Below are 72,089 nucleotides of genomic sequence, written 5' to 3'. Positions count from 1 at the left end.
TAGGCTTAGGTTGCGGTTGAGACAGATTCCCTGTGTCCTGCTCCTCTGCCGAAATCCATCTAACTGGTTCGACGGATCTTCTTTGCAGACTTCTGATCACCAATAAAATATAATTTATTAGAATCCATGGTCAGGATTTCCCATGCCCCTTTCTGCTCTGATGAGGAGTTTGAGAGGAGCAATGGGAGCGGAGCACGCCTAACCCGGCGGGGTTGTTGTTGAGACCTAACCCGGTGTCCAACTTCCAAGTCTCTGATCCATTCCTAACCTGGTTCTATGAATAATAATAACTAGATCAATTTGCTTACCTTAAGTATCCATTACTACCTTTAATCTATATACCACAATAAATAAATCATTTTACTTACCTTAAACAGCCAAAAATGGGATTTCCCACGTCCCTCTCTGATCTATTTAGGAGCTAGAGGGGTGTGATGGGAACAGGGCTTGCCTACCCCGGCAGGGTTGTTGTTGAGACCTAACCCGGTGTCCAACTTCCAGTCCCTGATCCATCTCCACTCCGAATCCGCAACTTTAAATAGTCTAAAATATTCAAATAGGAGATTAGCAGTTAGAGGGGTGTGATGGGAACAGGGCTTGCCTACCCCGGCAGGGTTGTTGTTGAGACCTAACCCGGTGTCCAACTTCCAGCCCCTGATCCACCTCCACTCCGGATCCGCAACTTAAAATAGTCTAAAATATTCAAGTAGGAGATTAGGAGTTAGAGGAGTGTGATGGGAACAGGGCTTGCCTACCCCGGCAGGATGTCGTTGAGACCTAACCCGGTGTCCGACTTCCAGCCCCTGGTCCATCTCCACTCTGGATCAGTAACTTTAAATAGTCTAAAATAGTTAAGTAGGAGATTAGGAGTTAGAGAGGTGTGATGTGAGCAGGGCTTGCCTACCCCGGCAGGATTTCGTTGAGACCTAACCCGGTGTCCGACTTCCAGTCCCTGGTCCATCTCCACTCTGGATCCGTAACTTTAAATAGTCTAAAATAGTTAAGTAGGAGATTAGGAGCTAGAGGGGTGTGATGTGAGCAGGGCTTGCCTACCCCGGCAGGATTTCGTTGAGACCTAACCCGGTGTCCGACTTCCAGTCCCTGGTCCATCTCCACTCTGGATCTGTAACTTTAAATAGTCTAAAATATTTAAGTAGGAGATTAGGAGCTAGAGAGGTGTGATGTGAGCAGGGCTTGCCTACCCCGGCAGGATTTCGTTGAGACCTAACCCGGTGTCCGACTTCCAGCCCCTGGTCCATCTCCACTCTGGATCCGTAACTTTAAATAGTCTAAAATATTTAAGTAGGAGATTAGCAGTTAGAGGGGTGTGATGGGAACAGGGTTTGCCTACCCCGGCAGGATTTCGTTGAGACCTAACCCGGTGTCCAACTTCCAGTCCCTGATCCATCTCCACTCCGGATCCGCAACTTTAAATAGTCTAAAATATTTAAGTGGGAGATTAATCAGGTATCCAACTTCCGGCCCCTAATTTACTCGTTTACTCGTAGTTACATTGCCTAAACCTAAGACTTTGAGGGTCAATGCCTAACCCCTAAAAAATGAGAGATTTTGCCTAATCCTAAACTATAACCTCGGCAGTAATGCCTAAACCTAAAAAACTGAGGACATTGCCTAAACCTAAATTTAACACCTTAATTTGGCTCTTTTTAACCTGATCCTGATACCTCATTCTAACCCTAACCTCTTAGGAACCCTAACCATAGCCGTAACCGTTACACCTTAGAAACCCTAACCATAACCCTTACACCTTAGAAACCATAACCCTAACCTTTACACCTTAGAAACCCATACTGTAACCATTACACCTTAGCCATAACAACTAATTCCTGTCTGGAATCCCAACTGCAATCCTGAACCCTTAAACTATCGCCTATCTGGAACCCTAGCCTGGATCCCTTGGCCTAGTTCCTATCTGGAACCCATTTTCTTTTTGGAGCCTCTATTCCTTGTCTGGAACCCTATATCTTGAAGCCCTGCATTCTCTAATCTTAACCCTGGAGGGTTGTCAGGGTTTTCCTTCAACAGGGCGTAGTCTTCCCTGGCCGAGACTCCGATTGGTGGGTCAATCTTGAATCAACCAATAATGGATTCTACTGTAGCCATGGTATGGCCAGTATTAATTTCACAAAGGAGGCCCCAAGAGGCCCCATGGGAGACGAGGTCTCACCGGCGGATCCGAAAATCCATGACCCGGCCTTCATCTCGGCCGGAACCCCATGAATTTCACGAGTGTTTTCACTCGCGGTTTCAATTTTGTTCTTTTTACCCATAATGCACCTGAATGCATAATTATTTTAACCACGCCCATCAAGGATTTTATGCACCATTATGCATAATTATTTTAGCCACGCCCATCCAGGATTTTGACCCATAATGCACTTGGTCGATGGAAACTTTCTTTACACGTGAATATCTCGCCTTCCGTAAGTCCGATCGAGATAGAAAGCATACCACCGGACTCGTCTCGACCTCCTCTATCTACTTACACGGTAAGTCTTTATTATTCTTCTTTATTATTTATTTTTTTCCCCACCACGAGCGAAAAGCCGGGTTCCCATTATAGAGTACCCACTTGGCCCTGGACCTTCTTGCACACACCCCATCGTCACGAATCGTCGTTTAGACCTTCGAGACTTCCAGATCCTCATCAGGACCTTGAGCACAATCTCCAAGGCCTTTTTGAAGGCTATTTCCTTGGACCCTCCAGGAGACTCTCATCCTACTAGAACCATCAGGAAGATTCTTCTTGGACTCTGGTCGGGCCGGGAGTCTGCTCCACATCCAGTTCCCTGGGTGTCTGCTTGTTCTCCTTTTCTTGCGGACTTGACCAGGCCTCTTCATAGGAGACTCACTTTCTCAACCTTGTCTGGGCAGATTGTGGTAACCTTACGGTGTCAACAAGCAATCTGTTAACCTGAACAAGGGGTAAGTATACGGCCCTCCCAGGTCCACTTGGACAGCACGTGGGATGTGGTGGTCTATGGCGTCAAAGACCTTAAACGTGGCCAAGTCTTCTATGGGGGTTAGCCCCACTCATACAACAGCACATTTTTGCACCACATTCCTTTGATTCTGCCTTCCATAATGTTAGCTTAACTTTAAATCGCTAAACACTTACCTTCACAAACTTACCTTTTAGATGTAACCATTTTAGCCAAAATACTTACCGTTAAATCCCGAAACCAATAATTTTAAACAAAACTTAAAGCTTGGCACAGACCAAAATAAATTCTCTTAAAAGATCTAATTAACCACCTTTAGCTGTTAATGCCAAGCTTAGCATAACCCTAACCCTAAATTGGCTATGGGACACGCCCCGGGACTTGATCACCCCGGGGTCCTGCCTTCGAGTGAGGGTGTCTGGTGGTAAATGGTGAAACACCCGATGATCTCGAGGTACACCACTGATGAGGTGTCCCACAATTCTTTTAAAACCGTAAACCTTTTCAATCTAAACTTCAATCTAAACTTCAATCTAAACTTCAATCTAAACTTCAATCTACTTACCCTTCTTATGACCTAAAACCTAACTTTTAATTAGCCTCAACCTTAGTCATTGTCTAACCTTAACCACTCAGGGTTATTGCCTAAACCTAAAACTAAATCAGTTCTTTTGACTACCTAATATTCCAGGTAACTAAATTAGCCTTAACCTTTGTCTCTTTCTAAACCTAACCAATCAGGATATATGCCTAAACTTAACCTTTAAATCAGGACTAACACTTCAAACCTTAACCTAATACTCTAAAAACTTTTACGTCATTTAGACAACATGGTGACTCATGAAGTATGCAATGAACGTGATCAACTGGACCCTGGGAACAGAGTGACAAGCGCCGGCCCGTGCATTGCCTTTGGCTCTCTATACCAAACTGCTCTAGTCGTCAGACAGAGTGGGGAGAGTCATCGAGATAGAACTCCTTACACCTAACCCGCCAGTGCCTTCGGACAACCTTTCCCATGGGAAGCCTTAATGATCACGATCTGGTCTGTTGGAACGGTGGGTGGGAGGTAGGCTTAGGTTGCGGTTGAGACAGATTCCCTGTGTCCTGCTCCTCTGCCGAAATCCATCTAACTGGTTCGACGGATCTTCTTTGCAGACTTCTGATCACCAATAAAATATAATTTATTAGAATCCATGGTCAGGATTTCCCATGCCCCTTTCTGCTCTGATGAGGAGTTTGAGAGGAGCAATGGGAGCGGAGCACGCCTAACCCGGCGGGGTTGTTGTTGAGACCTAACCCGGTGTCCAACTTCCAAGTCTCTGATCCATTCCTAACCTGGTTCTATGAATAATAATAACTAGATCAATTTGCTTACCTTAAGTATCCATTACTACCTTTAATCTATATACCACAATAAATAAATCATTTTACTTACCTTAAACAGCCAAAAATGGGATTTCCCACGTCCCTCTCTGATCTATTTAGGAGCTAGAGGGGTGTGATGGGAACAGGGCTTGCCTACCCCGGCAGGGTTGTTGTTGAGACCTAACCCGGTGTCCAACTTCCAGTCCCTGATCCATCTCCACTCCGAATCCGCAACTTTAAATAGTCTAAAATATTCAAATAGGAGATTAGCAGTTAGAGGGGTGTGATGGGAACAGGGCTTGCCTACCCCGGCAGGGTTGTTGTTGAGACCTAACCCGGTGTCCAACTTCCAGTCCCTGATCCATCTCCACTCCGGATCCGCAACTTTAAATAGTCTAAAATATTCAAATAGGAGATTAGGAGTTAGAGGGGTGTGATGGGAACAGGGCTTGCCTACCCCGGCAGGGTTGTTGTTGAGACCTAACCCGGTGTCCAACTTCCAGTCCCTGATCCATCTCCACTCCGGATCCGCAACTTTAAATAGTCTAAAATATTCAAATAGGAGATTAGGAGTTAGAGGGGTGTGATGGGAACAGGGCTTGCCTACCCCGGCAGGGTTGTTGTTGAGACCTAACCCGGTGTCCAACTTCCAGTCCCTGATCCATCTCCACTCCGGATCCGCAACTTTAAATAGTCTAAAATATTCGAATAGGAGATTAGGAGTTAGAGGGGTGTGATGGGAACAGGGCTTGCCTACCCCGGCAGGGTTGTTGTTGAGACCTAACCCGGTGTCCAACTTCCAGCCCCTGATCCACCTCCACTCCGGATCCGCAACTTAAAATAGTCTAAAATATTCAAGTAGGAGATTAGGAGTTAGAGGAGTGTGATGGGAACAGGGCTTGCCTACCCCGGCAGGATGTCGTTGAGACCTAACCCGGTGTCCGACTTCCAGCCCCTGGTCCATCTCCACTCTGGATCAGTAACTTTAAATAGTCTAAAATAGTTAAGTAGGAGATTAGGAGTTAGAGAGGTGTGATGTGAGCAGGGCTTGCCTACCCCGGCAGGATTTCGTTGAGACCTAACCCGGTGTCCGACTTCCAGTCCCTGGTCCATCTCCACTCTGGATCCGTAACTTTAAATAGTCTAAAATAGTTAAGTAGGAGATTAGGAGCTAGAGGGGTGTGATGTGAGCAGGGCTTGCCTACCCCGGCAGGATTTCGTTGAGACCTAACCCGGTGTCCGACTTCCAGTCCCTGGTCCATCTCCACTCTGGATCTGTAACTTTAAATAGTCTAAAATATTTAAGTAGGAGATTAGGAGCTAGAGAGGTGTGATGTGAGCAGGGCTTGCCTACCCCGGCAGGATTTCGTTGAGACCTAACCCGGTGTCCGACTTCCAGCCCCTGGTCCATCTCCACTCTGGATCCGTAACTTTAAATAGTCTAAAATATTTAAGTAGGAGATTAGCAGTTAGAGGGGTGTGATGGGAACAGGGTTTGCCTACCCCGGCAGGGTTGTTGTTGAGACCTAACCCGGTGTCCAACTTCCAGTCCCTGATCCATCTCCACTCCGGATCCGCAACTTTAAATAGTCTAAAATATTTAAGTGGGAGATTAATCAGGTATCCAACTTCCGGCCCCTAATTTACTCGTTTACTCGTAGTTACATTGCCTAAACCTAAGACTTTGAGGGTCAATGCCTAACCCCTAAAAAATGAGAGATTTTGCCTAATCCTAAACTATAACCTCGGCAGTAATGCCTAAACCTAAAAAACTGAGGACATTGCCTAAACCTAAATTTAACACCTTAATTTGGCTCTTTTTAACCTGATCCTGATACCTCATTCTAACCCTAACCTCTTAGGAACCCTAACCATAGCCGTAACCGTTACACCTTAGAAACCCTAACCATAACCCTTACACCTTAGAAACCATAACCCTAACCTTTACACCTTAGAAACCCATACTGTAACCATTACACCTTAGCCATAACAACTAATTCCTGTCTGGAATCCCAACTGCAATCCTGAACCCTTAAACTATCGCCTATCTGGAACCCTAGCCTGGATCCCTTGGCCTAGTTCCTATCTGGAACCCATTTTCTTTTTGGAGCCTCTATTCCTTGTCTGGAACCCTATATCTTGAAGCCCTGCATTCTCTAATCTTAACCCTGGAGGGTTGTCAGGGTTTTCCTTCAACAGGGCGTAGTCTTCCCTGGCCGAGACTCCGATTGGTGGGTCAATCTTGAATCAACCAATAATGGATTCTACTGTAGCCATGGTATGGCCAGTATTAATTTCACAAAGGAGGCCCCAAGAGGCCCCATGGGAGACGAGGTCTCACCGGCGGATCCGAAAATCCATGACCCGGCCTTCATCTCGGCCGGAACCCCATGAATTTCACGAGTGTTTTCACTCGCGGTTTCAATTTTGTTCTTTTTACCCATAATGCACCTGAATGCATAATTATTTTAACCACGCCCATCAAGGATTTTTACCCATAATGCACCATTATGCATAATTATTTTAGCCACGCCCATCCAGGATTTTGACCCATAATGCACTTGGTCGATGGAAACTTTCTTTACACGTGAATATCTCGCCTTCCGTAAGTCCGATCGAGATAGAAAGCATACCACCGGACTCGTCTCGACCTCCTCTATCTACTTACACGGTAAGTCTTTATTATTCTTCTTTATTATTTATTTTTTTCCCCACCACGAGCGAAAAGCCGGGTTCCCATTATAGAGTACCCACTTGGCCCTGGACCTTCTTGCACACACCCCATCGTCACGAATCGTCGTTTAGACCTTCGAGACTTCCAGATCCTCATCAGGACCTTGAGCACAATCTCCAAGGCCTTTTTGAAGGCTATTTCCTTGGACCCTCCAGGAGACTCTCATCCTACTAGAACCATCAGGAAGATTCTTCTTGGACTCTGGTCGGGCCGGGAGTCTGCTCCACATCCAGTTCCCTGGGTGTCTGCTTGTTCTCCTTTTCTTGCGGACTTGACCAGGCCTCTTCATAGGAGACTCACTTTCTCAACCTTGTCTGGGCAGATTGTGGTAACCTTACGGTGTCAACAAGCAATCTGTTAACCTGAACAAGGGGTAAGTATACGGCCCTCCCAGGTCCACTTGGACAGCACGTGGGATGTGGTGGTCTATGGCGTCAAAGACCTTAAACGTGGCCAAGTCTTCTATGGGGGTTAGCCCCACTCATACAACAGCACATTTTTGCACCACATTCCTTTGATTCTGCCTTCCATAATGTTAGCTTAACTTTAAATCGCTAAACACTTACCTTCACAAACTTACCTTTTAGATGTAACCATTTTAGCCAAAATACTTACCGTTAAATCCCGAAACCAATAATTTTAAACAAAACTTAAAGCTTGGCACAGACCAAAATAAATTCTCTTAAAAGATCTAATTAACCACCTTTAGCTGTTAATGCCAAGCTTAGCATAACCCTAACCCTAAATTGGCTATGGGACACGCCCCGGGACTTGATCACCCCGGGGTCCTGCCTTCGAGTGAGGGTGTCTGGTGGTAAATGGTGAAACACCCGATGATCTCGAGGTACACCACTGATGAGGTGTCCCACAATTCTTTTAAAACCGTAAACCTTTTCAATCTAAACTTCAATCTAAACTTCAATCTAAACTTCAATCTAAACTTCAATCTACTTACCCTTCTTATGACCTAAAACCTAACTTTTAATTAGCCTCAACCTTAGTCATTGTCTAACCTTAACCACTCAGGGTTATTGCCTAAACCTAAAACTAAATCAGTTCTTTTGACTACCTAATATTCCAGGTAACTAAATTAGCCTTAACCTTTGTCTCTTTCTAAACCTAACCAATCAGGATATATGCCTAAACTTAACCTTTAAATCAGGACTAACACTTCAAACCTTAACCTAATACTCTAAAAACTTTTACGTCATTTAGACAACATGGTGACTCATGAAGTATGCAATGAACGTGATCAACTGGACCCTGGGAACAGAGTGACAAGCGCCGGCCCGTGCATTGCCTTTGGCTCTCTATACCAAACTGCTCTAGTCGTCAGACAGAGTGGGGAGAGTCATCGAGATAGAACTCCTTACACCTAACCCGCCAGTGCCTTCGGACAACCTTTCCCATGGGAAGCCTTAATGATCACGATCTGGTCTGTTGGAACGGTGGGTGGGAGGTAGGCTTAGGTTGCGGTTGAGACAGATTCCCTGTGTCCTGCTCCTCTGCCGAAATCCATCTAACTGGTTCGACGGATCTTCTTTGCAGACTTCTGATCACCAATAAAATATAATTTATTAGAATCCATGGTCAGGATTTCCCATGCCCCTTTCTGCTCTGATGAGGAGTTTGAGAGGAGCAATGGGAGCGGAGCACGCCTAACCCGGCGGGGTTGTTGTTGAGACCTAACCCGGTGTCCAACTTCCAAGTCTCTGATCCATTCCTAACCTGGTTCTATGAATAATAATAACTAGATCAATTTGCTTACCTTAAGTATCCATTACTACCTTTAATCTATATACCACAATAAATAAATCATTTTACTTACCTTAAACAGCCAAAAATGGGATTTCCCACGTCCCTCTCTGATCTATTTAGGAGCTAGAGGGGTGTGATGGGAACAGGGCTTGCCTACCCCGGCAGGGTTGTTGTTGAGACCTAACCCGGTGTCCAACTTCCAGTCCCTGATCCATCTCCACTCCGAATCCGCAACTTTAAATAGTCTAAAATATTCAAATAGGAGATTAGCAGTTAGAGGGGTGTGATGGGAACAGGGCTTGCCTACCCCGGCAGGGTTGTTGTTGAGACCTAACCCGGTGTCCAACTTCCAGTCCCTGATCCATCTCCACTCCGGATCCGCAACTTTAAATAGTCTAAAATATTCAAATAGGAGATTAGGAGTTAGAGGGGTGTGATGGGAACAGGGCTTGCCTACCCCGGCAGGGTTGTTGTTGAGACCTAACCCGGTGTCCAACTTCCAGTCCCTGATCCATCTCCACTCCGGATCCGCAACTTTAAATAGTCTAAAATATTCAAATAGGAGATTAGGAGTTAGAGGGGTGTGATGGGAACAGGGCTTGCCTACCCCGGCAGGGTTGTTGTTGAGACCTAACCCGGTGTCCAACTTCCAGTCCCTGATCCATCTCCACTCCGGATCCGCAACTTTAAATAGTCTAAAATATTCGAATAGGAGATTAGGAGTTAGAGGGGTGTGATGGGAACAGGGCTTGCCTACCCCGGCAGGGTTGTTGTTGAGACCTAACCCGGTGTCCAACTTCCAGCCCCTGATCCACCTCCACTCCGGATCCGCAACTTAAAATAGTCTAAAATATTCAAGTAGGAGATTAGGAGTTAGAGGAGTGTGATGGGAACAGGGCTTGCCTACCCCGGCAGGATGTCGTTGAGACCTAACCCGGTGTCCGACTTCCAGCCCCTGGTCCATCTCCACTCTGGATCAGTAACTTTAAATAGTCTAAAATAGTTAAGTAGGAGATTAGGAGTTAGAGAGGTGTGATGTGAGCAGGGCTTGCCTACCCCGGCAGGATTTCGTTGAGACCTAACCCGGTGTCCGACTTCCAGTCCCTGGTCCATCTCCACTCTGGATCCGTAACTTTAAATAGTCTAAAATAGTTAAGTAGGAGATTAGGAGCTAGAGGGGTGTGATGTGAGCAGGGCTTGCCTACCCCGGCAGGATTTCGTTGAGACCTAACCCGGTGTCCGACTTCCAGTCCCTGGTCCATCTCCACTCTGGATCTGTAACTTTAAATAGTCTAAAATATTTAAGTAGGAGATTAGGAGCTAGAGAGGTGTGATGTGAGCAGGGCTTGCCTACCCCGGCAGGATTTCGTTGAGACCTAACCCGGTGTCCGACTTCCAGCCCCTGGTCCATCTCCACTCTGGATCCGTAACTTTAAATAGTCTAAAATATTTAAGTAGGAGATTAGCAGTTAGAGGGGTGTGATGGGAACAGGGTTTGCCTACCCCGGCAGGGTTGTTGTTGAGACCTAACCCGGTGTCCAACTTCCAGTCCCTGATCCATCTCCACTCCGGATCCGCAACTTTAAATAGTCTAAAATATTTAAGTGGGAGATTAATCAGGTATCCAACTTCCGGCCCCTAATTTACTCGTTTACTCGTAGTTACATTGCCTAAACCTAAGACTTTGAGGGTCAATGCCTAACCCCTAAAAAATGAGAGATTTTGCCTAATCCTAAACTATAACCTCGGCAGTAATGCCTAAACCTAAAAAACTGAGGACATTGCCTAAACCTAAATTTAACACCTTAATTTGGCTCTTTTTAACCTGATCCTGATACCTCATTCTAACCCTAACCTCTTAGGAACCCTAACCATAGCCGTAACCGTTACACCTTAGAAACCCTAACCATAACCCTTACACCTTAGAAACCATAACCCTAACCTTTACACCTTAGAAACCCATACTGTAACCATTACACCTTAGCCATAACAACTAATTCCTGTCTGGAATCCCAACTGCAATCCTGAACCCTTAAACTATCGCCTATCTGGAACCCTAGCCTGGATCCCTTGGCCTAGTTCCTATCTGGAACCCATTTTCTTTTTGGAGCCTCTATTCCTTGTCTGGAACCCTATATCTTGAAGCCCTGCATTCTCTAATCTTAACCCTGGAGGGTTGTCAGGGTTTTCCTTCAACAGGGCGTAGTCTTCCCTGGCCGAGACTCCGATTGGTGGGTCAATCTTGAATCAACCAATAATGGATTCTACTGTAGCCATGGTATGGCCAGTATTAATTTCACAAAGGAGGCCCCAAGAGGCCCCATGGGAGACGAGGTCTCACCGGCGGATCCGAAAATCCATGACCCGGCCTTCATCTCGGCCGGAACCCCATGAATTTCACGAGTGTTTTCACTCGCGGTTTCAATTTTGTTCTTTTTACCCATAATGCACCTGAATGCATAATTATTTTAACCACGCCCATCAAGGATTTTTACCCATAATGCACCATTATGCATAATTATTTTAGCCACGCCCATCCAGGATTTTGACCCATAATGCACTTGGTCGATGGAAACTTTCTTTACACGTGAATATCTCGCCTTCCGTAAGTCCGATCGAGATAGAAAGCATACCACCGGACTCGTCTCGACCTCCTCTATCTACTTACACGGTAAGTCTTTATTATTCTTCTTTATTATTTATTTTTTTCCCCACCACGAGCGAAAAGCCGGGTTCCCATTATAGAGTACCCACTTGGCCCTGGACCTTCTTGCACACACCCCATCGTCACGAATCGTCGTTTAGACCTTCGAGACTTCCAGATCCTCATCAGGACCTTGAGCACAATCTCCAAGGCCTTTTTGAAGGCTATTTCCTTGGACCCTCCAGGAGACTCTCATCCTACTAGAACCATCAGGAAGATTCTTCTTGGACTCTGGTCGGGCCGGGAGTCTGCTCCACATCCAGTTCCCTGGGTGTCTGCTTGTTCTCCTTTTCTTGCGGACTTGACCAGGCCTCTTCATAGGAGACTCACTTTCTCAACCTTGTCTGGGCAGATTGTGGTAACCTTACGGTGTCAACAAGCAATCTGTTAACCTGAACAAGGGGTAAGTATACGGCCCTCCCAGGTCCACTTGGACAGCACGTGGGATGTGGTGGTCTATGGCGTCAAAGACCTTAAACGTGGCCAAGTCTTCTATGGGGGTTAGCCCCACTCATACAACAGCACATTTTTGCACCACATTCCTTTGATTCTGCCTTCCATAATGTTAGCTTAACTTTAAATCGCTAAACACTTACCTTCACAAACTTACCTTTTAGATGTAACCATTTTAGCCAAAATACTTACCGTTAAATCCCGAAACCAATAATTTTAAACAAAACTTAAAGCTTGGCACAGACCAAAATAAATTCTCTTAAAAGATCTAATTAACCACCTTTAGCTGTTAATGCCAAGCTTAGCATAACCCTAACCCTAAATTGGCTATGGGACACGCCCCGGGACTTGATCACCCCGGGGTCCTGCCTTCGAGTGAGGGTGTCTGGTGGTAAATGGTGAAACACCCGATGATCTCGAGGTACACCACTGATGAGGTGTCCCACAATTCTTTTAAAACCGTAAACCTTTTCAATCTAAACTTCAATCTAAACTTCAATCTAAACTTCAATCTAAACTTCAATCTACTTACCCTTCTTATGACCTAAAACCTAACTTTTAATTAGCCTCAACCTTAGTCATTGTCTAACCTTAACCACTCAGGGTTATTGCCTAAACCTAAAACTAAATCAGTTCTTTTGACTACCTAATATTCCAGGTAACTAAATTAGCCTTAACCTTTGTCTCTTTCTAAACCTAACCAATCAGGATATATGCCTAAACTTAACCTTTAAATCAGGACTAACACTTCAAACCTTAACCTAATACTCTAAAAACTTTTACGTCATTTAGACAACATGGTGACTCATGAAGTATGCAATGAACGTGATCAACTGGACCCTGGGAACAGAGTGACAAGCGCCGGCCCGTGCATTGCCTTTGGCTCTCTATACCAAACTGCTCTAGTCGTCAGACAGAGTGGGGAGAGTCATCGAGATAGAACTCCTTACACCTAACCCGCCAGTGCCTTCGGACAACCTTTCCCATGGGAAGCCTTAATGATCACGATCTGGTCTGTTGGAACGGTGGGTGGGAGGTAGGCTTAGGTTGCGGTTGAGACAGATTCCCTGTGTCCTGCTCCTCTGCCGAAATCCATCTAACTGGTTCGACGGATCTTCTTTGCAGACTTCTGATCACCAATAAAATATAATTTATTAGAATCCATGGTCAGGATTTCCCATGCCCCTTTCTGCTCTGATGAGGAGTTTGAGAGGAGCAATGGGAGCGGAGCACGCCTAACCCGGCGGGGTTGTTGTTGAGACCTAACCCGGTGTCCAACTTCCAAGTCTCTGATCCATTCCTAACCTGGTTCTATGAATAATAATAACTAGATCAATTTGCTTACCTTAAGTATCCATTACTACCTTTAATCTATATACCACAATAAATAAATCATTTTACTTACCTTAAACAGCCAAAAATGGGATTTCCCACGTCCCTCTCTGATCTATTTAGGAGCTAGAGGGGTGTGATGGGAACAGGGCTTGCCTACCCCGGCAGGGTTGTTGTTGAGACCTAACCCGGTGTCCAACTTCCAGTCCCTGATCCATCTCCACTCCGAATCCGCAACTTTAAATAGTCTAAAATATTCAAATAGGAGATTAGCAGTTAGAGGGGTGTGATGGGAACAGGGCTTGCCTACCCCGGCAGGGTTGTTGTTGAGACCTAACCCGGTGTCCAACTTCCAGTCCCTGATCCATCTCCACTCCGGATCCGCAACTTTAAATAGTCTAAAATATTCAAATAGGAGATTAGGAGTTAGAGGGGTGTGATGGGAACAGGGCTTGCCTACCCCGGCAGGGTTGTTGTTGAGACCTAACCCGGTGTCCAACTTCCAGTCCCTGATCCATCTCCACTCCGGATCCGCAACTTTAAATAGTCTAAAATATTCAAATAGGAGATTAGGAGTTAGAGGGGTGTGATGGGAACAGGGCTTGCCTACCCCGGCAGGGTTGTTGTTGAGACCTAACCCGGTGTCCAACTTCCAGTCCCTGATCCATCTCCACTCCGGATCCGCAACTTTAAATAGTCTAAAATATTCGAATAGGAGATTAGGAGTTAGAGGGGTGTGATGGGAACAGGGCTTGCCTACCCCGGCAGGGTTGTTGTTGAGACCTAACCCGGTGTCCAACTTCCAGCCCCTGATCCACCTCCACTCCGGATCCGCAACTTAAAATAGTCTAAAATATTCAAGTAGGAGATTAGGAGTTAGAGGAGTGTGATGGGAACAGGGCTTGCCTACCCCGGCAGGATGTCGTTGAGACCTAACCCGGTGTCCGACTTCCAGCCCCTGGTCCATCTCCACTCTGGATCAGTAACTTTAAATAGTCTAAAATAGTTAAGTAGGAGATTAGGAGTTAGAGAGGTGTGATGTGAGCAGGGCTTGCCTACCCCGGCAGGATTTCGTTGAGACCTAACCCGGTGTCCGACTTCCAGTCCCTGGTCCATCTCCACTCTGGATCCGTAACTTTAAATAGTCTAAAATAGTTAAGTAGGAGATTAGGAGCTAGAGGGGTGTGATGTGAGCAGGGCTTGCCTACCCCGGCAGGATTTCGTTGAGACCTAACCCGGTGTCCGACTTCCAGTCCCTGGTCCATCTCCACTCTGGATCTGTAACTTTAAATAGTCTAAAATATTTAAGTAGGAGATTAGGAGCTAGAGAGGTGTGATGTGAGCAGGGCTTGCCTACCCCGGCAGGATTTCGTTGAGACCTAACCCGGTGTCCGACTTCCAGCCCCTGGTCCATCTCCACTCTGGATCCGTAACTTTAAATAGTCTAAAATATTTAAGTAGGAGATTAGCAGTTAGAGGGGTGTGATGGGAACAGGGTTTGCCTACCCCGGCAGGGTTGTTGTTGAGACCTAACCCGGTGTCCAACTTCCAGTCCCTGATCCATCTCCACTCCGGATCCGCAACTTTAAATAGTCTAAAATATTTAAGTGGGAGATTAATCAGGTATCCAACTTCCGGCCCCTAATTTACTCGTTTACTCGTAGTTACATTGCCTAAACCTAAGACTTTGAGGGTCAATGCCTAACCCCTAAAAAATGAGAGATTTTGCCTAATCCTAAACTATAACCTCGGCAGTAATGCCTAAACCTAAAAAACTGAGGACATTGCCTAAACCTAAATTTAACACCTTAATTTGGCTCTTTTTAACCTGATCCTGATACCTCATTCTAACCCTAACCTCTTAGGAACCCTAACCATAGCCGTAACCGTTACACCTTAGAAACCCTAACCATAACCCTTACACCTTAGAAACCATAACCCTAACCTTTACACCTTAGAAACCCATACTGTAACCATTACACCTTAGCCATAACAACTAATTCCTGTCTGGAATCCCAACTGCAATCCTGAACCCTTAAACTATCGCCTATCTGGAACCCTAGCCTGGATCCCTTGGCCTAGTTCCTATCTGGAACCCATTTTCTTTTTGGAGCCTCTATTCCTTGTCTGGAACCCTATATCTTGAAGCCCTGCATTCTCTAATCTTAACCCTGGAGGGTTGTCAGGGTTTTCCTTCAACAGGGCGTAGTCTTCCCTGGCCGAGACTCCGATTGGTGGGTCAATCTTGAATCAACCAATAATGGATTCTACTGTAGCCATGGTATGGCCAGTATTAATTTCACAAAGGAGGCCCCAAGAGGCCCCATGGGAGACGAGGTCTCACCGGCGGATCCGAAAATCCATGACCCGGCCTTCATCTCGGCCGGAACCCCATGAATTTCACGAGTGTTTTCACTCGCGGTTTCAATTTTGTTCTTTTTACCCATAATGCACCTGAATGCATAATTATTTTAACCACGCCCATCAAGGATTTTTACCCATAATGCACCATTATGCATAATTATTTTAGCCACGCCCATCCAGGATTTTGACCCATAATGCACTTGGTCGATGGAAACTTTCTTTACACGTGAATATCTCGCCTTCCGTAAGTCCGATCGAGATAGAAAGCATACCACCGGACTCGTCTCGACCTCCTCTATCTACTTACACGGTAAGTCTTTATTATTCTTCTTTATTATTTATTTTTTTCCCCACCACGAGCGAAAAGCCGGGTTCCCATTATAGAGTACCCACTTGGCCCTGGACCTTCTTGCACACACCCCATCGTCACGAATCGTCGTTTAGACCTTCGAGACTTCCAGATCCTCATCAGGACCTTGAGCACAATCTCCAAGGCCTTTTTGAAGGCTATTTCCTTGGACCCTCCAGGAGACTCTCATCCTACTAGAACCATCAGGAAGATTCTTCTTGGACTCTGGTCGGGCCGGGAGTCTGCTCCACATCCAGTTCCCTGGGTGTCTGCTTGTTCTCCTTTTCTTGCGGACTTGACCAGGCCTCTTCATAGGAGACTCACTTTCTCAACCTTGTCTGGGCAGATTGTGGTAACCTTACGGTGTCAACAAGCAATCTGTTAACCTGAACAAGGGGTAAGTATACGGCCCTCCCAGGTCCACTTGGACAGCACGTGGGATGTGGTGGTCTATGGCGTCAAAGACCTTAAACGTGGCCAAGTCTTCTATGGGGGTTAGCCCCACTCATACAACAGCACATTTTTGCACCACATTCCTTTGATTCTGCCTTCCATAATGTTAGCTTAACTTTAAATCGCTAAACACTTACCTTCACAAACTTACCTTTTAGATGTAACCATTTTAGCCAAAATACTTACCGTTAAATCCCGAAACCAATAATTTTAAACAAAACTTAAAGCTTGGCACAGACCAAAATAAATTCTCTTAAAAGATCTAATTAACCACCTTTAGCTGTTAATGCCAAGCTTAGCATAACCCTAACCCTAAATTGGCTATGGGACACGCCCCGGGACTTGATCACCCCGGGGTCCTGCCTTCGAGTGAGGGTGTCTGGTGGTAAATGGTGAAACACCCGATGATCTCGAGGTACACCACTGATGAGGTGTCCCACAATTCTTTTAAAACCGTAAACCTTTTCAATCTAAACTTCAATCTAAACTTCAATCTAAACTTCAATCTACTTACCCTTCTTATGACCTAAAACCTAACTTTTAATTAGCCTCAACCTTAGTCATTGTCTAACCTTAACCACTCAGGGTTATTGCCTAAACCTAAAACTAAATCAGTTCTTTTGACTACCTAATATTCCAGGTAACTAAATTAGCCTTAACCTTTGTCTCTTTCTAAACCTAACCAATCAGGATATATGCCTAAACTTAACCTTTAAATCAGGACTAACACTTCAAACCTTAACCTAATACTCTAAAAACTTTTACGTCATTTAGACAACATGGTGACTCATGAAGTATGCAATGAACGTGATCAACTGGACCCTGGGAACAGAGTGACAAGCGCCGGCCCGTGCATTGCCTTTGGCTCTCTATACCAAACTGCTCTAGTCGTCAGACAGAGTGGGGAGAGTCATCGAGATAGAACTCCTTACACCTAACCCGCCAGTGCCTTCGGACAACCTTTCCCATGGGAAGCCTTAATGATCACGATCTGGTCTGTTGGAACGGTGGGTGGGAGGTAGGCTTAGGTTGCGGTTGAGACAGATTCCCTGTGTCCTGCTCCTCTGCCGAAATCCATCTAACTGGTTCGACGGATCTTCTTTGCAGACTTCTGATCACCAATAAAATATAATTTATTAGAATCCATGGTCAGGATTTCCCATGCCCCTTTCTGCTCTGATGAGGAGTTTGAGAGGAGCAATGGGAGCGGAGCACGCCTAACCCGGCGGGGTTGTTGTTGAGACCTAACCCGGTGTCCAACTTCCAAGTCTCTGATCCATTCCTAACCTGGTTCTATGAATAATAATAACTAGATCAATTTGCTTACCTTAAGTATCCATTACTACCTTTAATCTATATACCACAATAAATAAATCATTTTACTTACCTTAAACAGCCAAAAATGGGATTTCCCACGTCCCTCTCTGATCTATTTAGGAGCTAGAGGGGTGTGATGGGAACAGGGCTTGCCTACCCCGGCAGGGTTGTTGTTGAGACCTAACCCGGTGTCCAACTTCCAGTCCCTGATCCATCTCCACTCCGAATCCGCAACTTTAAATAGTCTAAAATATTCAAATAGGAGATTAGCAGTTAGAGGGGTGTGATGGGAACAGGGCTTGCCTACCCCGGCAGGGTTGTTGTTGAGACCTAACCCGGTGTCCAACTTCCAGTCCCTGATCCATCTCCACTCCGGATCCGCAACTTTAAATAGTCTAAAATATTCAAATAGGAGATTAGGAGTTAGAGGGGTGTGATGGGAACAGGGCTTGCCTACCCCGGCAGGGTTGTTGTTGAGACCTAACCCGGTGTCCAACTTCCAGCCCCTGATCCACCTCCACTCCGGATCCGCAACTTAAAATAGTCTAAAATATTCAAGTAGGAGATTAGGAGTTAGAGGAGTGTGATGGGAACAGGGCTTGCCTACCCCGGCAGGATGTCGTTGAGACCTAACCCGGTGTCCGACTTCCAGCCCCTGGTCCATCTCCACTCTGGATCAGTAACTTTAAATAGTCTAAAATAGTTAAGTAGGAGATTAGGAGTTAGAGAGGTGTGATGTGAGCAGGGCTTGCCTACCCCGGCAGGATTTCGTTGAGACCTAACCCGGTGTCCGACTTCCAGTCCCTGGTCCATCTCCACTCTGGATCCGTAACTTTAAATAGTCTAAAATAGTTAAGTAGGAGATTAGGAGCTAGAGGGGTGTGATGTGAGCAGGGCTTGCCTACCCCGGCAGGATTTCGTTGAGACCTAACCCGGTGTCCGACTTCCAGTCCCTGGTCCATCTCCACTCTGGATCTGTAACTTTAAATAGTCTAAAATATTTAAGTAGGAGATTAGGAGCTAGAGAGGTGTGATGTGAGCAGGGCTTGCCTACCCCGGCAGGATTTCGTTGAGACCTAACCCGGTGTCCGACTTCCAGCCCCTGGTCCATCTCCACTCTGGATCCGTAACTTTAAATAGTCTAAAATATTTAAGTAGGAGATTAGCAGTTAGAGGGGTGTGATGGGAACAGGGTTTGCCTACCCCGGCAGGGTTGTTGTTGAGACCTAACCCGGTGTCCAACTTCCAGTCCCTGATCCATCTCCACTCCGGATCCGCAACTTTAAATAGTCTAAAATATTTAAGTGGGAGATTAATCAGGTATCCAACTTCCGGCCCCTAATTTACTCGTTTACTCGTAGTTACATTGCCTAAACCTAAGACTTTGAGGGTCAATGCCTAACCCCTAAAAAATGAGAGATTTTGCCTAATCCTAAACTATAACCTCGGCAGTAATGCCTAAACCTAAAAAACTGAGGACATTGCCTAAACCTAAATTTAACACCTTAATTTGGCTCTTTTTAACCTGATCCTGATACCTCATTCTAACCCTAACCTCTTAGGAACCCTAACCATAGCCGTAACCGTTACACCTTAGAAACCCTAACCATAACCCTTACACCTTAGAAACCATAACCCTAACCTTTACACCTTAGAAACCCATACTGTAACCATTACACCTTAGCCATAACAACTAATTCCTGTCTGGAATCCCAACTGCAATCCTGAACCCTTAAACTATCGCCTATCTGGAACCCTAGCCTGGATCCCTTGGCCTAGTTCCTATCTGGAACCCATTTTCTTTTTGGAGCCTCTATTCCTTGTCTGGAACCCTATATCTTGAAGCCCTGCATTCTCTAATCTTAACCCTGGAGGGTTGTCAGGGTTTTCCTTCAACAGGGCGTAGTCTTCCCTGGCCGAGACTCCGATTGGTGGGTCAATCTTGAATCAACCAATAATGGATTCTACTGTAGCCATGGTATGGCCAGTATTAATTTCACAAAGGAGGCCCCAAGAGGCCCCATGGGAGACGAGGTCTCACCGGCGGATCCGAAAATCCATGACCCGGCCTTCATCTCGGCCGGAACCCCATGAATTTCACGAGTGTTTTCACTCGCGGTTTCAATTTTGTTCTTTTTACCCATAATGCACCTGAATGCATAATTATTTTAACCACGCCCATCAAGGATTTTTACCCATAATGCACCATTATGCATAATTATTTTAGCCACGCCCATCCAGGATTTTGACCCATAATGCACTTGGTCGATGGAAACTTTCTTTACACGTGAATATCTCGCCTTCCGTAAGTCCGATCGAGATAGAAAGCATACCACCGGACTCGTCTCGACCTCCTCTATCTACTTACACGGTAAGTCTTTATTATTCTTCTTTATTATTTATTTTTTTCCCCACCACGAGCGAAAAGCCGGGTTCCCATTATAGAGTACCCACTTGGCCCTGGACCTTCTTGCACACACCCCATCGTCACGAATCGTCGTTTAGACCTTCGAGACTTCCAGATCCTCATCAGGACCTTGAGCACAATCTCCAAGGCCTTTTTGAAGGCTATTTCCTTGGACCCTCCAGGAGACTCTCATCCTACTAGAACCATCAGGAAGATTCTTCTTGGACTCTGGTCGGGCCGGGAGTCTGCTCCACATCCAGTTCCCTGGGTGTCTGCTTGTTCTCCTTTTCTTGCGGACTTGACCAGGCCTCTTCATAGGAGACTCACTTTCTCAACCTTGTCTGGGCAGATTGTGGTAACCTTACGGTGTCAACAAGCAATCTGTTAACCTGAACAAGGGGTAAGTATACGGCCCTCCCAGGTCCACTTGGACAGCACGTGGGATGTGGTGGTCTATGGCGTCAAAGACCTTAAACGTGGCCAAGTCTTCTATGGGGGTTAGCCCCACTCATACAACAGCACATTTTTGCACCACATTCCTTTGATTCTGCCTTCCATAATGTTAGCTTAACTTTAAATCGCTAAACACTTACCTTCACAAACTTACCTTTTAGATGTAACCATTTTAGCCAAAATACTTACCGTTAAATCCCGAAACCAATAATTTTAAACAAAACTTAAAGCTTGGCACAGACCAAAATAAATTCTCTTAAAAGATCTAATTAACCACCTTTAGCTGTTAATGCCAAGCTTAGCATAACCCTAACCCTAAATTGGCTATGGGACACGCCCCGGGACTTGATCACCCCGGGGTCCTGCCTTCGAGTGAGGGTGTCTGGTGGTAAATGGTGAAACACCCGATGATCTCGAGGTACACCACTGATGAGGTGTCCCACAATTCTTTTAAAACCGTAAACCTTTTCAATCTAAACTTCAATCTAAACTTCAATCTAAACTTCAATCTAAACTTCAATCTACTTACCCTTCTTATGACCTAAAACCTAACTTTTAATTAGCCTCAACCTTAGTCATTGTCTAACCTTAACCACTCAGGGTTATTGCCTAAACCTAAAACTAAATCAGTTCTTTTGACTACCTAATATTCCAGGTAACTAAATTAGCCTTAACCTTTGTCTCTTTCTAAACCTAACCAATCAGGATATATGCCTAAACTTAACCTTTAAATCAGGACTAACACTTCAAACCTTAACCTAATACTCTAAAAACTTTTACGTCATTTAGACAACATGGTGACTCATGAAGTATGCAATGAACGTGATCAACTGGACCCTGGGAACAGAGTGACAAGCGCCGGCCCGTGCATTGCCTTTGGCTCTCTATACCAAACTGCTCTAGTCGTCAGACAGAGTGGGGAGAGTCATCGAGATAGAACTCCTTACACCTAACCCGCCAGTGCCTTCGGACAACCTTTCCCATGGGAAGCCTTAATGATCACGATCTGGTCTGTTGGAACGGTGGGTGGGAGGTAGGCTTAGGTTGCGGTTGAGACAGATTCCCTGTGTCCTGCTCCTCTGCCGAAATCCATCTAACTGGTTCGACGGATCTTCTTTGCAGACTTCTGATCACCAATAAAATATAATTTATTAGAATCCATGGTCAGGATTTCCCATGCCCCTTTCTGCTCTGATGAGGAGTTTGAGAGGAGCAATGGGAGCGGAGCACGCCTAACCCGGCGGGGTTGTTGTTGAGACCTAACCCGGTGTCCAACTTCCAAGTCTCTGATCCATTCCTAACCTGGTTCTATGAATAATAATAACTAGATCAATTTGCTTACCTTAAGTATCCATTACTACCTTTAATCTATATACCACAATAAATAAATCATTTTACTTACCTTAAACAGCCAAAAATGGGATTTCCCACGTCCCTCTCTGATCTATTTAGGAGCTAGAGGGGTGTGATGGGAACAGGGCTTGCCTACCCCGGCAGGGTTGTTGTTGAGACCTAACCCGGTGTCCAACTTCCAGTCCCTGATCCATCTCCACTCCGAATCCGCAACTTTAAATAGTCTAAAATATTCAAATAGGAGATTAGCAGTTAGAGGGGTGTGATGGGAACAGGGCTTGCCTACCCCGGCAGGGTTGTTGTTGAGACCTAACCCGGTGTCCAACTTCCAGTCCCTGATCCATCTCCACTCCGGATCCGCAACTTTAAATAGTCTAAAATATTCAAATAGGAGATTAGGAGTTAGAGGGGTGTGATGGGAACAGGGCTTGCCTACCCCGGCAGGGTTGTTGTTGAGACCTAACCCGGTGTCCAACTTCCAGTCCCTGATCCATCTCCACTCCGGATCCGCAACTTTAAATAGTCTAAAATATTCAAATAGGAGATTAGGAGTTAGAGGGGTGTGATGGGAACAGGGCTTGCCTACCCCGGCAGGGTTGTTGTTGAGACCTAACCCGGTGTCCAACTTCCAGTCCCTGATCCATCTCCACTCCGGATCCGCAACTTTAAATAGTCTAAAATATTCGAATAGGAGATTAGGAGTTAGAGGGGTGTGATGGGAACAGGGCTTGCCTACCCCGGCAGGGTTGTTGTTGAGACCTAACCCGGTGTCCAACTTCCAGCCCCTGATCCACCTCCACTCCGGATCCGCAACTTAAAATAGTCTAAAATATTCAAGTAGGAGATTAGGAGTTAGAGGAGTGTGATGGGAACAGGGCTTGCCTACCCCGGCAGGATGTCGTTGAGACCTAACCCGGTGTCCGACTTCCAGCCCCTGGTCCATCTCCACTCTGGATCAGTAACTTTAAATAGTCTAAAATAGTTAAGTAGGAGATTAGGAGTTAGAGAGGTGTGATGTGAGCAGGGCTTGCCTACCCCGGCAGGATTTCGTTGAGACCTAACCCGGTGTCCGACTTCCAGTCCCTGGTCCATCTCCACTCTGGATCCGTAACTTTAAATAGTCTAAAATAGTTAAGTAGGAGATTAGGAGCTAGAGGGGTGTGATGTGAGCAGGGCTTGCCTACCCCGGCAGGATTTCGTTGAGACCTAACCCGGTGTCCGACTTCCAGTCCCTGGTCCATCTCCACTCTGGATCTGTAACTTTAAATAGTCTAAAATATTTAAGTAGGAGATTAGGAGCTAGAGAGGTGTGATGTGAGCAGGGCTTGCCTACCCCGGCAGGATTTCGTTGAGACCTAACCCGGTGTCCGACTTCCAGCCCCTGGTCCATCTCCACTCTGGATCCGTAACTTTAAATAGTCTAAAATATTTAAGTAGGAGATTAGCAGTTAGAGGGGTGTGATGGGAACAGGGTTTGCCTACCCCGGCAGGGTTGTTGTTGAGACCTAACCCGGTGTCCAACTTCCAGTCCCTGATCCATCTCCACTCCGGATCCGCAACTTTAAATAGTCTAAAATATTTAAGTGGGAGATTAATCAGGTATCCAACTTCCGGCCCCTAATTTACTCGTTTACTCGTAGTTACATTGCCTAAACCTAAGACTTTGAGGGTCAATGCCTAACCCCTAAAAAATGAGAGATTTTGCCTAATCCTAAACTATAACCTCGGCAGTAATGCCTAAACCTAAAAAACTGAGGACATTGCCTAAACCTAAATTTAACACCTTAATTTGGCTCTTTTTAACCTGATCCTGATACCTCATTCTAACCCTAACCTCTTAGGAACCCTAACCATAGCCGTAACCGTTACACCTTAGAAACCCTAACCATAACCCTTACACCTTAGAAACCATAACCCTAACCTTTACACCTTAGAAACCCATACTGTAACCATTACACCTTAGCCATAACAACTAATTCCTGTCTGGAATCCCAACTGCAATCCTGAACCCTTAAACTATCGCCTATCTGGAACCCTAGCCTGGATCCCTTGGCCTAGTTCCTATCTGGAACCCATTTTCTTTTTGGAGCCTCTATTCCTTGTCTGGAACCCTATATCTTGAAGCCCTGCATTCTCTAATCTTAACCCTGGAGGGTTGTCAGGGTTTTCCTTCAACAGGGCGTAGTCTTCCCTGGCCGAGACTCCGATTGGTGGGTCAATCTTGAATCAACCAATAATGGATTCTACTGTAGCCATGGTATGGCCAGTATTAATTTCACAAAGGAGGCCCCAAGAGGCCCCATGGGAGACGAGGTCTCACCGGCGGATCCGAAAATCCATGACCCGGCCTTCATCTCGGCCGGAACCCCATGAATTTCACGAGTGTTTTCACTCGCGGTTTCAATTTTGTTCTTTTTACCCATAATGCACCTGAATGCATAATTATTTTAACCACGCCCATCAAGGATTTTTACCCATAATGCACCATTATGCATAATTATTTTAGCCACGCCCATCCAGGATTTTGACCCATAATGCACTTGGTCGATGGAAACTTTCTTTACACGTGAATATCTCGCCTTCCGTAAGTCCGATCGAGATAGAAAGCATACCACCGGACTCGTCTCGACCTCCTCTATCTACTTACACGGTAAGTCTTTATTATTCTTCTTTATTATTTATTTTTTTCCCCACCACGAGCGAAAAGCCGGGTTCCCATTATAGAGTACCCACTTGGCCCTGGACCTTCTTGCACACACCCCATCGTCACGAATCGTCGTTTAGACCTTCGAGACTTCCAGATCCTCATCAGGACCTTGAGCACAATCTCCAAGGCCTTTTTGAAGGCTATTTCCTTGGACCCTCCAGGAGACTCTCATCCTACTAGAACCATCAGGAAGATTCTTCTTGGACTCTGGTCGGGCCGGGAGTCTGCTCCACATCCAGTTCCCTGGGTGTCTGCTTGTTCTCCTTTTCTTGCGGACTTGACCAGGCCTCTTCATAGGAGACTCACTTTCTCAACCTTGTCTGGGCAGATTGTGGTAACCTTACGGTGTCAACAAGCAATCTGTTAACCTGAACAAGGGGTAAGTATACGGCCCTCCCAGGTCCACTTGGACAGCACGTGGGATGTGGTGGTCTATGGCGTCAAAGACCTTAAACGTGGCCAAGTCTTCTATGGGGGTTAGCCCCACTCATACAACAGCACATTTTTGCACCACATTCCTTTGATTCTGCCTTCCATAATGTTAGCTTAACTTTAAATCGCTAAACACTTACCTTCACAAACTTACCTTTTAGATGTAACCATTTTAGCCAAAATACTTACCGTTAAATCCCGAAACCAATAATTTTAAACAAAACTTAAAGCTTGGCACAGACCAAAATAAATTCTCTTAAAAGATCTAATTAACCACCTTTAGCTGTTAATGCCAAGCTTAGCATAACCCTAACCCTAAATTGGCTATGGGACACGCCCCGGGACTTGATCACCCCGGGGTCCTGCCTTCGAGTGAGGGTGTCTGGTGGTAAATGGTGAAACACCCGATGATCTCGAGGTACACCACTGATGAGGTGTCCCACAATTCTTTTAAAACCGTAAACCTTTTCAATCTAAACTTCAATCTAAACTTCAATCTAAACTTCAATCTAAACTTCAATCTACTTACCCTTCTTATGACCTAAAACCTAACTTTTAATTAGCCTCAACCTTAGTCATTGTCTAACCTTAACCACTCAGGGTTATTGCCTAAACCTAAAACTAAATCAGTTCTTTTGACTACCTAATATTCCAGGTAACTAAATTAGCCTTAACCTTTGTCTCTTTCTAAACCTAACCAATCAGGATATATGCCTAAACTTAACCTTTAAATCAGGACTAACACTTCAAACCTTAACCTAATACTCTAAAAACTTTTACGTCATTTAGACAACATGGTGACTCATGAAGTATGCAATGAACGTGATCAACTGGACCCTGGGAACAGAGTGACAAGCGCCGGCCCGTGCATTGCCTTTGGCTCTCTATACCAAACTGCTCTAGTCGTCAGACAGAGTGGGGAGAGTCATCGAGATAGAACTCCTTACACCTAACCCGCCAGTGCCTTCGGACAACCTTTCCCATGGGAAGCCTTAATGATCACGATCTGGTCTGTTGGAACGGTGGGTGGGAGGTAGGCTTAGGTTGCGGTTGAGACAGATTCCCTGTGTCCTGCTCCTCTGCCGAAATCCATCTAACTGGTTCGACGGATCTTCTTTGCAGACTTCTGATCACCAATAAAATATAATTTATTAGAATCCATGGTCAGGATTTCCCATGCCCCTTTCTGCTCTGATGAGGAGTTTGAGAGGAGCAATGGGAGCGGAGCACGCCTAACCCGGCGGGGTTGTTGTTGAGACCTAACCCGGTGTCCAACTTCCAAGTCTCTGATCCATTCCTAACCTGGTTCTATGAATAATAATAACTAGATCAATTTGCTTACCTTAAGTATCCATTACTACCTTTAATCTATATACCACAATAAATAAATCATTTTACTTACCTTAAACAGCCAAAAATGGGATTTCCCACGTCCCTCTCTGATCTATTTAGGAGCTAGAGGGGTGTGATGGGAACAGGGCTTGCCTACCCCGGCAGGGTTGTTGTTGAGACCTAACCCGGTGTCCAACTTCCAGTCCCTGATCCATCTCCACTCCGAATCCGCAACTTTAAATAGTCTAAAATATTCAAATAGGAGATTAGCAGTTAGAGGGGTGTGATGGGAACAGGGCTTGCCTACCCCGGCAGGGTTGTTGTTGAGACCTAACCCGGTGTCCAACTTCCAGTCCCTGATCCATCTCCACTCCGGATCCGCAACTTTAAATAGTCTAAAATATTCAAATAGGAGATTAGGAGTTAGAGGGGTGTGATGGGAACAGGGCTTGCCTACCCCGGCAGGGTTGTTGTTGAGACCTAACCCGGTGTCCAACTTCCAGTCCCTGATCCATCTCCACTCCGGATCCGCAACTTTAAATAGTCTAAAATATTCAAATAGGAGATTAGGAGTTAGAGGGGTGTGATGGGAACAGGGCTTGCCTACCCCGGCAGGGTTGTTGTTGAGACCTAACCCGGTGTCCAACTTCCAGTCCCTGATCCATCTCCACTCCGGATCCGCAACTTTAAATAGTCTAAAATATTCGAATAGGAGATTAGGAGTTAGAGGGGTGTGATGGGAACAGGGCTTGCCTACCCCGGCAGGGTTGTTGTTGAGACCTAACCCGGTGTCCAACTTCCAGCCCCTGATCCACCTCCACTCCGGATCCGCAACTTAAAATAGTCTAAAATATTCAAGTAGGAGATTAGGAGTTAGAGGAGTGTGATGGGAACAGGGCTTGCCTACCCCGGCAGGATGTCGTTGAGACCTAACCCGGTGTCCGACTTCCAGCCCCTGGTCCATCTCCACTCTGGATCAGTAACTTTAAATAGTCTAAAATAGTTAAGTAGGAGATTAGGAGTTAGAGAGGTGTGATGTGAGCAGGGCTTGCCTACCCCGGCAGGATTTCGTTGAGACCTAACCCGGTGTCCGACTTCCAGTCCCTGGTCCATCTCCACTCTGGATCCGTAACTTTAAATAGTCTAAAATAGTTAAGTAGGAGATTAGGAGCTAGAGGGGTGTGATGTGAGCAGGGCTTGCCTACCCCGGCAGGATTTCGTTGAGACCTAACCCGGTGTCCGACTTCCAGTCCCTGGTCCATCTCCACTCTGGATCTGTAACTTTAAATAGTCTAAAATATTTAAGTAGGAGATTAGGAGCTAGAGAGGTGTGATGTGAGCAGGGCTTGCCTACCCCGGCAGGATTTCGTTGAGACCTAACCCGGTGTCCGACTTCCAGCCCCTGGTCCATCTCCACTCTGGATCCGTAACTTTAAATAGTCTAAAATATTTAAGTAGGAGATTAGCAGTTAGAGGGGTGTGATGGGAACAGGGTTTGCCTACCCCGGCAGGGTTGTTGTTGAGACCTAACCCGGTGTCCAACTTCCAGTCCCTGATCCATCTCCACTCCGGATCCGCAACTTTAAATAGTCTAAAATATTTAAGTGGGAGATTAATCAGGTATCCAACTTCCGGCCCCTAATTTACTCGTTTACTCGTAGTTACATTGCCTAAACCTAAGACTTTGAGGGTCAATGCCTAACCCCTAAAAAATGAGAGATTTTGCCTAATCCTAAACTATAACCTCGGCAGTAATGCCTAAACCTAAAAAACTGAGGACATTGCCTAAACCTAAATTTAACACCTTAATTTGGCTCTTTTTAACCTGATCCTGATACCTCATTCTAACCCTAACCTCTTAGGAACCCTAACCATAGCCGTAACCGTTACACCTTAGAAACCCTAACCATAACCCTTACACCTTAGAAACCATAACCCTAACCTTTACACCTTAGAAACCCATACTGTAACCATTACACCTTAGCCATAACAACTAATTCCTGTCTGGAATCCCAACTGCAATCCTGAACCCTTAAACTATCGCCTATCTGGAACCCTAGCCTGGATCCCTTGGCCTAGTTCCTATCTGGAACCCATTTTCTTTTTGGAGCCTCTATTCCTTGTCTGGAACCCTATATCTTGAAGCCCTGCATTCTCTAATCTTAACCCTGGAGGGTTGTCAGGGTTTTCCTTCAACAGGGCGTAGTCTTCCCTGGCCGAGACTCCGATTGGTGGGTCAATCTTGAATCAACCAATAATGGATTCTACTGTAGCCATGGTATGGCCAGTATTAATTTCACAAAGGAGGCCCCAAGAGGCCCCATGGGAGACGAGGTCTCACCGGCGGATCCGAAAATCCATGACCCGGCCTTCATCTCGGCCGGAACCCCATGAATTTCACGAGTGTTTTCACTCGCGGTTTCAATTTTGTTCTTTTTACCCATAATGCACCTGAATGCATAATTATTTTAACCACGCCCATCAAGGATTTTTACCCATAATGCACCATTATGCATAATTATTTTAGCCACGCCCATCCAGGATTTTGACCCATAATGCACTTGGTCGATGGAAACTTTCTTTACACGTGAATATCTCGCCTTCCGTAAGTCCGATCGAGATAGAAAGCATACCACCGGACTCGTCTCGACCTCCTCTATCTACTTACACGGTAAGTCTTTATTATTCTTCTTTATTATTTATTTTTTTCCCCACCACGAGCGAAAAGCCGGGTTCCCATTATAGAGTACCCACTTGGCCCTGGACCTTCTTGCACACACCCCATCGTCACGAATCGTCGTTTAGACCTTCGAGACTTCCAGATCCTCATCAGGACCTTGAGCACAATCTCCAAGGCCTTTTTGAAGGCTATTTCCTTGGACCCTCCAGGAGACTCTCATCCTACTAGAACCATCAGGAAGATTCTTCTTGGACTCTGGTCGGGCCGGGAGTCTGCTCCACATCCAGTTCCCTGGGTGTCTGCTTGTTCTCCTTTTCTTGCGGACTTGACCAGGCCTCTTCATAGGAGACTCACTTTCTCAACCTTGTCTGGGCAGATTGTGGTAACCTTACGGTGTCAACAAGCAATCTGTTAACCTGAACAAGGGGTAAGTATACGGCCCTCCCAGGTCCACTTGGACAGCACGTGGGATGTGGTGGTCTATGGCGTCAAAGACCTTAAACGTGGCCAAGTCTTCTATGGGGGTTAGCCCCACTCATACAACAGCACATTTTTGCACCACATTCCTTTGATTCTGCCTTCCATAATGTTAGCTTAACTTTAAATCGCTAAACACTTACCTTCACAAACTTACCTTTTAGATGTAACCATTTTAGCCAAAATACTTACCGTTAAATCCCGAAACCAATAATTTTAAACAAAACTTAAAGCTTGGCACAGACCAAAATAAATTCTCTTAAAAGATCTAATTAACCACCTTTAGCTGTTAATGCCAAGCTTAGCATAACCCTAACCCTAAATTGGCTATGGGACACGCCCCGGGACTTGATCACCCCGGGGTCCTGCCTTCGAGTGAGGGTGTCTGGTGGTAAATGGTGAAACACCCGATGATCTCGAGGTACACCACTGATGAGGTGTCCCACAATTCTTTTAAAACCGTAAACCTTTTCAATCTAAACTTCAATCTAAACTTCAATCTAAACTTCAATCTAAACTTCAATCTACTTACCCTTCTTATGACCTAAAACCTAACTTTTAATTAGCCTCAACCTTAGTCATTGTCTAACCTTAACCACTCAGGGTTATTGCCTAAACCTAAAACTAAATCAGTTCTTTTGACTACCTAATATTCCAGGTAACTAAATTAGCCTTAACCTTTGTCTCTTTCTAAACCTAACCAATCAGGATATATGCCTAAACTTAACCTTTAAATCAGGACTAACACTTCAAACCTTAACCTAATACTCTAAAAACTTTTACGTCATTTAGACAACATGGTGACTCATGAAGTATGCAATGAACGTGATCAACTGGACCCTGGGAACAGAGTGACAAGCGCCGGCCCGTGCATTGCCTTTGGCTCTCTATACCAAACTGCTCTAGTCGTCAGACAGAGTGGGGAGAGTCATCGAGATAGAACTCCTTACACCTAACCCGCCAGTGCCTTCGGACAACCTTTCCCATGGGAAGCCTTAATGATCACGATCTGGTCTGTTGGAACGGTGGGTGGGAGGTAGGCTTAGGTTGCGGTTGAGACAGATTCCCTGTGTCCTGCTCCTCTGCCGAAATCCATCTAACTGGTTCGACGGATCTTCTTTGCAGACTTCTGATCACCAATAAAATATAATTTATTAGAATCCATGGTCAGGATTTCCCATGCCCCTTTCTGCTCTGATGAGGAGTTTGAGAGGAGCAATGGGAGCGGAGCACGCCTAACCCGGCGGGGTTGTTGTTGAGACCTAACCCGGTGTCCAACTTCCAAGTCTCTGATCCATTCCTAACCTGGTTCTATGAATAATAATAACTAGATCAATTTGCTTACCTTAAGTATCCATTACTACCTTTAATCTATATACCACAATAAATAAATCATTTTACTTACCTTAAACAGCCAAAAATGGGATTTCCCACGTCCCTCTCTGATCTATTTAGGAGCTAGAGGGGTGTGATGGGAACAGGGCTTGCCTACCCCGGCAGGGTTGTTGTTGAGACCTAACCCGGTGTCCAACTTCCAGTCCCTGATCCATCTCCACTCCGAATCCGCAACTTTAAATAGTCTAAAATATTCAAATAGGAGATTAGCAGTTAGAGGGGTGTGATGGGAACAGGGCTTGCCTACCCCGGCAGGGTTGTTGTTGAGACCTAACCCGGTGTCCAACTTCCAGTCCCTGATCCATCTCCACTCCGGATCCGCAACTTTAAATAGTCTAAAATATTCAAATAGGAGATTAGGAGTTAGAGGGGTGTGATGGGAACAGGGCTTGCCTACCCCGGCAGGGTTGTTGTTGAGACCTAACCCGGTGTCCAACTTCCAGTCCCTGATCCATCTCCACTCCGGATCCGCAACTTTAAATAGTCTAAAATATTCAAATAGGAGATTAGGAGTTAGAGGGGTGTGATGGGAACAGGGCTTGCCTACCCCGGCAGGGTTGTTGTTGAGACCTAACCCGGTGTCCAACTTCCAGTCCCTGATCCATCTCCACTCCGGATCCGCAACTTTAAATAGTCTAAAATATTCGAATAGGAGATTAGGAGTTAGAGGGGTGTGATGGGAACAGGGCTTGCCTACCCCGGCAGGGTTGTTGTTGAGACCTAACCCGGTGTCCAACTTCCAGCCCCTGATCCACCTCCACTCCGGATCCGCAACTTAAAATAGTCTAAAATATTCAAGTAGGAGATTAGGAGTTAGAGGAGTGTGATGGGAACAGGGCTTGCCTACCCCGGCAGGATGTCGTTGAGACCTAACCCGGTGTCCGACTTCCAGCCCCTGGTCCATCTCCACTCTGGATCAGTAACTTTAAATAGTCTAAAATAGTTAAGTAGGAGATTAGGAGTTAGAGAGGTGTGATGTGAGCAGGGCTTGCCTACCCCGGCAGGATTTCGTTGAGACCTAACCCGGTGTCCGACTTCCAGTCCCTGGTCCATCTCCACTCTGGATCCGTAACTTTAAATAGTCTAAAATAGTTAAGTAGGAGATTAGGAGCTAGAGGGGTGTGATGTGAGCAGGGCTTGCCTACCCCGGCAGGATTTCGTTGAGACCTAACCCGGTGTCCGACTTCCAGTCCCTGGTCCATCTCCACTCTGGATCTGTAACTTTAAATAGTCTAAAATATTTAAGTAGGAGATTAGGAGCTAGAGAGGTGTGATGTGAGCAGGGCTTGCCTACCCCGGCAGGATTTCGTTGAGACCTAACCCGGTGTCCGACTTCCAGCCCCTGGTCCATCTCCACTCTGGATCCGTAACTTTAAATAGTCTAAAATATTTAAGTAGGAGATTAGCAGTTAGAGGGGTGTGATGGGAACAGGGTTTGCCTACCCCGGCAGGGTTGTTGTTGAGACCTAACCCGGTGTCCAACTTCCAGTCCCTGATCCATCTCCACTCCGGATCCGCAACTTTAAATAGTCTAAAATATTTAAGTGGGAGATTAATCAGGTATCCAACTTCCGGCCCCTAATTTACTCGTTTACTCGTAGTTACATTGCCTAAACCTAAGACTTTGAGGGTCAATGCCTAACCCCTAAAAAATGAGAGATTTTGCCTAATCCTAAACTATAACCTCGGCAGTAATGCCTAAACCTAAAAAACTGAGGACATTGCCTAAACCTAAATTTAACACCTTAATTTGGCTCTTTTTAACCTGATCCTGATACCTCATTCTAACCCTAACCTCTTAGGAACCCTAACCATAGCCGTAACCGTTACACCTTAGAAACCCTAACCATAACCCTTACACCTTAGAAACCATAACCCTAACCTTTACACCTTAGAAACCCATACTGTAACCATTACACCTTAGCCATAACAACTAATTCCTGTCTGGAATCCCAACTGCAATCCTGAACCCTTAAACTATCGCCTATCTGGAACCCTAGCCTGGATCCCTTGGCCTAGTTCCTATCTGGAACCCATTTTCTTTTTGGAGCCTCTATTCCTTGTCTGGAACCCTATATCTTGAAGCCCTGCATTCTCTAATCTTAACCCTGGAGGGTTGTCAGGGTTTTCCTTCAACAGGGCGTAGTCTTCCCTGGCCGAGACTCCGATTGGTGGGTCAATCTTGAATCAACCAATAATGGATTCTACTGTAGCCATGGTATGGCCAGTATTAATTTCACAAAGGAGGCCCCAAGAGGCCCCATGGGAGACGAGGTCTCACCGGCGGATCCGAAAATCCATGACCCGGCCTTCATCTCGGCCGGAACCCCATGAATTTCACGAGTGTTTTCACTCGCGGTTTCAATTTTGTTCTTTTTACCCATAATGCACCTGAATGCATAATTATTTTAACCACGCCCATCAAGGATTTTTACCCATAATGCACCATTATGCATAATTATTTTAGCCACGCCCATCCAGGATTTTGACCCATAATGCACTTGGTCGATGGAAACTTTCTTTACACGTGAATATCTCGCCTTCCGTAAGTCCGATCGAGATAGAAAGCATACCACCGGACTCGTCTCGACCTCCTCTATCTACTTACACGGTAAGTCTTTATTATTCTTCTTTATTATTTATTTTTTTCCCCACCACGAGCGAAAAGCCGGGTTCCCATTATAGAGTACCCACTTGGCCCTGGACCTTCTTGCACACACCCCATCGTCACGAATCGTCGTTTAGACCTTCGAGACTTCCAGATCCTCATCAGGACCTTGAGCACAATCTCCAAGGCCTTTTTGAAGGCTATTTCCTTGGACCCTCCAGGAGACTCTCATCCTACTAGAACCATCAGGAAGATTCTTCTTGGACTCTGGTCGGGCCGGGAGTCTGCTCCACATCCAGTTCCCTGGGTGTCTGCTTGTTCTCCTTTTCTTGCGGACTTGACCAGGCCTCTTCATAGGAGACTCACTTTCTCAACCTTGTCTGGGCAGATTGTGGTAACCTTACGGTGTCAACAAGCAATCTGTTAACCTGAACAAGGGGTAAGTATACGGCCCTCCCAGGTCCACTTGGACAGCACGTGGGATGTGGTGGTCTATGGCGTCAAAGACCTTAAACGTGGCCAAGTCTTCTATGGGGGTTAGCCCCACTCATACAACAGCACATTTTTGCACCACATTCCTTTGATTCTGCCTTCCATAATGTTAGCTTAACTTTAAATCGCTAAACACTTACCTTCACAAACTTACCTTTTAGATGTAACCATTTTAGCCAAAATACTTACCGTTAAATCCCGAAACCAATAATTTTAAACAAAACTTAAAGCTTGGCACAGACCAAAATAAATTCTCTTAAAAGATCTAATTAACCACCTTTAGCTGTTAATGCCAAGCTTAGCATAACCCTAACCCTAAATTGGCTATGGGACACGCCCCGGGACTTGATCACCCCGGGGTCCTGCCTTCGAGTGAGGGTGTCTGGTGGTAAATGGTGAAACACCCGATGATCTCGAGGTACACCACTGATGAGGTGTCCCACAATTCTTTTAAAACCGTAAACCTTTTCAATCTAAACTTCAATCTAAACTTCAATCTAAACTTCAATCTAAACTTCAATCTACTTACCCTTCTTATGACCTAAAACCTAACTTTTAATTAGCCTCAACCTTAGTCATTGTCTAACCTTAACCACTCAGGGTTATTGCCTAAACCTAAAACTAAATCAGTTCTTTTGACTACCTAATATTCCAGGTAACTAAATTAGCCTTAACCTTTGTCTCTTTCTAAACCTAACCAATCAGGATATATGCCTAAACTTAACCTTTAAATCAGGACTAACACTTCAAACCTTAACCTAATACTCTAAAAACTTTTACGTCATTTAGACAACATGGTGACTCATGAAGTATGCAATGAACGTGATCAACTGGACCCTGGGAACAGAGTGACAAGCGCCGGCCCGTGCATTGCCTTTGGCTCTCTATACCAAACTGCTCTAGTCGTCAGACAGAGTGGGGAGAGTCATCGAGATAGAACTCCTTACACCTAACCCGCCAGTGCCTTCGGACAACCTTTCCCATGGGAAGCCTTAATGATCACGATCTGGTCTGTTGGAACGGTGGGTGGGAGGTAGGCTTAGGTTGCGGTTGAGACAGATTCCCTGTGTCCTGCTCCTCTGCCGAAATCCATCTAACTGGTTCGACGGATCTTCTTTGCAGACTTCTGATCACCAATAAAATATAATTTATTAGAATCCATGGTCAGGATTTCCCATGCCCCTTTCTGCTCTGATGAGGAGTTTGAGAGGAGCAATGGGAGCGGAGCACGCCTAACCCGGCGGGGTTGTTGTTGAGACCTAACCCGGTGTCCAACTTCCAAGTCTCTGATCCATTCCTAACCTGGTTCTATGAATAATAATAACTAGATCAATTTGCTTACCTTAAGTATCCATTACTACCTTTAATCTATATACCACAATAAATAAATCATTTTACTTACCTTAAACAGCCAAAAATGGGATTTCCCACGTCCCTCTCTGATCTATTTAGGAGCTAGAGGGGTGTGATGGGAACAGGGCTTGCCTACCCCGGCAGGGTTGTTGTTGAGACCTAACCCGGTGTCCAACTTCCAGTCCCTGATCCATCTCCACTCCGAATCCGCAACTTTAAATAGTCTAAAATATTCAAATAGGAGATTAGCAGTTAGAGGGGTGTGATGGGAACAGGGCTTGCCTACCCCGGCAGGGTTGTTGTTGAGACCTAACCCGGTGTCCAACTTCCAGTCCCTGATCCATCTCCACTCCGGATCCGCAACTTTAAATAGTCTAAAATATTCAAATAGGAGATTAGGAGTTAGAGGGGTGTGATGGGAACAGGGCTTGCCTACCCCGGCAGGGTTGTTGTTGAGACCTAACCCGGTGTCCAACTTCCAGTCCCTGATCCATCTCCACTCCGGATCCGCAACTTTAAATAGTCTAAAATATTCAAATAGGAGATTAGGAGTTAGAGGGGTGTGATGGGAACAGGGCTTGCCTACCCCGGCAGGGTTGTTGTTGAGACCTAACCCGGTGTCCAACTTCCAGTCCCTGATCCATCTCCACTCCGGATCCGCAACTTTAAATAGTCTAAAATATTCGAATAGGAGATTAGGAGTTAGAGGGGTGTGATGGGAACAGGGCTTGCCTACCCCGGCAGGGTTGTTGTTGAGACCTAACCCGGTGTCCAACTTCCAGCCCCTGATCCACCTCCACTCCGGATCCGCAACTTAAAATAGTCTAAAATATTCAAGTAGGAGATTAGGAGTTAGAGGAGTGTGATGGGAACAGGGCTTGCCTACCCCGGCAGGATGTCGTTGAGACCTAACCCGGTGTCCGACTTCCAGCCCCTGGTCCATCTCCACTCTGGATCAGTAACTTTAAATAGTCTAAAATAGTTAAGTAGGAGATTAGGAGTTAGAGAGGTGTGATGTGAGCAGGGCTTGCCTACCCCGGCAGGATTTCGTTGAGACCTAACCCGGTGTCCGACTTCCAGTCCCTGGTCCATCTCCACTCTGGATCCGTAACTTTAAATAGTCTAAAATAGTTAAGTAGGAGATTAGGAGCTAGAGGGGTGTGATGTGAGCAGGGCTTGCCTACCCCGGCAGGATTTCGTTGAGACCTAACCCGGTGTCCGACTTCCAGTCCCTGGTCCATCTCCACTCTGGATCTGTAACTTTAAATAGTCTAAAATATTTAAGTAGGAGATTAGGAGCTAGAGAGGTGTGATGTGAGCAGGGCTTGCCTACCCCGGCAGGATTTCGTTGAGACCTAACCCGGTGTCCGACTTCCAGCCCCTGGTCCATCTCCACTCTGGATCCGTAACTTTAAATAGTCTAAAATATTTAAGTAGGAGATTAGCAGTTAGAGGGGTGTGATGGGAACAGGGTTTGCCTACCCCGGCAGGGTTGTTGTTGAGACCTAACCCGGTGTCCAACTTCCAGTCCCTGATCCATCTCCACTCCGGATCCGCAACTTTAAATAGTCTAAAATATTTAAGTGGGAGATTAATCAGGTATCCAACTTCCGGCCCCTAATTTACTCGTTTACTCGTAGTTACATTGCCTAAACCTAAGACTTTGAGGGTCAATGCCTAACCCCTAAAAAATGAGAGATTTTGCCTAATCCTAAACTATAACCTCGGCAGTAATGCCTAAACCTAAAAAACTGAGGACATTGCCTAAACCTAAATTTAACACCTTAATTTGGCTCTTTTTAACCTGATCCTGATACCTCATTCTAACCCTAACCTCTTAGGAACCCTAACCATAGCCGTAACCGTTACACCTTAGAAACCCTAACCATAACCCTTACACCTTAGAAACCATAACCCTAACCTTTACACCTTAGAAACCCATACTGTAACCATTACACCTTAGCCATAACAACTAATTCCTGTCTGGAATCCCAACTGCAATCCTGAACCCTTAAACTATCGCCTATCTGGAACCCTAGCCTGGATCCCTTGGCCTAGTTCCTATCTGGAACCCATTTTCTTTTTGGAGCCTCTATTCCTTGTCTGGAACCCTATATCTTGAAGCCCTGCATTCTCTAATCTTAACCCTGGAGGGTTGTCAGGGTTTTCCTTCAACAGGGCGTAGTCTTCCCTGGCCGAGACTCCGATTGGTGGGTCAATCTTGAATCAACCAATAATGGATTCTACTGTAGCCATGGTATGGCCAGTATTAATTTCACAAAGGAGGCCCCAAGAGGCCCCATGGGAGACGAGGTCTCACCGGCGGATCCGAAAATCCATGACCCGGCCTTCATCTCGGCCGGAACCCCATGAATTTCACGAGTGTTTTCACTCGCGGTTTCAATTTTGTTCTTTTTACCCATAATGCACCTGAATGCATAATTATTTTAACCACGCCCATCAAGGATTTTTACCCATAATGCACCATTATGCATAATTATTTTAGCCACGCCCATCCAGGATTTTGACCCATAATGCACTTGGTCGATGGAAACTTTCTTTACACGTGAATATCTCGCCTTCCGTAAGTCCGATCGAGATAGAAAGCATACCACCGGACTCGTCTCGACCTCCTCTATCTACTTACACGGTAAGTCTTTATTATTCTTCTTTATTATTTATTTTTTTCCCCACCACGAGCGAAAAGCCGGGTTCCCATTATAGAGTACCCACTTGGCCCTGGACCTTCTTGCACACACCCCATCGTCACGAATCGTCGTTTAGACCTTCGAGACTTCCAGATCCTCATCAGGACCTTGAGCACAATCTCCAAGGCCTTTTTGAAGGCTATTTCCTTGGACCCTCCAGGAGACTCTCATCCTACTAGAACCATCAGGAAGATTCTTCTTGGACTCTGGTCGGGCCGGGAGTCTGCTCCACATCCAGTTCCCTGGGTGTCTGCTTGTTCTCCTTTTCTTGCGGACTTGACCAGGCCTCTTCATAGGAGACTCACTTTCTCAACCTTGTCTGGGCAGATTGTGGTAACCTTACGGTGTCAACAAGCAATCTGTTAACCTGAACAAGGGGTAAGTATACGGCCCTCCCAGGTCCACTTGGACAGCACGTGGGATGTGGTGGTCTATGGCGTCAAAGACCTTAAACGTGGCCAAGTCTTCTATGGGGGTTAGCCCCACTCATACAACAGCACATTTTTGCACCACATTCCTTTGATTCTGCCTTCCATAATGTTAGCTTAACTTTAAATCGCTAAACACTTACCTTCACAAACTTACCTTTTAGATGTAACCATTTTAGCCAAAATACTTACCGTTAAATCCCGAAACCAATAATTTTAAACAAAACTTAAAGCTTGGCACAGACCAAAATAAATTCTCTTAAAAGATCTAATTAACCACCTTTAGCTGTTAATGCCAAGCTTAGCATAACCCTAACCCTAAATTGGCTATGGGACACGCCCCGGGACTTGATCACCCCGGGGTCCTGCCTTCGAGTGAGGGTGTCTGGTGGTAAATGGTGAAACACCCGATGATCTCGAGGTACACCACTGATGAGGTGTCCCACAATTCTTTTAAAACCGTAAACCTTTTCAATCTAAACTTCAATCTAAACTTCAATCTAAACTTCAATCTAAACTTCAATCTACTTACCCTTCTTATGACCTAAAACCTAACTTTTAATTAGCCTCAACCTTAGTCATTGTCTAACCTTAACCACTCAGGGTTATTGCCTAAACCTAAAACTAAATCAGTTCTTTTGACTACCTAATATTCCAGGTAACTAAATTAGCCTTAACCTTTGTCTCTTTCTAAACCTAACCAATCAGGATATATGCCTAAACTTAACCTTTAAATCAGGACTAACACTTCAAACCTTAACCTAATACTCTAAAAACTTTTACGTCATTTAGACAACATGGTGACTCATGAAGTATGCAATGAACGTGATCAACTGGACCCTGGGAACAGAGTGACAAGCGCCGGCCCGTGCATTGCCTTTGGCTCTCTATACCAAACTGCTCTAGTCGTCAGACAGAGTGGGGAGAGTCATCGAGATAGAACTCCTTACACCTAACCCTAACCCTAACCCTAACCCTAACCCTAACCCTAACCCCAAACTCCCTCCCATCCCTTAACCTAAGGTCAGTGTACCGGATCCCTAATCTTTTACTTCCCTAACCCTAAGGCCAGTGGCCGGGTCCCTAATCCTAAGTCCCCCTTCCTAAGGCTATCTAGCCGGATCCCTAACCCTAATTCCCATAATAATATTTACTTTCGCCCTTACCCACTTATATATATAGCAATTCCCCACCGTGTCCCTTCCATATACATCAGACTTCCGTGGAGGAAGGACATGGGACACGGTGCTGGTGCAATTTTGTTTCTCATTCACTCATTCGGCCAGGATGGAGGCGGATTGACCTTGTGGGGGTCTTTGGCACTGGGGGGTGCCTCCGGGGGACACCGGGAGGGGCGGCGATGCCGCACACGGGGGGGCGCCAGAATCCAGCAGGAGCAATAGACCTAGTTAGGAAATAAACCCAGGATGGAAATATGAAACCACAGTGTGGACATGTAATAATTATTTGGGAGTGGTGGACCCAAAAAGCCCCAGTGGGGACCCGAAGCCTCAGTGAGGAGATGCCCTGCTCTGGAAATGGATATACTTACCTGTCTGCTTCGCCGCTCCTCCTTCTGCTCCTCCGGACCACTTACCTGTTGCCTTGGACTCCTCAGGATCTTCCTTCTTCATCGCCCCTGGAAAAAAGGACACACAAACAATTAATTAACATTTCAAGCCCCAGGTGGGCATTGGATGGGGTGCGTGCAGGCGGGTGGATGCACCGATGGACCTGAATTGGCCAGTGCATTCCTGTGGCCCTGGGACGCTGGGGTCACAATCTTATAACCCTAACCAGCCCGTGCCATTCAGGTCCATCAGCATCCACCTTCTTCACGTTGCCACCATTACAAGGCCTAACGAGGCTATAATAATTTTTTTGCCGGCTCCCTGATGAAGGCATGGCAGCCAGAAACGCGTTGGAGCCTGACCCTCAAGGTCAGTGACTACCACTTACCAAATTTTAGGCCCAAACTCCCTCCCATCCCTTAACCTAAGGTCAGTGTACCGGATCCCTAATCTTTTACTTCCCTAACCCTAAGGCCAGTGGCCGGGTCCCTAATCCTAAGTCCCCCTTCCTAAGGCTATCTAGCCGGATCCCTAACCCTAATTCCCATAATAATATTTACTTTCGCCCTTACCCACTTATATATATAGCAATTCCCCACCGTGTCCCTTCCATATACATCAGACTTCCGTGGAGGAAGGACATGGGACACGGTGCTGGTGCAATTTTGTTTCTCATTCACTCATTCGGCCAGGATGGAGGCGGATTGACCTTGTGGGGGTCTTTGGCACTGGGGGGTGCCTCCGGGGGACACCGGGAGGGGCGGCGATGCCGCACACGGGGGGGCGCCAGAATCCAGCAGGAGCAATAGACCTAGTTAGGAAATAAACCCAGGATGGAAATATGAAACCACAGTGTGGACATGTAATAATTATTTGGGAGTGGTGGACCCAAAAAGCCCCAGTGGGGACCCGAAGCCTCAGTGAGGAGATGCCCTGCTCTGGAAATGGATATACTTACCTGTCTGCTTCGCCGCTCCTCCTTCTGCTCCTCCGGACCACTTACCTGTTGCCTTGGACTCCTCAGGATCTTCCTTCTTCATCGCCCCTGGAAAAAAGGACACACAAACAATTAATTAACATTTCAAGCCCCAGGTGGGCATTGGATGGGGTGCGTGCAGGCGGGTGGATGCACCGATGGACCTGAATTGGCCAGTGCATTCCTGTGGCCCTGGGACGCTGGGGTCACAATCTTATAACCCTAACCAGCCCGTGCCATTCAGGTCCATCAGCATCCACCTTCTTCACGTTGCCACCATTACAAGGCCTAACGAGGCTATAATAATTTTTTTGCCGGCTCCCTGATGAAGGCATGGCAGCCAGAAACGCGTTGGAGCCTGACCCTCAAGGTCAGTGACTACCACTTACCAAATTTTAGGCCCAAACTCCCTCCCATCCCTTAACCTAAGGTCAGTGTACCGGATCCCTAATCTTTTACTTCCCTAACCCTAAGGCCAGTGGCCGGGTCCCTAATCCTAAGTCCCCCTTCCTAAGGCTATCTAGCCGGATCCCTAACCCTAATTCCCATAATAATATTTACTTTCGCCCTTACCCACTTATATATATAGCAATTCCCCACCGTGTCCCTTCCATATACATCAGACTTCCGTGGAGGAAGGACATGGGACACGGTGCTGGTGCAATTTTGTTTCTCATTCACTCATTCGGCCAGGATGGAGGCGGATTGACCTTGTGGGGGTCTTTGGCACTGGGGGGTGCCTCCGGGGGACACCGGGAGGGGCGGCGATGCCGCACACGGGGGGGCGCCAGAATCCAGCAGGAGCAATAGACCTAGTTAGGAAATAAACCCAGGATGGAAATATGAAACCACAGTGTGGACATGTAATAATTATTTGGGAGTGGTGGACCCAAAAAGCCCCAGTGGGGACCCGAAGCCTCAGTGAGGAGATGCCCTGCTCTGGAAATGGATATACTTACCTGTCTGCTTCGCCGCTCCTCCTTCTGCTCCTCCGGACCACTTACCTGTTGCCTTGGACTCCTCAGGATCTTCCTTCTTCATCGCCCCTGGAAAAAAGGACACACAAACAATTAATTAACATTTCAAGCCCCAGGTGGGCATTGGATGGGGTGCGTGCAGGCGGGTGGATGCACCGATGGACCTGAATTGGCCAGTGCATTCCTGTGGCCCTGGGACGCTGGGGTCACAATCTTATAACCCTAACCAGCCCGTGCCATTCAGGTCCATCAGCATCCACCTTCTTCACGTTGCCACCATTACAAGGCCTAACGAGGCTATAATAATTTTTTTGCCGGCTCCCTGATGAAGGCATGGCAGCCAGACACGCGTTGGAGCCTGACCCTCAAGGTCAGTGACTACCACTTACCAAATTTTAGGCCCAAACTCCCTCCCATCCCTTAACCTAAGGTCAGTGTACCGGATCCCTAATCTTTTACTTCCCTAACCCTAAGGCCAGTGGCCGGGTCCCTAATCCTAAGTCCCCCTTCCTAAGGCTATCTAGCCGGATCCCTAACCCTAATTCCCATAATAATATTTACTTTCGCCCTTACCCACTTATATATATAGCAATTCCCCACCGTGTCCCTTCCATATACATCAGACTTCCGTGGAGGAAGGACATGGGACACGGTGCTGGTGCAATTTTGTTTCTCATTCACTCATTCGGCCAGGATGGAGGCGGATTGACCTTGTGGGGGTCTTTGGCACTGGGGGGTGCCTCCGGGGGACACCGGGAGGGGCGGCGATGCCGCACACGGGGGGGCGCCAGAATCCAGCAGGAGCAATAGACCTAGTTAGGAAATAAACCCAGGATGGAAATATGAAACCACAGTGTGGACATGTAATAATTATTTGGGAGTGGTGGACCCAAAAAGCCCCAGTGGGGACCCGAAGCCTCAGTGAGGAGATGCCCTGCTCTGGAAATGGATATACTTACCTGTCTGCTTCGCCGCTCCTCCTTCTGCTCCTCCGGACCACTTACCTGTTGCCTTGGACTCCTCAGGATCTTCCTTCTTCATCGCCCCTGGAAAAAAGGACACACAAACAATTAATTAACATTTCAAGCCCCAGGTGGGCATTGGATGGGGTGCGTGCAGGCGGGTGGATGCACCGATGGACCTGAATTGGCCAGTGCATTCCTGTGGCCCTGGGACGCTGGGGTCACAATCTTATAACCCTAACCAGCCCGTGCCATTCAGGTCCATCAGCATCCACCTTCTTCACGTTGCCACCATTACAAGGCCTAACGAGGCTATAATAATTTTTTTGCCGGCTCCCTGATGAAGGCATGGCAGCCAGACACGCGTTGGAGCCTGACCCTCAAGGTCAGTGACTACCACTTACCAAATTTTAGGCCCAAACTCCCTCCCATCCCTTAACCTAAGGTCAGTGTACCGGATCCCTAATCTTTTACTTCCCTAACCCTAAGGCCAGTGGCCGGGTCCCTAATCCTAAGTCCCCCTTCCTAAGGCTATCTAGCCGGATCCCTAACCCTAATTCCCATAATAATATTTACTTTCGCCCTTACCCACTTATATATATAGCAATTCCCCACCGTGTCCCTTCCATATACATCAGACTTCCGTGGAGGAAGGACATGGGACACGGTGCTGGTGCAATTTTGTTTCTCATTCACTCATTCGGCCAGGATGGAGGCGGATTGACCTTGTGGGGGTCTTTGGCACTGGGGGGTGCCTCCGGGGGACACCGGGAGGGGCGGCGATGCCGCACACGGGGGGGCGCCAGAATCCAGCAGGAGCAATAGACCTAGTTAGGAAATAAACCCAGGATGGAAATATGAAACCACAGTGTGGACATGTAATAATTATTTGGGAGTGGTGGACCCAAAAAGCCCCAGTGGGGACCCGAAGCCTCAGTGAGGAGATGCCCTGCTCTGGAAATGGATATACTTACCTGTCTGCTTCGCCGCTCCTCCTTCTGCTCCTCCGGACCACTTACCTGTTGCCTTGGACTCCTCAGGATCTTCCTTCTTCATCGCCCCTGGAAAAAAGGACACACAAACAATTAATTAACATTTCAAGCCCCAGGTGGGCATTGGATGGGGTGCGTGCAGGCGGGTGGATGCACCGATGGACCTGAATTGGCCAGTGCATTCCTGTGGCCCTGGGACGCTGGGGTCACAATCTTATAACCCTAACCAGCCCGTGCCATTCAGGTCCATCAGCATCCACCTTCTTCACGTTGCCACCATTACAAGGCCTAACGAGGCTATAATAATTTTTTTGCCGGCTCCCTGATGAAGGCATGGCAGCCAGAAACGCGTTGGAGCCTGACCCTCAAGGTCAGTGACTACCACTTACCAAATTTTAGGCCCAAACTCCCTCCCATCCCTTAACCTAAGGTCAGTGTACCGGATCCCTAATCTTTTACTTCCCTAACCCTAAGGCCAGTGGCCGGGTCCCTAATCCTAAGTCCCCCTTCCTAAGGCTATCTAGCCGGATCCCTAACCCTAATTCCCATAATAATATTTACTTTCGCCCTTACCCACTTATATATATAGCAATTCCCCACCGTGTCCCTTCCATATACATCAGACTTCCGTGGAGGAAGGACATGGGACACGGTGCTGGTGCAATTTTGTTTCTCATTCACTCATTCGGCCAGGATGGAGGCGGATTGACCTTGTGGGGGTCTTTGGCACTGGGGGGTGCCTCCGGGGGACACCGGGAGGGGCGGCGATGCCGCACACGGGGGGGCGCCAGAATCCAGCAGGAGCAATAGACCTAGTTAGGAAATAAACCCAGGATGGAAATATGAAACCACAGTGTGGACATGTAATAATTATTTGGGAGTGGTGGACCCAAAAAGCCCCAGTGGGGACCCGAAGCCTCAGTGAGGAGATGCCCTGCTCTGGAAATGGATATACTTACCTGTCTGCTTCGCCGCTCCTCCTTCTGCTCCTCCGGACCACTTACCTGTTGCCTTGGACTCCTCAGGATCTTCCTTCTTCATCGCCCCTGGAAAAAAGGACACACAAACAATTAATTAACATTTCAAGCCCCAGGTGGGCATTGGATGGGGTGCGTGCAGGCGGGTGGATGCACCGATGGACCTGAATTGGCCAGTGCATTCCTGTGGCCCTGGGACGCTGGGGTCACAATCTTATAACCCTAACCAGCCCGTGCCATTCAGGTCCATCAGCATCCACCTTCTTCACGTTGCCACCATTACAAGGCCTAACGAGGCTATAATAATTTTTTTGCCGGCTCCCTGATGAAGGCATGGCAGCCAGAAACGCGTTGGAGCCTGACCCTCAAGGTCAGTGACTACCACTTACCAAATTTTAGGCCCAAACTCCCTCCCATCCCTTAACCTAAGGTCAGTGTACCGGATCCCTAATCTTTTACTTCCCTAACCCTAAGGCCAGTGGCCGGGTCCCTAATCCTAAGTCCCCCTTCCTAAGGCTATCTAGCCGGATCCCTAACCCTAATTCCCATAATAATATTTACTTTCGCCCTTACCCACTTATATATATAGCAATTCCCCACCGTGTCCCTTCCATATACATCAGACTTCCGTGGAGGAAGGACATGGGACACGGTGCTGGTGCAATTTTGTTTCTCATTCACTCATTCGGCCAGGATGGAGGCGGATTGACCTTGTGGGGGTCTTTGGCACTGGGGGGTGCCTCCGGGGGACACCGGGAGGGGCGGCGATGCCGCACACGGGGGGGCGCCAGAATCCAGCAGGAGCAATAGACCTAGTTAGGAAATAAACCCAGGATGGAAATATGAAACCACAGTGTGGACATGTAATAATTATTTGGGAGTGGTGGACCCAAAAAGCCCCAGTGGGGACCCGAAGCCTCAGTGAGGAGATGCCCTGCTCTGGAAATGGATATACTTACCTGTCTGCTTCGCCGCTCCTCCTTCTGCTCCTCCGGACCACTTACCTGTTGCCTTGGACTCCTCAGGATCTTCCTTCTTCATCGCCCCTGGAAAAAAGGACACACAAACAATTAATTAACATTTCAAGCCCCAGGTGGGCATTGGATGGGGTGCGTGCAGGCGGGTGGATGCACCGATGGACCTGAATTGGCCAGTGCATTCCTGTGGCCCTGGGACGCTGGGGTCACAATCTTATAACCCTAACCAGCCCGTGCCATTCAGGTCCATCAGCATCCACCTTCTTCACGTTGCCACCATTACAAGGCCTAACGAGGCTATAATAATTTTTTTGCCGGCTCCCTGATGAAGGCATGGCAGCCAGAAACGCGTTGGAGCCTGACCCTCAAGGTCAGTGACTACCACTTACCAAATTTTAGGCCCAAACTCCCTCCCATCCCTTAACCTAAGGTCAGTGTACCGGATCCCTAATCTTTTACTTCCCTAACCCTAAGGCCAGTGGCCGGGTCCCTAATCCTAAGTCCCCCTTCCTAAGGCTATCTAGCCGGATCCCTAACCCTAATTCCCATAATAATATTTACTTTCGCCCTTACCCACTTATATATATAGCAATTCCCCACCGTGTCCCTTCCATATACATCAGACTTCCGTGGAGGAAGGACATGGGACACGGTGCTGGTGCAATTTTGTTTCTCATTCACTCATTCGGCCAGGATGGAGGCGGATTGACCTTGTGGGGGTCTTTGGCACTGGGGGGTGCCTCCGGGGGACACCGGGAGGGGCGGCGATGCCGCACACGGGGGGGCGCCAGAATCCAGCAGGAGCAATAGACCTAGTTAGGAAATAAACCCAGGATGGAAATATGAAACCACAGTGTGGACATGTAATAATTATTTGGGAGTGGTGGACCCAAAAAGCCCCAGTGGGGACCCGAAGCCTCAGTGAGGAGATGCCCTGCTCTGGAAATGGATATACTTACCTGTCTGCTTCGCCGCTCCTCCTTCTGCTCCTCCGGACCACTTACCTGTTGCCTTGGACTCCTCAGGATCTTCCTTCTTCATCGCCCCTGGAAAAAAGGACACACAAACAATTAATTAACATTTCAAGCCCCAGGTGGGCATTGGATGGGGTGCGTGCAGGCGGGTGGATGCACCGATGGACCTGAATTGGCCAGTGCATTCCTGTGGCCCTGGGACGCTGGGGTCACAATCTTATAACCCTAACCAGCCCGTGCCATTCAGGTCCATCAGCATCCACCTTCTTCACGTTGCCACCATTACAAGGCCTAACGAGGCTATAATAATTTTTTTGCCGGCTCCCTGATGAAGGCATGGCAGCCAGAAACGCGTTGGAGCCTGACCCTCAAGGTCAGTGACTACCACTTACCAAATTTTAGGCCCAAACTCCCTCCCATCCCTTAACCTAAGGTCAGTGTACCGGATCCCTAATCTTTTACTTCCCTAACCCTAAGGCCAGTGGCCGGGTCCCTAATCCTAAGTCCCCCTTCCTAAGGCTATCTAGCCGGATCCCTAACCCTAATTCCCATAATAATATTTACTTTCGCCCTTACCCACTTATATATATAGCAATTCCCCACCGTGTCCCTTCCATATACATCAGACTTCCGTGGAGGAAGGACATGGGACACGGTGCTGGTGCAATTTTGTTTCTCATTCACTCATTCGGCCAGGATGGAGGCGGATTGACCTTGTGGGGGTCTTTGGCACTGGGGGGTGCCTCCGGGGGACACCGGGAGGGGCGGCGATGCCGCACACGGGGGGGCGCCAGAATCCAGCAGGAGCAATAGACCTAGTTAGGAAATAAACCCAGGATGGAAATATGAAACCACAGTGTGGACATGTAATAATTATTTGGGAGTGGTGGACCCAAAAAGCCCCAGTGGGGACCCGAAGCCTCAGTGAGGAGATGCCCTGCTCTGGAAATGGATATACTTACCTGTCTGCTTCGCCGCTCCTCCTTCTGCTCCTCCGGACCACTTACCTGTTGCCTTGGACTCCTCAGGATCTTCCTTCTTCATCGCCCCTGGAAAAAAGGACACACAAACAATTAATTAACATTTCAAGCCCCAGGTGGGCATTGGATGGGGTGCGTGCAAGCGGGTGGATGCACCGATGGACCTGAATTGGCCAGTGCATTCCTGTGGCCCTGGGACGCTGGGGTCACAATCTTATAACCCTAACCAGCCCGTGCCATTCAGGTCCATCAGCATCCACCTTCTTCACGTTGCCACCATTACAAGGCCTAACGAGGCTATAATAATTTTTTTGCCGGCTCCCTGATGAAGGCATGGCAGCCAGAAACGCGTTGGAGCCTGACCCTCAAGGTCAGTGACTACCACTTACCAAATTTTAGGCCCAAACTCCCTCCCATCCCTTAACCTAAGGTCAGTGTACCGGATCCCTAATCTTTTACTTCCCTAACCCTAAGGCCAGTGGCCGGGTCCCTAATCCTAAGTCCCCCTTCCTAAGGCTATCTAGCCGGATCCCTAACCCTAATTCCCATAATAATATTTACTTTCGCCCTTACCCACTTATATATATAGCAATTCCCCACCGTGTCCCTTCCATATACATCAGACTTCCGTGGAGGAAGGACATGGGACACGGTGCTGGTGCAATTTTGTTTCTCATTCACTCATTCGGCCAGGATGGAGGCGGATTGACCTTGTGGGGGTCTTTGGCACTGGGGGGTGCCTCCGGGGGACACCGGGAGGGGCGGCGATGCCGCACACGGGGGGGCGCCAGAATCCAGCAGGAGCAATAGACCTAGTTAGGAAATAAACCCAGGATGGAAATATGAAACCACAGTGTGGACATGTAATAATTATTTGGGAGTGGTGGACCCAAAAAGCCCCAGTGGGGACCCGAAGCCTCAGTGAGGAGATGCCCTGCTCTGGAAATGGATATACTTACCTGTCTGCTTCGCCGCTCCTCCTTCTGCTCCTCCGGACCACTTACCTGTTGCCTTGGACTCCTCAGGATCTTCCTTCTTCATCGCCCCTGGAAAAAAGGACACACAAACAATTAATTAACATTTCAAGCCCCAGGTGGGCATTGGATGGGGTGCGTGCAAGCGGGTGGATGCACCGATGGACCTGAATTGGCCAGTGCATTCCTGTGGCCCTGGGACGCTGGGGTCACAATCTTATAACCCTAACCAGCCCGTGCCATTCAGGTCCATCAGCATCCACCTTCTTCACGTTGCCACCATTACAAGGCCTAACGAGGCTATAATAATTTTTTTGCCGGCTCCCTGATGAAGGCATGGCAGCCAGAAACGCGTTGGAGCCTGACCCTCAAGGTCAGTGACTACCACTTACCAAATTTTAGGCCCAAACTCCCTCCCATCCCTTAACCTAAGGTCAGTGTACCGGATCCCTAATCTTTTACTTCCCTAACCCTAAGGCCAGTGGCCGGGTCCCTAATCCTAAGTCCCCCTTCCTAAGGCTATCTAGCCGGATCCCTAACCCTAATTCCCATAATAATATTTACTTTCGCCCTTACCCACTTATATATATAGCAATTCCCCACCGTGTCCCTTCCATATACATCAGACTTCCGTGGAGGAAGGACATGGGACACGGTGCTGGTGCAATTTTGTTTCTCATTCACTCATTCGGCCAGGATGGAGGCGGATTGACCTTGTGGGGGTCTTTGGCACTGGGGGGTGCCTCCGGGGGACACCGGGAGGGGCGGCGATGCCGCACACGGGGGGGCGCCAGAATCCAGCAGGAGCAATAGACCTAGTTAGGAAATAAACCCAGGATGGAAATATGAAACCACAGTGTGGACATGTAATAATTATTTGGGAGTGGTGGACCCAAAAAGCCCCAGTGGGGACCCGAAGCCTCAGTGAGGAGATGCCCTGCTCTGGAAATGGATATACTTACCTGTCTGCTTCGCCGCTCCTCCTTCTGCTCCTCCGGACCACTTACCTGTTGCCTTGGACTCCTCAGGATCTTCCTTCTTCATCGCCCCTGGAAAAAAGGACACACAAACAATTAATTAACATTTCAAGCCCCAGGTGGGCATTGGATGGGGTGCGTGCAGGCGGGTGGATGCACCGATGGACCTGAATTGGCCAGTGCATTCCTGTGGCCCTGGGACGCTGGGGTCACAATCTTATAACCCTAACCAGCCCGTGCCATTCAGGTCCATCAGCATCCACCTTCTTCACGTTGCCACCATTACAAGGCCTAACGAGGCTATAATAATTTTTTTGCCGGCTCCCTGATGAAGGCATGGCAGCCAGAAACGCGTTGGAGCCTGACCCTCAAGGTCAGTGACTACCACTTACCAAATTTTAGGCCCAAACTCCCTCCCATCCCTTAACCTAAGGTCAGTGTACCGGATCCCTAATCTTTTACTTCCCTAACCCTAAGGCCAGTGGCCGGGTCCCTAATCCTAAGTCCCCCTTCCTAAGGCTATCTAGCCGGATCCCTAACCCTAATTCCCATAATAATATTTACTTTCGCCCTTACCCACTTATATATATAGCAATTCCCCACCGTGTCCCTTCCATATACATCAGACTTCCGTGGAGGAAGGACATGGGACACGGTGCTGGTGCAATTTTGTTTCTCATTCACTCATTCGGCCAGGATGGAGGCGGATTGACCTTGTGGGGGTCTTTGGCACTGGGGGGTGCCTCCGGGGGACACCGGGAGGGGCGGCGATGCCGCACACGGGGGGGCGCCAGAATCCAGCAGGAGCAATAGACCTAGTTAGGAAATAAACCCAGGATGGAAATATGAAACCACAGTGTGGACATGTAATAATTATTTGGGAGTGGTGGACCCAAAAAGCCCCAGTGGGGACCCGAAGCCTCAGTGAGGAGATGCCCTGCTCTGGAAATGGATATACTTACCTGTCTGCTTCGCCGCTCCTCCTTCTGCTCCTCCGGACCACTTACCTGTTGCCTTGGACTCCTCAGGATCTTCCTTCTTCATCGCCCCTGGAAAAAAGGACACACAAACAATTAATTAACATTTCAAGCCCCAGGTGGGCATTGGATGGGGTGCGTGCAAGCGGGTGGATGCACCGATGGACCTGAATTGGCCAGTGCATTCCTGTGGCCCTGGGACGCTGGGGTCACAATCTTATAACCCTAACCAGCCCGTGCCATTCAGGTCCATCAGCATCCACCTTCTTCACGTTGCCACCATTACAAGGCCTAACGAGGCTATAATAATTTTTTTGCCGGCTCCCTGATGAAGGCATGGCAGCCAGAAACGCGTTGGAGCCTGACCCTCAAGGTCAGTGACTACCACTTACCAAATTTTAGGCCCAAACTCCCTCCCATCCCTTAACCTAAGGTCAGTGTACCGGATCCCTAATCTTTTACTTCCCTAACCCTAAGGCCAGTGGCCGGGTCCCTAATCCTAAGTCCCCCTTCCTAAGGCTATCTAGCCGGATCCCTAACCCTAATTCCCATAATAATATTTACTTTCGCCCTTACCCACTTATATATATAGCAATTCCCCACCGTGTCCCTTCCATATACATCAGACTTCCGTGGAGGAAGGACATGGGACACGGTGCTGGTGCAATTTTGTTTCTCATTCACTCATTCGGCCAGGATGGAGGCGGATTGACCTTGTGGGGGTCTTTGGCACTGGGGGGTGCCTCCGGGGGACACCGGGAGGGGCGGCGATGCCGCACACGGGGGGGCGCCAGAATCCAGCAGGAGCAATAGACCTAGTTAGGAAATAAACCCAGGATGGAAATATGAAACCACAGTGTGGACATGTAATAATTATTTGGGAGTGGTGGACCCAAAAAGCCCCAGTGGGGACCCGAAGCCTCAGTGAGGAGATGCCCTGCTCTGGAAATGGATATACTTACCTGTCTGCTTCGCCGCTCCTCCTTCTGCTCCTCCGGACCACTTACCTGTTGCCTTGGACTCCTCAGGATCTTCCTTCTTCATCGCCCCTGGAAAAAAGGACACACAAACAATTAATTAACATTTCAAGCCCCAGGTGGGCATTGGATGGGGTGCGTGCAAGCGGGTGGATGCACCGATGGACCTGAATTGGCCAGTGCATTCCTGTGGCCCTGGGACGCTGGGGTCACAATCTTATAACCCTAACCAGCCCGTGCCATTCAGGTCCATCAGCATCCACCTTCTTCACGTTGCCACCATTACAAGGCCTAACGAGGCTATAATAATTTTTTTGCCGGCTCCCTGATGAAGGCATGGCAGCCAGAAACGCGTTGGAGCCTGACCCTCAAGGTCAGTGACTACCACTTACCAAATTTTAGGCCCAAACTCCCTCCCATCCCTTAACCTAAGGTCAGTGTACCGGATCCCTAATCTTTTACTTCCCTAACCCTAAGGCCAGTGGCCGGGTCCCTAATCCTAAGTCCCCCTTCCTAAGGCTATCTAGCCGGATCCCTAACCCTAATTCCCATAATAATATTTACTTTCGCCCTTACCCACTTATATATATAGCAATTCCCCACCGTGTCCCTTCCATATACATCAGACTTCCGTGGAGGAAGGACATGGGACACGGTGCTGGTGCAATTTTGTTTCTCATTCACTCATTCGGCCAGGATGGAGGCGGATTGACCTTGTGGGGGTCTTTGGCACTGGGGGGTGCCTCCGGGGGACACCGGGAGGGGCGGCGATGCCGCACACGGGGGGGCGCCAGAATCCAGCAGGAGCAATAGACCTAGTTAGGAAATAAACCCAGGATGGAAATATGAAACCACAGTGTGGACATGTAATAATTATTTGGGAGTGGTGGACCCAAAAAGCCCCAGTGGGGACCCGAAGCCTCAGTGAGGAGATGCCCTGCTCTGGAAATGGATATACTTACCTGTCTGCTTCGCCGCTCCTCCTTCTGCTCCTCCGGACCACTTACCTGTTGCCTTGGACTCCTCAGGATCTTCCTTCTTCATCGCCCCTGGAAAAAAGGACACACAAACAATTAATTAACATTTCAAGCCCCAGGTGGGCATTGGATGGGGTGCGTGCAAGCGGGTGGATGCACCGATGGACCTGAATTGGCCAGTGCATTCCTGTGGCCCTGGGACGCTGGGGTCACAATCTTATAACCCTAACCAGCCCGTGCCATTCAGGTCCATCAGCATCCACCTTCTTCACGTTGCCACCATTACAAGGCCTAACGAGGCTATAATAATTTTTTTGCCGGCTCCCTGATGAAGGCATGGCAGCCAGAAACGCGTTGGAGCCTGACCCTCAAGGTCAGTGACTACCACTTACCAAATTTTAGGCCCAAACTCCCTCCCATCCCTTAACCTAAGGTCAGTGTACCGGATCCCTAATCTTTTACTTCCCTAACCCTAAGGCCAGTGGCCGGGTCCCTAATCCTAAGTCCCCCTTCCTAAGGCTATCTAGCCGGATCCCTAACCCTAATTCCCATAATAATATTTACTTTCGCCCTTACCCACTTATATATATAGCAATTCCCCACCGTGTCCCTTCCATATACATCAGACTTCCGTGGAGGAAGGACATGGGACACGGTGCTGGTGCAATTTTGTTTCTCATTCACTCATTCGGCCAGGATGGAGGCGGATTGACCTTGTGGGGGTCTTTGGCACTGGGGGGTGCCTCCGGGGGACACCGGGAGGGGCGGCGATGCCGCACACGGGGGGGCGCCAGAATCCAGCAGGAGCAATAGACCTAGTTAGGAAATAAACCCAGGATGGAAATATGAAACCACAGTGTGGACATGTAATAATTATTTGGGAGTGGTGGACCCAAAAAGCCCCAGTGGGGACCCGAAGCCTCAGTGAGGAGATGCCCTGCTCTGGAAATGGATATACTTACCTGTCTGCTTCGCCGCTCCTCCTTCTGCTCCTCCGGACCACTTACCTGTTGCCTTGGACTCCTCAGGATCTTCCTTCTTCATCGCCCCTGGAAAAAAGGACACACAAACAATTAATTAACATTTCAAGCCCCAGGTGGGCATTGGATGGGGTGCGTGCAGGCGGGTGGATGCACCGATGGACCTGAATTGGCCAGTGCATTCCTGTGGCCCTGGGACGCTGGGGTCACAATCTTATAACCCTAACCAGCCCGTGCCATTCAGGTCCATCAGCATCCACCTTCTTCACGTTGCCACCATTACAAGGCCTAACGAGGCTATAATAATTTTTTTGCCGGCTCCCTGATGAAGGCATGGCAGCCAGAAACGCGTTGGAGCCTGACCCTCAAGGTCAGTGACTACCACTTACCAAATTTTAGGCCCAAACTCCCTCCCATCCCTTAACCTAAGGTCAGTGTACCGGATCCCTAATCTTTTACTTCCCTAACCCTAAGGCCAGTGGCCGGGTCCCTAATCCTAAGTCCCCCTTCCTAAGGCTATCTAGCCGGATCCCTAACCCTAATTCCCATAATAATATTTACTTTCGCCCTTACCCACTTATATATATAGCAATTCCCCACCGTGTCCCTTCCATATACATCAGACTTCCGTGGAGGAAGGACATGGGACACGGTGCTGGTGCAATTTTGTTTCTCATTCACTCATTCGGCCAGGATGGAGGCGGATTGACCTTGTGGGGGTCTTTGGCACTGGGGGGTGCCTCCGGGGGACACCGGGAGGGGCGGCGATGCCGCACACGGGGGGGCGCCAGAATCCAGCAGGAGCAATAGACCTAGTTAGGAAATAAACCCAGGATGGAAATATGAAACCACAGTGTGGACATGTAATAATTATTTGGGAGTGGTGGACCCAAAAAGCCCCAGTGGGGACCCGAAGCCTCAGTGAGGAGATGCCCTGCTCTGGAAATGGATATACTTACCTGTCTGCTTCGCCGCTCCTCCTTCTGCTCCTCCGGACCACTTACCTGTTGCCTTGGACTCCTCAGGATCTTCCTTCTTCATCGCCCCTGGAAAAAAGGACACACAAACAATTAATTAACATTTCAAGCCCCAGGTGGGCATTGGATGGGGTGCGTGCAAGCGGGTGGATGCACCGATGGACCTGAATTGGCCAGTGCATTCCTGTGGCCCTGGGACGCTGGGGTCACAATCTTATAACCCTAACCAGCCCGTGCCATTCAGGTCCATCAGCATCCACCTTCTTCACGTTGCCACCATTACAAGGCCTAACGAGGCTATAATAATTTTTTTGCCGGCTCCCTGATGAAGGCATGGCAGCCAGAAACGCGTTGGAGCCTGACCCTCAAGGTCAGTGACTACCACTTACCAAATTTTAGGCCCAAACTCCCTCCCATCCCTTAACCTAAGGTCAGTGTACCGGATCCCTAATCTTTTACTTCCCTAACCCTAAGGCCAGTGGCCGGGTCCCTAATCCTAAGTCCCCCTTCCTAAGGCTATCTAGCCGGATCCCTAACCCTAATTCCCATAATAATATTTACTTTCGCCCTTACCCACTTATATATATAGCAATTCCCCACCGTGTCCCTTCCATATACATCAGACTTCCGTGGAGGAAGGACATGGGACACGGTGCTGGTGCAATTTTGTTTCTCATTCACTCATTCGGCCAGGATGGAGGCGGATTGACCTTGTGGGGGTCTTTGGCACTGGGGGGTGCCTCCGGGGGACACCGGGAGGGGCGGCGATGCCGCACACGGGGGGGCGCCAGAATCCAGCAGGAGCAATAGACCTAGTTAGGAAATAAACCCAGGATGGAAATATGAAACCACAGTGTGGACATGTAATAATTATTTGGGAGTGGTGGACCCAAAAAGCCCCAGTGGGGACCCGAAGCCTCAGTGAGGAGATGCCCTGCTCTGGAAATGGATATACTTACCTGTCTGCTTCGCCGCTCCTCCTTCTGCTCCTCCGGACCACTTACCTGTTGCCTTGGACTCCTCAGGATCTTCCTTCTTCATCGCCCCTGGAAAAAAGGACACACAAACAATTAATTAACATTTCAAGCCCCAGGTGGGCATTGGATGGGGTGCGTGCAAGCGGGTGGATGCACCGATGGACCTGAATTGGCCAGTGCATTCCTGTGGCCCTGGGACGCTGGGGTCACAATCTTATAACCCTAACCCTAACCCTAACCCTAACCCTAACCCTAACCCTTTCCCTAACCCTAAAACCCTTGACCTCATCTCTAACCGTAACACTAACCGTAACCCTAACCCCTAACCCTGACCCTGACCCTGACCATAACCCTAACCCTAACCCTCCTGGGCCGGCGTGGGTCTGATTAGCCACGTCCGAGCCAAAGTATAGGAGAGGATTATTTAGTGTTAGTGCTACTTACCTGTCTGTGTCGTCGCTCCTCCATCTGCTCCTCCGGATCACTTACCTAGTGTCTTCGGCTCTTCTGGATCCTTCCGCTCCGTCGCCCCTGAAAAATTAAAACAAAGCCCCAGTTGGGGACATTTGGATGGACTCGGATTGGCCAGTGCATTCCTGTGGCCCTGGGAAGCTGGGGTCACAATCTTATATCCCTAACCGTAACCATAACCCTAACCCCTAACCCTAACCGTAACCATAACCCTAAACCTAACCCCTAACCATAACCCCTAACCATAACCCTAACCATAACCGTAACCCTAACCATAACCACAGTGGGGACTTACATAGGCCTAGAGTGGCACTTTAAAAGACCCTGGATGGATGGCTCTGACTAATTGTTTAACTAAACCCTAGTGGGGACTATACTAAAGCCTATTGGGCATTACTTACAGTACTCAGTGTCCCATACTTACCCTGATACGCCGTGGAGGCTGTCTGAAACCTTAGTGGGGAGAAAAGGGTAATGATTAATTTGAGGCCCAGTGGGCGTGTTTGGCAGCGATGCCAGGGGATGTGAAGGACAAGGGTGGGCGCCAGACAGTATGAAGTAGGCCAGTGCCTTCCTGGGGTTGTTCCCTAACCCTAAACCCCCACCCCTACCGTAACCTTAACCCCCTTCCCTAACCCTAAGACCCTCTCCCCCAACCCCATCTCTAAACCTAACCCTAACCCTAACCCTAACCCTCATACATACATCTAGTTGACGCATGCCAAATTTCAGACCCCTGGCTCGTAGGCTTCAGCCGTGACGGACCCCCCCAAATCATTATGAGGCCATTAGCTCCCTTACATTAGACATTTAAAATTACACCAGACAAGTTCTCTAAGGCGTGGGCTCATGAAATTTTGCAAACTCCCTCATACATACATCTAGTTGACGCATGCCAAATTTCAGACCCCTGGCTCGTAGGGTCAGGCTGGAGGTGGTGCTGAGCAAGGCATTCGCAGTAAGGGACAGCCATTATGCTTAAACCCCTTACCCCCAGCCCTAACCATAAAAAACCCTTTCCTCTTCCCTACTCATAATACCCCCTTCCCTAACGCTGAAACCCCCTTCCCTAACGCTGAAACTCCCTTCCCTAACCCTAAAACCCCCTTCCCTAACGCTGAAACCCCCTTCCCTAACGCTGAAACCCCCTTCCCTAACCGTAAAACCCCCTTCCCTAACCCTAAAACCCCCTTCCCTAACGCTGAAACCACCTTCCCTAACCATAAGACCCCCTTCCCTAACCCTAAAACCCCCTTCCCTAACCCTAAAACCCCCTTCCCTAACGCTGAAACCACCTTCCCTAACCATAAGACCCTCTTCCCTAACCATTAGAACCTCTGCCCTGACCACATACTCTAACCCAAACCCTGAAATCAGTAATTGGACCTAGCAAATCTGGCTAGGCCTTGCGTAACTATCAAATCCATAACTTGACATTAGCAAATCTGGGCAGCCTTTGCATAACTATCAAATACATCAGTAAGACCTAGCAAATCTGGCTAGGCTTAGCGTAACCAACAAACAGCTTAGGCAGGAGTGCGGGAAAGGGACTGGGACGCACTTAGCCCCGTCGCATTCTCAAGTTAGTGTGTTAGCATTTAGCATGTCTTGGCATTCTCAGATCTTGATATACACCTTCTGCAGGTGCGCAATCCGCCGTCGTCTCAAGAGTTAGCGTGTTAGCATGCTAGCATTTAGCATGTCTTAGCATGCCCGGATCGGGCCCGAACTTTGGATCTACACGTTCTGCGCGTCCTGGGCGCGCAATCTGCTCTTATCGCAAAAGTTAGCATGTTAGCATTGTTAGCATCCAAACCGGAAGTGGGCGTATCTCCACCTGGGAACGTCGTAGACACCCGCAACAAAGTTCCTCAGATCCCTCTCCACCAGTAGAGGCCACCTGCACCAATCAAATCAAAGCCCGCCTACATGGAAAAAAAGTTACGACGTTTTTTCGCAATATCTCGCAAACGGAGCGAGATACAGCCTTCCTTCGCACGCGTGGCGCCTGTGCGCCAGGCCACGCCCAGCCACGCCCCCTGCACCGGCCGGGAGGCGGGGCCAGGGGGGGTGCAGCCACGCCCATTGCACCCCCCTCTCGCGATACCTTACTTACATAGAGGTCTAGTCACACACAACTAAAACAAAAAAACTGACAACCGCAGCCAAAAGCTCACTACACAACTAACCACCAGTCATTTGTAGGCACGCATGCCAGTCGCCACCAGATGGCAGGCCAGAGCACCTAACCGCTAATCGCTCTAGCGCCACCCGGTGGCGACTTGGAGACCGGGCACTTGCAGATTCTGAACCGGCACTGCCTGGGAGACGCGTGTACCAAATTCCAAGTCTCTGGAGCCGACGGTGCCTCAGAAATTAAACTGAGAATTAAAGTTGAGAACCAGAGATGCAGCAACACATGTGTTGCTGGGACTCTGATATGGGGAAAAAGGAGCTCGGCCTTGTCAAATGCTCATAACTTTTAACTGGAATGACTGACAAGCATGAAACTTGGCATACTCCCTCATACATACATCTAGTTGACGCATGCCAAATTTCAGACCCCTGGCTCGTAGGGTCAGGCTGGAGGTGGTGCTGACCAAGGCATTCGCAGTAAGGGACAGCCATTACGCTAAAACCCCTTACCCCCTTCCCGAACCCTAAGACCCCCCTTCCCCAACCATACGAGTGTTTAATGAACCCATCAGTTAAAAAGTATGCCTACCATAACCCCATGCACAGTGACTTGTGGAGGACATGACAAGGGAAAACTGAGACATTAATTAAACAAAGGCCTTTTATTTACCTGTTCCTATGTAAACTTCAAAGCTTAAGTGCAAAGCAACAAATAAAACAGCTGTGACAAAAATATAAATAAAATAAATAGAAATATAAATACTTAGAGGAGATATAAAACAGGGAAGAAAGATGGCCTTTCAGAGAGGCATCCTTCCTCCATATGTAGGGACTGATGATCTGAAATGTAGAAAAGCAGAGGGAAAAAAAAAAAAAAAAAAGCATATCAGCAACAGCAAGCACAATAGTAAAGTATTAGTAACAACCACCATCTTAAATGTTTTAAATGTTCAGTGAAGGTGGCTTACTGTTGCATTTGCTTCAATAAGCCTCGGACATTATCAATCGTCAGTCGGAGGTCTTTGCAGTGCTGGAGGAGGGTGGGAGACCGGGACAAGACTCTGTTGATCTGAAAGAGACAGTATTCCATTTCAGTCATGTGTGATACATCGGTGGCAGTAACTGATATGATACCAAACAGCATACTAACCGTGTCTGTTCTTATTGGCCGTTCCTGCCAATGGTCCCTGAATTGCTGCCGAAGCATATCCTTCAGGGTCTCAGGATACGTTATCTCGCGTCGGACGAGTGCCTTCTGTGATTTTAAAGAAATGACATTACTTTGATCACTGCACATTATCACAGAAAAATTACCCAAAACATGGTTTGAAAAGTTAAAAATAAAAAAAAAATTAAAAAAAAAGACGCCTTGGCATTACCCGAGCAAACGGCACTGCTTTTGGCAGAGGACTTGGGACCTGTCAAAGAGATGTGTTCAGTTTGACATGTACACACACACACACACACACACACGTTATTAATGCTTCAATTACCAAAATTAACAGGTTAAACTTACTTCAAACTCCGACTCCTCCAGCTGCTGCTGCTCCTCCTCCTCCTCCTGCTCCAGCTGCTGGAGGACAACCACCACCTTACACGATGGCTGCGTGCCATGTGCCCCCAGGTCTCCCTCCACCTGGGCAGTGCCACCTGTTGGAAGATATGTTGTTTTAGCCTCACCATAGCTGTTCCCTTGCTGAAGTGATTGACGTGTCTTCCACCACAGGTCGTTTCCACCTTCTGTGGAACATATTAGGGGTAGCAACTGCACCCGGCTGGACTCACCCTGACTACATGTGGCGCCACTGGGGCCTTCCCCGGAGAGCTGGACCGCTGTGGTGACCACCTCATCTGAGGAGGAGGTGGTGACGAGCACAGGAGCTGATCGTCGCCGTCTGCAGCTGAGGGATGGCATGTCGCCCTCCTCGCTCCGAGACTGCCGACCGCCAGAATGCTGCGAACGTGACCAGGATCCCGACCCCTGAGGCACAGAGGAGCTTTGCCTTTTCAGCTTGGCCACCTCCTTCTCCAGGCGTCGGAGCCGCCGTTTCAGCCGTGCCATCTCATCCTCCCTCTGCTTGCGTGCGCCTCTCAAGTCGTGCAACGACCTTCGTGCCGCCGCCTTCTTGGCGATCGCAATCTGGGTTTTGGGCAGGAGGTAATCGTGTGAGATTCTTTAAGATGAACTGCAGCATAGATTTCCTATACAGATACAATTAAATGGAATGGGATGCAATACCAGCCGCTTCAGCTCGTCGCCGTCCAGCGAGTGCCGCAGCTTTAGGTGGCGGTCAATTCGGCTGAGGTTTGTCGCCGGGCAGAGGGGCACGGGGCAATCTATCGGCCCGGCAAATCTGCCCGACGACAAGGAGTTCAGCAGCCTCCTCTCTGCATTGCTGTCCACCTTGTGCACGGCACGGAGGTGGACCGAAACGTTCTTGTAGACAGCCCGGCAAAGCGGGCAGGCCTGGGGCTTGCGGGGCATGATGGAAAAACACAAACACAGTACCTGAAATGAAGAAGAAATTTAAAAATTATTAACCATCTAGAAAGAGGCACATTTGATTACATATGGTTCAGAGTCCATTGCTCTACCCATCTAGTGGTACCAAGTACTTAATTATTCAACCATTTAATTTCAATTATAGGTTAAATGGGAGCATAAACCAATTGGTGGAAGAACTGGCGCACCTTGTGGTCACGCACGTATAGGAAGAGGTTGACGTAACTGGTAGGCAACCAAGCATTAACTTCAAAGCCACATATGCACAATCGACTGTTGATTTAAGTTTGTCTAAACATGCAATTAAACAGCGATATACATTGTAACAGCAGCGTTCGTATCAAAGCGGCAGATTAATTAATTCCCCGTTTAGACAAACGCAAAACAGCCATATACATTGTAACAGCAGCGTTCGTATCAAAGCGGCAGATTAATTAATTCCCCGTTTAGACAAACGCAAAACAGCCATATACATTGTAACAGCAGCGTTCGTATCAAAGCGGCAGATTACGTGTATCCGAGCAACACCACGCGGCAAATGGTGGCTCTTGAGTAGCACACACCCGAAATGGCGATTCTACCCCCCAACAAACTGCGGCCACGGCGAGTGTTGCGTCAGCTTACAAAGACTAATTAGACAGCCATATGCATTTCAGAAGCGGCAGATTAATTATATGTCTAGACAAACGCAAAACAGCCATATACATTGTAACAGCAGCGTTCGTATCAAAGCGGCAGATTAATTAATTCCCCGTTTAGACAAACGCAAAACAGCCATATACATTGTAACAGCAGCGTTCGTATCAAAGCGGCAGACTAAGTTTATCTAAACATGGAATTAAACTGCGATATGCTTTGTAAAACAGTTACTTTGAAATCTTAAGTAATGCATTGTCTAAAAAGCATAAAGTACTTACGAAGTGCTGGGGAAAAACTTCAAATTGAAGATGTACCAATTCGGCTGCTTCTCTGCCCCGTCCCGAATAAACACTAATGAGGAAAGTTAGCTTGCTGCTCACTTATAGGCACGCCCCCGCCCGCGCCCGCGCGCCACCCCCCGCCCGCGCGCCACCCCCCGTGAAAGAAAATGCTGGCGCAAACCCCTGAAATACAATTTTGGGTGACTTTCAATGGATACCTCGAGAGAAGTCCCAGAAACCCCTATATATGGCCACGAAGGGCAGAATGTCCTCTTTCACATGCATTTCCAATTATCCTTTTAAGTCGCTCCTACGTCGAGTTATACGCTAATTCATTATGTGGTATTGTCTTTGACCGTAATATAAATGTTTAAACTACATGATGTCTAAGTATGTGGATCGATAATATCCAGACTAGGCAAATCTGTAGTAAGTGTTATACTTGAAATAATTTCAAATTTCAAATTCTAATTAAAGTTCGCGCGCTACTCACTACCCCCACCAAACACCCCCCCCTCCCCACCCAGTGAAAGAAAATGCTGACGCAATGCCCTAAATTGCAATTTTCGGTGATTTTGCATAGATACGTGGGGAAAAGTCTGAGACCCATATATGTCCACTTTGGTATGCATTTCAAATTATCCTTTTACGTCGCTCCTCCGTACAGTTATACGCTAAATGATTTTGTGTACCCTAACCCCCGTCATATAAATGTTTGACCTCCGTAATGTCTTCATGAAGCTCGAGGGGGCCCGCTGTATCACTGATTTTTCTGTGGAACATATGTAAAATATATGTCATTTTCTATCGCGGAAATCTGCGGTTGTATAGTGATCTTTTTTTTTTTTTACATCCTGCCTGTAGTGTACTTTGCAGCCTATTCATAACAAACCATGCGGTTTTCAGCAGACACAACGTGTGCTAGACAAAAATTCGGTAGAACAATATTATAATTTATAATAACTAACATATACGTAACATTTAAGCAATACACTAGTAAATAATAAAACACATCTGCTACATACAGGAATACGTAGCCATGCAGTCACGATTCAATGCGAAATGAACATACGCTTCTCATTTGTCACTACGCATATGCTAGACAAGAGTTATTTAGAACAATACGTATTATGAGTTATAACTATAACATGTTATAGTTATAATATAAATATATATATATATAAACATATTATTCTTATAAGTTATTCATATCCTTAGGTGGAGGACATTGCAGTTGATGATGAGCTCTTGTATGACTATGGGGTCAGGAGGAGGTCCTTTGCTGGCGAAGGACTGGACCTGAACTGGATGTGATACAGTAGATGTCCAGTAGATGGCACTCTTACATTATCAATGCATGCGTGTATGGATTTCACCAGTAAACGTTATAAAAGGTATTTCCAGGTCGTGACCAATCATGTATTTCAAAGACACCACACCTGTGTACACATCCAACACAATACATTGGTGTTACTTACTTTAGCCTGTTGGTTCATGGCGGACTAGTCCTAACCCTAAGAGTAATTTAACCATAGGTTCTCAAACTTAACCACCCCCTGATTCTAACCCTGATTCTAAGGGTAATATAACCCTTAGGCATCAGTGCGGGAAAGGGACTGGGACTTTGCCACTTAACCCCGTCGTTCTAGCGCCACCAGGAGGCCACTTGGAGAACGCAGCGACTTGGAGACCGGGCACTTGCAGATTCTGAACCGGCACTGCCTGGGAGACGCGTGTATCAAATTCCAAGTCTCTGGAGCCGACGGTGCCTCAGAAATTAAACTGATAATTAAAGTTGAGAACCAGAGATGCAGCAACACATGTGTTGCTGGGACTCTGATTTGGGGAAAAAGGAGCTAGGCCTTGTCAAATGCTCATAACTTTTAACTGGAATGACTGACAAGCATGAAACTTGGCAAACTGCCTCATACATACATCTAGTTGACGCATGCCAAATTTCAGACCCCTGGCTCGTAGGCTTCAGCCGTGACGGACCCCCCAAGTCATTTATGAGGCCTTTAGCTCCCTTAGACATTTAAAATTACACCAGACAAGTTCTCTAAGGCGTGGGCTCATGAAATTTTGCATATTCCCTCATACATACATCTAGTTGATGCATGCCAAATTTCAGCTGGGCAGGGCCAGGCTGGAGTTGGTGCTGACCAGGGCATTCGCAGTAAGGGACAGTCATTATCATAAAACTGCTTACCCTCAGCCGTAACCATAAAAAGCATGTTAGCATGTTAGCACAGCCTTCCTTCGCACTCACGGCGTCTATGTGCCAGGCCACGCCCCCTGCGCCGGCCGGGGGGCGGGGCCAGGGGGGGTGCAGTCACGCCCATTGCACCCCCCTCTTGCGATACCCTAACCGCAACCCTAACCCGTAACCGTAAAATAGCAATTCTGAAATTTTTCAGTTTTGCTTAGTAATTGAGGTTAGCACCCGAAATACCATTATTTGACCACTTGGGGCCGCCATAGGACCAAAGACAGAATTGTTAGGCATCATTCTGCAATTTCATCATTGATTTTGTTACCATTGTTTCTGGTTTTACCACTTCCATAATTACACTTAGTAACTTTATTGAATACTACCAAAGTATTGACCTTGCATAAAGATGCAGTTGATCACAAAGATCTCAGATTTGCTAAGACCAGAAAAGACACATCGCAATGCCAAAATTGCTACGTTAGTAATCAAGGAATTGAGACTTGACTTTTCTAGTACCATTTTACTAAGTTAGTAAGATGATAGCAGAAAACACATGTTGTAATTGAAGTATTGCTAAGTTAGTCTAACTAGAAGTAGTCTAACTACTATAAAACAAAAATCACTATTCTGAAATTAAAGGTTAGTCAAATGACAACTTTACCACGAGTTAATGCACAAAACCTTTTATTTGAACATTGTGGCAGCAGAAAACACACGTCACAATTTCGAACCTGCTAAGTTAGTCAAACCGGAAAACGCACATTTCCGGAAATATCACTAACAAAGCTGGTTTTGTAATATTATGAACATTATAGAAATTATTTGGTCAGGTCTGCACTGATGATGTTGCATGCACTTCATCAGGCATCCCTCTAGTATTCTCCACCGAGTTTCAGACAACTAGCTCGTATGGCTCAGCCGCAATGACCTCTCAGCTTACTTTGAGGCCTTGTTTTCCTTCACATCGCTATTGACTTTGAATTTGTTAAGGTAGGCAATTAAAGGGCCACTGCGGGACTTTGGTGAGGGCCACAGTCATCAGACTCGGCACAGTCATTCCCAAGGGAGTCTAGTTTATGTGTGCCGAATTAAGGCGCATATCTGGAACCGTACGACGCATTTGCGAAGGTCACCGAAATGTCACCAAAAGTAAAGCCCCTTGTTTGACATGAAGGTCTGCACCTACATAAGGTGATGTCTATACCTGTAATTAAAGGGCATACTCTGTAGTTTTAGTAGCACTTTAAATTGTGTTCCTATGCCACTGCTAGCTGCAGTTATGGGCTGTAAAGTGACAGGTGGGGTGCCTCCTTTGACTTAACATTGCCGACCTCACTGATTTTGAGGGCCAGTAAAAACTGTCCTGTAAGGTCTACGTCACTGAAACCGTACCGGTGTGGTCATCAATGTCCCTTGTGTGTGCAGTAAAAAATCCAGGCCTCTGGGTCACACGGCCTAGGGCGCAGGTACCTTTATGTATAATTGTTCCTGAGCTGATCTAGTTTATGCTTGCCAAAGGTCAGACATGTAGGTCATATGGTTCGGCCGTGATGCCCCCTAATGTTAGTTTGAGGCCTTACGTTAGTCAGATGATACCGGAAACCACACATCACAATTCCAGAATTGCTAAGATAGTAATATGATACAGTCAATCATCAACAAAGATCTTCCAGGCAGGCAGAGACAGTACATGCACTCATGATCAAAAGCCTAGTCTTATCAAGTTAAGGAGGCACAATTTTAATAAACATGTATTGCAGTGATTGTAGAGCAGACTGTCTAGCTTCAGGAACACTTTAGATCATCTCCCTAGGCCACTGCTACCTGTAGTTATGCCCTGTCAAAGGACTGCATTCACTTAACATTGCCTACTGTGGCAAATTCAAAGGGCCACTGCGGGACTTTGGTGAGGGCCACAGTCATCAGACTCGGCACAGTCATTTGTGAAGGTGTCTAGTTTAAGTGTTCAGACCCATAGGTGGTACGGGTCGGTCGTAGGCCCCCCTGAAGCCCCCCGAAGCCATAACGCGCATATCCGGAACCGCGCGACGCATTTGCAGAAAGGTCATGAAAGGTCACCAAAAGTAAAGTTGCTTGTTTGAAATGAAGATCTGCTAATTAACCCTTAGGAGTCTGAAGGTGTTTTGGAGCCCTGAAGAGATTCTGACATGTCCTGACATTTGTGCATTTTTCAGTTACTTATAAACATATAAATGTCTAAAGTCTGATAACATTGTATTCAGCAGAAACTGGGTTACAATAATATATGAGCAGTATGTATGTACAAGTTGTTATATTGGAGAAAAAAACAGTTATGCGTGATTATTGAAAACAAAAAAATAAGTCACTGAAATTAGACCACAAAACACATTCATGACATTTGTGTACAAGACTTTTGTGACCTGGATCTTGTAGTGTAGAGGTTTTACTTCAAAATGATGTGACAATCATCTCACTCATTTACAGAAAACAATACATTAATTTAAATTTTCTAAGACACTTTTTGTTTAGAAAGGCCATATGCGAGGAGGTGGGAATGCTCATGAATAATGCTGTAGTTCACAACAGAGAAGACAAAGACCTGCATAATGAGCTGTATAATTACCCCTTTCAGTCAGGTATGGGACAGAGGAAAGTGCTACAAGAAAATAATTTGAGGACAGAAACATATTTCTTGGTTTGTGGTTTATTTAGCATGCATGTCCCGATGTGAGGTGCTGGTGAAGGCAAGGGTGATGCAGACACATTCCTAAAAACAAATAAATAAAAAAATGTTAGCATCTCAAACATTTACACCCGAAATGTTTGTGCTAAATAACATTACCGATAGCAGTATTAAAGGCTAATCAAAACGGAGCCAAATATATATTAGCAATATATATTTGCTAATATTTACTAATATTAGCTTAATATTATCAAAATAAGAGTTATATAAGACTTAATAACTTACCCCAGGGCTGTCAAGTTTTGAAGACAGGCAAGAGTGACATTCCACAGGATGCCTTTTCATTGGTTGTTGTGTTGTATTTTACCCAGATACAATAGTACTATTTTCTGATTGGCTATTGTGTACACCTTTTCTTTTTTTTTGATTGACTGACAGGCTCTTGGGGCAAATCTTGTCCGACTTCAACGTCATAAAAGAGGCTTGTTTCCGACGGGAAGCGACGTTTTTCTTGACGTTTCGTGACGTTTTCATCCGAGTTCCGACTTGGAGAGAAATAGTCGAACGCACCATAATGTCACTCAACTCAGAATTTCCGAGATCCGAGAGAAAAACGAACGCAACATTAGACTGTATGTGTTTTTAAGCCGGGGGGCGTGGCCTTATACGCATGCTGCCCGGACTGTTTTCCGTGTGAATGGCTGTGGGCGTGCCCTGCCTCGGGTCATTAGCAGATAATGAAGTGCGACAGAAATTCTGTGCCTCTCCTTGGTTTCACATGAATTACATAAACTGAAAATATTTATTTTTAATTTAAATTGCTTTATTTAAAAGTAGACACTTTAAGCTTTCTATAGATATATTTTTCATGTCTGTCTGTGCAGTATTCGCGGAGTTTCAGTTCATTTTAGTGACGTGTTTCAAAAAGATTTTTGCGGAGACTGAGACAGCTGAAAGCGCACCCTGTTTATTTTCTTTATTTTACAAAAGCACAATGTTTCATGGATATTGTGAGTATACATGAATAAAAGTAGACCATTTACAGATTAAAATGATGTACTACACTTACGTGTATGATCAAACATGACGACGCATTTTAAGTTCTTTTCACGGTTACCAGAAAAAAATGCAAGTGTCCCCGCCGGCGGGTCCGCCGACTCCTAAGGGTTAAGGTGATATCTATACATAGGTGGACTATCTAGTTTTAGTAGCACTTTGAATGGTGTTCCTAGGCCACTCCTAGCTGAAGTTATGGGCCTAGAAGTGACAGGTAGGGTACCTCTATTGACTTAACATTGCCAAACTCACTGACTTTGAGGGCCTGTAAAAACTGTCCTGTGAGGTCTACGTCACTGTAACTTTATAGGTGTGGTCGTCAATGTCCCTTGTGTGTGCAGTAAAAAAGCCAGGCCTCTGGGTCACACGGCCTAGGGCGCAGGTACCTTTATGTACTTTGCGGCCTAGCGGTGAGGCCTACGCAGCTGATTCTCCAGTACGTGATATAGACCTCCGTGGGGCTCCACCGTGCCAAATCTCAAGCTCCTAGCTCAAACAGGCCGGCCGTGAGACCACCTGACACTAAACGGTCAATAAAACCTGTCCCGTGTGGTCTAGACCCCCCAAATTCGGGTCACCGATGCAGACCCTCCTACATCAGTGTTCCAAATTCCAGACCTCTACCTATAACCAAACTGCAGTTATGATCATTTTTCTAACGACATCCCCTCCGACTTTCGGCAGCCTTTCGACATGGGGTAGAGGGCCTAGACCCTTACCCCCATTTTTTGGGCCAGATGAGGCAAAATATCATCAAATTGTGCTCCTGCCGTATGTAGGGGCATAATTCTAACAGACATGTATGGCAGGACTTTGCGCTGCCGACGTCCGGTGTCAGGAGAGCTTTGACCCGTCCTCCTACGTTGCTCCTCCGCCGAGATATTGGCTAATTGGCTATAATATGGTGAGCACCGATATGGCGCAAAGTCATCCTCTTTGATGTTGGGAAACCCCTTCTACGGGCATTATGGGGGCATAATTTTAACAGATGTGTATGGAGGGCCTTCTCTGGAGGGGCTCGTAGTTTCCGGTGAACTTTGACCCATCGTCCTTCGTCGCTGCTCCGCGGAGCCATTACCTAATTGACGTTAATTGAAAAGTCAATAACCCAGAAATGCTTCGTGTCAATTCTGGAAACGAGATTACGCCTAACAGTTCCGATGCGCCACGTCTGATGGCACTCACCTGCTAATATCAAATCAAGGAGGCATAATTTTAGTGGACATGTATTGGGATGATTGTACAGTACGCTGTCCAGTTTCAGAAACATTTTAGATCATCTTCATAGGTCACTGCTACGTGAAGTTATGGCCTGTCAAAATCAGCCATTCACTTAACATTGCCTACATAATAAAATTTAAAAATTTACTGCGGGACATGGGTGAGAGCTACAGTCACGAAACTCGACACGGTGTCTAGTTTTGTCGTGCCGAATTTCAGACCTATAGCTCATACGGCTTGGCCGTGACCCCACATAATGTTGTCTGAGAAATGTAGTCGATCATCTGGTTAAAGATCTTCCATCTAGGCAGATGAAAAACATCATACTTTATAATTAAGGAGACATAATTTTAAAGGACTTGTATAGGTGTAATTGAAGCTAATAATGTCTAGGTTCAGCAACACTTTGAACCATCTTTCTAGCTTCTATGGTCGTGTAGTTATGCCGCCTTAAGTTAGTTTGAGGCCTACACAGGCCTAAACAGCCTTGCCGACCATAGCAAATTCAAGAGGTCACTGTAGGCCTTTTATAAGGGTCACAGTCATAAAACTTGACAGACTTGTTCCTGAGCTGATCTAGTTTATGCATTCCAAAGGTCAGACGTGTAGGTCATACGGTTCGGCCGTGACGCCCCCTAATGTTAGTTTGAGGCCTTACGTTAGTAAGGTGATACCAGAAACCACACATCACAATTACAGAATTGCTAAGTTCATAGCAATACCTGAAAGCTACATCGCAATGCCTGAATTGCTACGTTAGTAAGATGATAACAGAAACCACACATCACGATTCCGGAATTGCTAAGTTAGTAATATGATACCAGAAAAGTCACATCGCAATTCCTCAATTGCTAAGTTAGTAAGATGACGTCACAATACCAAATTTGCTAGGTTAGTCAAATGAACCGTTACGGCTAAAGGTACGTCGCAATTCCAAAGTTGCTAAGGCCAGAAAGTTAGTGCAATGAAACATATCTGTCAATGATTTATTCATGATATGCAAATATATTCATAGACTTTGGTCACGTGAGTCGGTGGTTCAGTATAAAAGTCTCGGTAATTTTTTTTTTTTAATTTATTTTTTATTTTATTTTATTTTTTTACGGTAATTTTTTACGAGCTCACAAACACATTGGAAAGCTGTTTAGACGTGCATCTGGCAAGCATAAATTTTAGAAGCATTATTTGGTAAGTAATGTAAAACCTTTCTTTAGTAGCATTTAGTCTTCTACAATAAGTTTTAAGCCATCTCACTGTTTCTCATAGTGAAACCGTTAGACTATAATTTTCAAATGTTAGTAACCCGCTGCACCCGTCAAATAACGGTGACTAAAAATTGTTTGAGAGGCTAATGAAGATTAAAAACGTGCAGGTACTTATGCATATTATTGCATTTGACTTATAATCAAGTCTATTGATGTTTTTCCAATGCTTAGAAACTTTTAGAAGGTTCTTGACGTAATTCAGAAATGCTATGAAGCTTGAAGCTAGATAATGCAATTTCAGAAATGCTACAATGAAATTACGGCAATGCTATGAAGCTTGACGCTAGATGATGCAATTCTGGAAATGCTATAACGGAATTCCTGCAATGCTATGAAGCTTCATGCTAGATGATGCAATTACAGAAATGCTATAACGTAATTATGGCAATGCTATGACGCTTCACGCTAGAGAATGCAATTATAGAAAGGGTTGTGTGTCAATCACAGTCAGTCTAAGAGACTTTGTGGTGGCTTGTATTCTGTATTGTTATATATTGCAATGGATGAGATTGGAAAGCCTAACTTTAATCTTTTCCAGGATAATCATCTTCATAATGGCAAGAATGATGGACAAGTCAAACGACCCAGAGAATCAAAAAACTGTGTCATCTTATAGCAAAATAATTGATGAAGCTGACGTAAGTAACAGTAATTTATTGTCATAGATAAATATATTGGTAAAACTAAAAGCATACATTATTAAAGTTCTTGTCATACCATCACAATACCTTGAGAATATATGCGAGATTATGAAAAGGCAAGCTGGTGAGGCATTGCACACATAAATATGTAATCGCATATATATACTGTATATGCTGTTATTAAACATATGTTTATCCTGATTCATTGAAGGCAGCAACTGTAATATTGCACCTGAAGTCCATCCTGGCTGATATTGAAGACTGTAATCGAGAAATCGATAATGACATTGTAAGAGCAATTTAATTTATTTTCATTAGTTGTTCAAAATTAAAAACATGAAACTGATTAATGACTTACCTTTCAGATCTGCCCATTTGTGAAAGATGATCCTCCCATGCTAGAGGCGATGAAACTGTTGAAGGCCAGCCTGCTTGATGTCAGCGATATTCTGAAGAAGATGCTAAAGTAAGCTGCATCAAAACATTGAAATAGCTATTGTGCTACTGTCACTACTATTACTTTGCTGTTATAGTTGCTGTCATTGGTAATTGATGTTTTTCTGCTGTCTGTTTAAATTTTAGGCCTGAGGATGCATCAACTCCCAAAGTCCCTCGACGTCAGATTTAATCGAGATGTTAAATTTAATAAAAGGTTGTTGAGTTTCATCAGTGTCAGACTTTATTTTTCATACTGGTCACTAGGCAAGTGGTAATGTCTTACCGGTTTGTAATCTAAACCCTTGGGAGTCGGCGGACCCGCCGGCGGGGACACTTGCATTCTTTTCTGGTAACCGTGAAAAGAACTTAAAATGCGTCGTCATGTTTGATCATACACGTAAGTGTAGTACATCATTTTAATCTGTAAATGGTCTACTTTTATTCATGTATACTCACAATATCCACGAAACATTGTGCTTTTGTAAAATAAAGAAAATAAACAGGGTGCGCTTTCAGCTGTCTCAGTCTCCGCGAAAATCTTTTTGAAACACGTCACTAAAATGAACTGAAACTCCGCGAATACTGCACAGACAAACATGAGAAATATATCTATAGAAAGCTTAAAGTGTCTACTTTTAAATAAAGCAATTTAAATTAAAAATAAATATTTTCAGTTTATGTAATCCATGTGAAACCAAGGAGAGGCACAGAATTTCTGTCGCACTTCATTATCTGCTAA

The 72,089-nt window shown here is 46.8% G+C and overlaps 1 long non-coding RNA gene across 1 annotated transcript; it reads left to right on the top strand.

The window, feature by feature from the left end:
• The first annotated feature begins 70,111 nt into the window (after positions 1-70,111).
• LOC140578361 (uncharacterized) lies at positions 70,112-71,576 on the top strand. The gene is made up of 5 exons (XR_011982504.1): positions 70,112-70,194; positions 70,810-70,909; positions 71,124-71,201; positions 71,278-71,378; positions 71,495-71,576. It is a non-coding gene; the product is annotated as an uncharacterized lncRNA (long non-coding RNA).
• Positions 71,577-72,089: the final 513 nt, after the last annotated feature.

Source organism: Paramormyrops kingsleyae, chromosome 14 (assembly GCF_048594095.1).
Source record: "Paramormyrops kingsleyae isolate MSU_618 chromosome 14, PKINGS_0.4, whole genome shotgun sequence".
In the NCBI taxonomy this organism is placed as follows: Eukaryota; Metazoa; Chordata; class Actinopteri; order Osteoglossiformes; family Mormyridae; genus Paramormyrops; species Paramormyrops kingsleyae.
Note: the sequence above shows the minus strand (reverse complement) of the source record. Positions and strands in the feature narration are given on the sequence as shown.